This window comes from Hypomesus transpacificus, chromosome 11 (assembly GCF_021917145.1).
Source record: "Hypomesus transpacificus isolate Combined female chromosome 11, fHypTra1, whole genome shotgun sequence".
Lineage (NCBI taxonomy): Eukaryota > Metazoa > Chordata > Actinopteri > Osmeriformes > Osmeridae > Hypomesus > Hypomesus transpacificus.
The window spans coordinates 1,594,022-1,649,983 of NC_061070.1; the positions used below are offsets into that span (position 1 = coordinate 1,594,022).

Sequence of the window (55,962 nt, forward strand, 5' to 3'; positions counted from 1 at the left end):
TTGATGTCAGGTTAGGTCAACCTCTTTTATTTTTATTTTCTCCACTAAAGTTCTCCTCTCAAAAGGATTTTGGAGAGGATATCTGACAGAATTTGAGAAATGAGAACGTCTGAAATCCGGTCCGGAGTCATTCATTTTCAATAACGTTAAGTAGGCCCTACAGTCGCAAAATCACTTATATACTCTAACTCTGCTTGGGGCGCTAATTCCAGCGTCCTTTTTTTGAGGACGCTGATTGGCTAAATGTGTTTCTTGTTAGCTACGGTCAGCAATAGGAGTAATGTGCAACAGTCTTCCGGGTTCTACAAAACAGATGTAACTACTTCCGGCCGGCCGCTTTTGAGGTAAACACAGCAAAGGCCACCTAGTATAGCCGGTGTTTAAAGCAGCTACCCTTAAATACAATTTCCCATGTACACAGGATTGCCAAACGGACTTCCAGAGCCCCGAGTACACTGTTAGGCAAAGTATTTACGTTTTATGCCTCCTCCTTTATTCATAATTATGAAGGTATTATGTAGCTTTTGCTAATGGCACCGGATATAGCGATTGTGTTTGCTAACATGACAGTAAGCTAGTTAGTTTAGACTTGTATGCTATCAGTAGTTTAGCCTTTTTTTTGTTGCTCGCAGACGATTAAAACAGTCAAACGAAGACTGTACCTGTAGAAGTCCAAGTGGTCTCAAATAATACAGTGTTTGGCAATCAACTGCAACAACTACCAGTGTGACAGTATTTATTTACAGGTCAATTTTGTCGGTAGCGTAATCTTATACACCTGCTAACTAACGTTTTTTTGGCCTAGTAGTAGGCTAGTAAACGTAATTCCTTCTACGAACGGTAGGTCCTAGCTATAGAAACCAGAATAATGATATGGATATGACACTAAATTAAAATGTGCTTGTTAAATTAATTTGCTGAATTCATATATTTAATTGATAACTTAGCACTATTTGTGTAGCTATGTAGCCTACTGTAACGTTGTAGTTAATAGAGCTAGCGTTAGTGCTACCTCCTGGGAAACGGTCTAACGTTAGGCTATTATAATGTTATATGAACTCATCACTTTATTCCTGTCACACTTAGCCTAATGTAGAGAGTAATACAACTTACAAAATCCTTGAACTTCCCTGTCAATATAAGTTATTTTGATCACCTAGCCTGCAGATGTGTACAGAAGTGAGAAGCGGAAACGATTACATCTGTTTTCCGGTTCGAACGCTGAGCGCTCCGCATAACCCCTATTCACCTATCCCCAGCAGGTTGGTAGGCGTTTCGATGGACGCTTTTTCTAGCGCCCCAGATGTCGAGCATTAAGTAAATTTATCCCAAAACAGAATTTTTCTATATATATACACAATACTTTATTGTGTATTTTCAACACAGTAATGCTTAAAATGAGTAGTTGTTGTTAAGAAAATATATTACATGAAAAACAAAAATCTAAAACACTTTTCACCAGGGAGGGCGGCGCCCTAGCGCCCTTTATTGACCAGCCGCCACTGTGTGTGTTATTATTGTGTCTAAGCAATCGGAAAAAACTGTATTACTACAGTAAATTAATTTACTGTGTAAACATAAACAAATTCTTCTTTACATGTAACTACATTCCCTGGATCCTGTGTTCTCCATTTTTTTGTGCTGTGTCTGATGATTGCTCTATAGTGTTTATATATTGATTGGTTGTGTTTATGATCTGAAAGCATAGTTTGATTTTGAGCACAGGTTACGTGGTTTAGGAGCGAGTGTTTGATTTTGCCAGAAGAGTCAGAGGTTTTGGAAATTGAGTTTGAATATTTGGTTTTAGGTTTACAGTTTTGAAAAAAGACTTTTTTTGAGTAACTACCCCAACACTATTAGTGAATAAGAATGTGTTTAGAGTTGTGCCAAAATAGTGTCTGATTTGACAAATGGGTTTAGGCCACTGAACATTTGATTCAGATAATGGGGTTTAGTGTTTTAGCAATTGTGAAAAACTGTAAATTGTCTTACCACCACAAACATCTAAACATTTAGTTCATAACGTAAGTCATTACATGCACAATGGTTGAGCCAGTTGTCATAATTGTAGGCCTAATTCACCATACAGCACCTGTACATTTGCAATGCGCTGGCAGTTTTCACACAGTAATTTATCAAACAAAATTCACTTATCTATGCTGAAAGTATATCTGTTGGAGAAATTGAAGATGTAACACATTTATCCTGTATAAGAATGATTCTGTGTTCAGCATTCCTTGTGTGTAGAGAGAAGCCTACCCCCAAATCTGGACTTTGGGTGACATGCGGCATACGTAAACAAGGTGACCTGGGCTGACCACTCTCTCTTACTGGAGAGGCCATAAAAGATGTCTGGCCTTATCTGTGTTGGGTGAATCATGTGGTCAAGCTTACAGGGGTCAAAAGGCACACACACGCACACACTCAAACACGCACGCACACGCGCGCGCGCGCCAGGTCTATGCAAGGAGCCAATGAAGAAGAGCAATGGAACATTTGCATGCCTTTGTCTTAACCAATGACTGTAAAGAGCGGTTCTGCTTAAATAGCTAGCTAGCGCAACATGCTAGCGGACAAACTTGTAGCACAATGGGGTGTGATGTTTTGTCTCCTTGTGGGCCGGCCACAAGCAATAAAGATTTCTTAAACTTGTTCACCGACTGACTGTGCAATGCTTGATAGATTAATACTTCTGACAATATCCACTTGATATTGTTGTTCTGTTTGCGAGCCAGCCCCTGTGAAAAGCAGCTGAATATCAGTTGTAAAAGCGAATTCGCTTCTAAAAAAGTAAACATATCTTCTTTCTCTGATCGTGGGAAACTAAACCTATTTTAATTTGTACACACACACACACAGTCCTGTCATTATTTGATAGCTGAACAATGATCTCAATCAAGTATATATGTGATATCAACGTTTATGCTGATGCTACATAAAATGCATCTTTCTAATTATGCCAATAGAATGATCATAGCTAATGTAGGGGGTCTGGGTATGGTTCTAACACTTTTTTCTTCAGCACCTAAAACGATCCCTACATAAATAGTTAACAGCACAATTCCAAAAACTAACCTAAATTCAAACCTCTATCTTATATTTTCCCGATGCAAAAACCATGTTAAAAAGTTATTGGTTACTGTAATGTATTGGTCAACTGTTTTTATTTATACCAATGACAAAAAGGGAAACTTAGTGTTTAGTGGGTGTATGGTTTTTGAATCAATGTTAAGGTCTATTCAGAAGGACATCAACTTACGTATGTCAAGTCAGTCCCGGTGTATCATTTTGTTTTGATGAGGTGGTGGATGAGAGAAATGTAATTGTTCCCAGCTTAAAGAGAACATACTTTCAGGGAGGGTCTCGTGGCTGTGAAAATAGTTTTCTGCCATGTTGGATTGATATGATCCATGTTCTACCTCTCGGGCTGCTTAAGTACAGCGTCCACCTGTAAATATCTACTGCTTGAACCTGACTAAAATGTGTTAGATTGCGTGAACTAGAATTAGCTTTTATAGGACCTCTTAAGCCCTGATTGAATTATTAAGTGAATTCAAGTCAAGTTTGGGACTTTAATCCCAGCTGTTTTGAACGTTTTTATGGAACAAGCATGTGGGGAGGGCGTTTAGACCTGGGACCTACACAACAGTTAACAATATTATACCAGAAATTACTTTAAAACATGGTGGCAAATGCACTTATTGACTAAAAAGGGGCCAGGCCTCTTTTGAAACCTGTCTCCGGAGTGCATCTCTCTGGAAGGACAGGAAGTGTGTGAGTGGAGAGCGTGTCATGTGACCTGGGTAGCAGAGCTGCAGAACCTTTGTGTGTGTCAGGATGTGGTGTATCTTCTGAGGTGTTTCCAGACAGTGACTGGTAGCTTATCGTCTATCTCCTCCCCAATCCTCCTCCTCTCCTCCTCCTTTCATCTTCCTCCCCTTTCCTATTCTGTCCAGAGCAGTGAGACACATAACCCTTAGGCTGCTACCATGACAACAGAAGCATGTGTCATGCTGTTTTATGTAACCTTCGAGTGCACACGGAAGCACACAAACACTTTCATGACTTCCACCAATATACACGGAGAAGTTATCTTCATGACAGCATTCACACTAGTCACTTATACACTGTCACTTTCAGCTACTGGTTGCACTATCAGTAACATTGCACTACTGTACCTCACTGTACTTCGCCATCAGGCTGCTGTATGGTCATTGACATATTCACTGATCTGCAATTTTGCACTATTGTGATGTACTCCACCTGGGTTAGAATAGGTTATAGGGTTGTAATAGGTATTATGTGCATTTAGAGTTAGTATAGTGTATTATTTATTGTTATTTGTATATTTAGGGAGTTTTAGTATTAGGGTTAGTATAGTCGATTATTTATTGCTATCTGTATATTTAGGAAGTTTCACTTATTTAAACTCAGCATAGACGTAAATTATGTTATGTGTACTTATATATTATGTTATGCCAGGTGCTTGCGTTGTCTTGTCTTAAGAATTTCAGTGCCCAGTCTGACCTTGTGTTGTTCTGTGTACCTTGAACTTGAACTTGTAATTGAATTCTCCAGTATCCACATCTATGAAATGATCTATGAGCTTGTGTTTGTGCACATTAGAGCCTTACCATGATGTGGCTTTATTTAAGTATCCAATGTGTGGTGACGGCTTTGGCCCATCAGCCCCCTCACCACCCCTCCAGCCCCCATCACCCCCCTCACCACCCCTCCAGCGCGTGTAGCCACCCTCACCGCCCCTCCAGCCCCCATAGCCCACCTCCCCTCCAACACCCATAACTTCATCCAGCCCCCATAGCCCCCTCCAGCCCCCATAGCCCCCTCCAGTCCCCGTAGCCCCCAGTTCAGGGCCATCTGTGCAGCGTGTCTGCTACTGTTGACCTATTATAGCGTTTGTCTGTGGGGTCGCAAGCCATGCCCCCAACCCAGGGGAGGGGACTTTGGTCCCATGGTTGGTTCCACAAGTGCTGGTTCCAGCACACACAACACTCTGTAATAGATCGATCCAGGCTGGATCCTGGGTCCTCCTGGGTCCTCCTGGGACTCCTCCTATATTCTCGCTGGTTTTGTGTGTAAAAACATTTATTTTTATTTTTATTAGAGTTATGGTTTGTGGAAAGCGTCAAAAGAAAACCTCATAGGAAAGTCACATGATCCTCACAACCCCTACTCTACCCGTGACAACCCATAAGCAGCTGCATTGTGGTGTCAGTTGTGGTGAACCAAAAGGCCACACTGACAACAGATCGCTGTGTTCCCAACATTCAGATGTTGGTGAGACATGTATGTTGGCTTGGTAACCAGCCTGGTATCCAGTGGCAACAGAAGGTTGATCGAGCCTTGGCTGGTGGCTGTGGATTGGCTGAAGTGCCCGGCCTTATCGGCAGATAAGATACATGTTGAATTCGGATTCAGTCCAATAACAGCCTTCTCTCGCCCCCTCAGCCATGCCCCGCCCCCTTCCATCTTACCCCACCCTTCTGTCCTTGCTCTGCCCTTACAGTCACATTAATGTTATAACAGTCCTGCTGTGTAGGGTCACTGGTGGAGGTACCTCAACTTTCAAGAGAGAGAGAAAGAGAGAGCAAGAGAGTAGAGAGACCGAGGGAAAGAGAGAGGGACAGAGAGGAGAGAGAGGGAGAGAGACATAGAGAGAGACGTAAGTAGAGAGAAGGAGAGAGAGAGATGGGGTTATAGAGGGAGATAGAGAGACAGAGATGGAGAGAGTGGTAGAGAGAGAGATAGATGGGGGAGAGAGAGGTAGATAGAGAGACAGAGAGGGAGAGAGAGACAGAGAGGGAGATAGTGGTAGAGAGATATAGAGACAAAGAAGGAGAGAGACAGAGAGAGAGAGAGGGAGAGAGAGAGATGGAGAGCCAGAGATGAAGAGAGAGAGATAGAGAGACATAGAAGAAAAGAGAGAGATAGATAGGGGGAGAGAGAGGGAGATAAAGAGGGAGAAAGGGTGCTGTGTTCATAGAGACACTGTTCTCTGGGCTGCCCATCTCTCCTGCAGCTGATCAACAGCCCTTTTGTAACCAGAAACTCACTGACACTGACATGCAGGTGGCAGCACTGTCCACACACACAAACACACAGGCACACAAACACACAGCACACATGCAGATGGCCCCACAAACACACGCTTATCCAAGCACACACACAGGCACACACACAGTCACACAGAGCTGCTTGGTGTGTCAGGGCTGAGTCTGCTGAGAGACACTGCAGACACAGCAAGCTTGTTGTCTTTGTCTGGAAGCTCCGCCCCTTCATGGTCCCTCCCTGGCCCGTGCCTGGCCCCTCCCCTGATTGGTGGGCTTCTCCAGAGATGGCAGATGGCTCATTAACATAATTGGGACATGCAGAGGGATAGAGAGAGTAAAGGGGGGTGAGAGAAAGCAAGGGAGAGAGTGAAGGGAGAGAGACAGAGGGAAAGAGGGATGGGAGAGAGAGTAAGGGAGAGAGGGATGGGAGAGAGAGAGAGTGAGTGTAAGTGAGGGGGAGAGAGTGAGTGAGGGAGGGAAGGAAGGACGGAGGGAGAGAGAGAGGAGGAAGGAGAGAGGGACAGAAAGAGAGAGAGTGGTAAAGAGAGATAAAGGGGTGAAAGGGGAGGTTAGCCGCACCAGTCAGGACCATCATGCCACCCAAACCAAGAAAGTTGAAGGCCGTTGCTTGGAGACAGAGAACACAATCCCCTGACACTCCTTCCTGTCCCCCACCCACCTGTCTCCCCACCACCCCCACCCGCCCCATGGGCTCACCCGCCCCAGGGACCCACTATCCACTGTACAGGAACAGACTCTGAGACTGAGGGGCAGATGGCCCTGATGTCTGCAGCTGCACTGGAGGACCCAGGAGGACCCAGGAGGACCCAGGAGGACCCAGGACTCAGGGGGACCCAGGAGGACTCAGGAGGAATCAGGAGGACTCAGGAGGACTCAGGAGGACTCAGGAGGAATCAGGAGGAATCAGGAGGACTCAGGAGGACTCAGGAGGAATCAGGAGGACTCAGGAGGACCCAGGAGGACCCAGGAGGATTCAGGAGGACACAGGAGGACCCAGGAGGACCCAGGAGGACCCAGGAGGACCCAGGACTCAGGAGTAGCCAGGACTCAGGAAGACTCAGGAAGACTCAGGAGGACTCAGGAGGACTCAGGAGGACTCAGGAGGACACAGGACCCAGGAGGACCCAAGAGGACTCAGGAGGACTCAGGAGGACCCAGGACGACCCAGGAGGATTCAGGAGGACACAGGAGGACCCAGGACGACCCAGGACGATTCAGGAGGACTCAGGAGGACCCAGGAGAACTCCGGACCCAGGAGGACCCAGGAGGATTCAGGAGGACCAAGGACCCTGCCTTCTATCCCTGACCCCTGACCCTGCCTAACCCTGACCCTACGTTCTAACCCTGACCCCGCCTTCTATCCCTGACCCCTGACCCTGCCTTTTAACCCTAACCCCTGATCCTGCCTTCTAACCCTGACCATGCCTTTCATCCCTGACCCCTGGCCCTGCCTTCTAACCCTGACCCTGCCTTCTAACACTGACCCTGCCTTCTATCCCTGACCCTGCCTTCTAACCCTGACCCTGCCTTCTAACCCTGACCCTGCCTTCTAACCCTGGCCCTGCCTTCTAACGCTGACCCTGCCTTTCATCCCTGACCCTGCCTTCTAACCCTGACCCTGCCTATTAACGCTGACCCCTGATCCTGCCTTCTAACCCTGACCCTGCCTTCTAACCTTGACCCCTGACCCTGCCTTCTAACCCTGACCCTGCCTATTAACGCTGACCCCTGATCCTGCCTTCTATCCCTGACCCTGCCTTCTAACACTGACCCTGCCTTCTATCCCTGACCCTGCCTTCTAACCCTGACCCTGCCTTCTAACCCTGACCCTGCCTTCTAACCCTGGCCCTGCCTTCTAACGCTGACCCTGCCTTTTATCCCTGACCCTGCCTTCTAACCCTGACCCTGCCTATTAACGCTGACCCCTGATCCTGCCTTCTAACCCTGACCCTGCCTTCTAACCTTGACCCCTGACCCTGCCTTCTAACCCTGACCCTGCCTATTAACGCTGACCCCTGATCCTGCCTTCTATCCCTGACCCTGCCTAACCCTGAACCCTGACCCTACCTTCTAACCTTGACCCCTGACCTTGCCTTCTAATCCTGACCCCTGACCCTGCCTTGTAACCCTGACCCAGAAACAATAATTAGACATTTTACACACAGAAACTCTGTCATAAAACAATAGAGAGAAACTTGTGTATTATCCCTGGCAGTGCCAAGAACACAGCTGTCACACACATACACTTGGCAGACACACACACACAGTAGACACACACACATAGCAGACACACACACATTCAGCAGACACACACACACTCAGCAGACTTTGTGTTTATTTGTGGGTCCGTTCCAGTCATTACCAGGGAGGAACAGCGTAAATGCGAACAGTATCGCCAGGGATCAATGCGCTAACCTGGTTGTCCCTGAGGTTGTGATCAGTGTGCTAACCTGGTTGTCCCTGAGGTTGTGATCAGTGTGCTAACCTGGTTGTCCCTGAGGCTGTGATCAGTGTGCTAACCTGGTTGTCCCTGAGGTTGTGATAAGTGTGCTAACCTGGTTGTCCCTGAGGTTGTGTGCTGGAGCTCTCAGCTCTCACAGGCTGGTTGGGAGCTCAGTGGGCTGTTAGGTACCCCAGCTCAGACACACACAGGCTGCTGCACGCAGGGCAGGAGAGGAGACAAAGTTCACTGCTGATATGTGCTTCAGTCACCGACAGATAAGCAGTGTAGGCCGTCAGAACCCGGGTGAAGCTAGTGATGTTAATTGTTCTCAAAAGGGGGTCTGCCTGAAGACTGAGGTGCTGCAGGTAGATGTGGACCCCCAAGACAGTTTGCACAGTGAACAGTGTACAATGAAATGAATCAATAGAGAATGACAGGAGGATTGTTTGTTTATATTTGAGTCTGTCTCTGCTGAGTGGTTTACAGCCTGGCTGGAGTAGGGCTTTATCGGGGCCAGATAAGAGACACTCTGGGCCTGTTGGTCACATTCATGAGGAAAAACGGCTGCTCAAACAAGAGCTGCTTCGGTAGGTAAACACCTTCCAGCTCAACCTGCTAGGCTGGGGCTGGGGATGAGGCTGGGGATAGGGCTGGGGCTGGGAATAGGGCTGGGGCTGAGGCTGGGGCTGGGCTAGGCTGATTACTCAACAGTTATTGGATTGCCCTAGCACAGTTAAAACTGAACTTTGAGCTGAAGTACAGCAGTGGAAGGTCGACAGTGAGTTAGTAGAGAACTTGTCATTGGTCCAGCTGTCATTGGTCCAGTCATTACTAACTCCTGAGTAGCTGCTTCTCCCTCAAGGCAGGTCTCCTCTCCCTCCAGCAGGTCTCCTCTCCTCTCCCTCCAGCAGGTCTCCTCTCCCTCCAGCAGGTCTCCTCTCCCTCCAGCAGGTCTCCTCTCCCTCCAGCAGGTCTCCTCTCCCTCCAGCAGGTCTCCTCTCCTCTCCCTCCAGCAGGTCTCCTCTCCCTCTAGCAGGTCTCCTCTCCCTCCAGCAGGTCTCCTCTCCTCTCCCTCCAGCAGGTCTCCTCTCCCTCCAGCAGGTCTCCTCTCCTCTCCCTCCAGCAGGTCTCCTCTCCCTCCAGCAGGTCTCCTCTCCTCTCCCTCCAGCAGGTCTCCTCTCCCTCCAGCAGGTCTCCTCTCCCTCCAGCAGGTCTCCTCTCCCTCCAGCAGGTCTCCTCTCCCTCCAGCAGGTCTCCTCTCCTCTCCCTCCAGCAGGTTTCCTCTGGAGGCAAACAGCAGTTGTTTACCCAGCCTGTCGCCCTTGAGGGCCTTATCTACATCACTGAGAATGTGTGTGTGTTTGTGGGGGAATGCGTGTGCTGTAATTTCCATTCAGCATACTTGAAAAAGATGTCTTGATGTTTAAACTGTAATCAGCTGTAGGAGGGGGCCTACAGTTGAGCTGTTGTGTGTGTGTTTGTTCATGAATCAAGTCATGCATGTCTGCACAAAACCTGTGTGTGCGTGTGTGTTCAGATCAGTAAGGTGTACTCACTGAGTGGAGACAGGACGTAGAGTAATGGACTAGCAGGGCTGCTTGTTAATGGAGTGTTTTATGAGCTGCATGGCTGGTTTGAATAGAGTGGTAAGTGTGTGAGTGTGGTTGTGTGTGTGTTACGTGTGGATGTGATACATGTGTGTGGGTGTGTGTTTCCTTATCGTCCGGCAGCAGGAGAGGGTGAGAGTCTGGACACTTGCGCTTCGTAAAAACGACCTGATTCATTTTCCGCCTGAGTGAGTCTCAGTAGAGCAGCCGGACCGTGCTGATTTATGGTCCATTAAAGCAGCAGGCCTCCTGCACACACACACACATGTATACACACACATATATACACACAAACACACACATGTATACACACACACCCACACACACACATTAACACACACACTCACAATAACACACCGTGGCCTCTCCAGAGATCCTGAGCCTGTCCTGGTCTCCTTGCTCCAGGGACAACAGCCTGGCTGTGGCTCCTCTCACCAGCACGCTGAAAGCTGAGCAGAGACGCTTCAGAGAGGAACACAGCATGGAGACAGAGAGAGAGACAGAGAGAGAGACAGAGAGAGAGACAGAGATGGGGGGAGAGACAGAGAGAGAGACAGAGAGAGAGACAGAGAGAGAGACAGAGATGGCGGGAGAGACAGAGAGAGAGACAGAGAGAGAGACAGAGAGAGAGACAGAGAGAGAGACAGAGATGGGGGGAGAGACAGAGAGAGAGACAGAGAGAGAGACAGAGATGGCGGGAGAGACAGAGAGAGAGACAGAGAGAGAGATGGGGGGAGAGACAGAGGGAGAGACAGGGAGAGACAGAAAGAGAGACAGAGGGAGGGAGAGACAGAGGGAGAGACAGAGAAAGAGACAGAGAGATAGAGGGAGAGACAGAGGGACAGACAGAGAGAGAGGGAGAGACAGGGAGAGACAGAGAGACGGAGGGAGAGACAAAGGTCGCCAGGAGACTACACTGTAAAAAAAAAAATACCGCACTTTTTCTGTAAATTATACATGTTTTTTTCTGTATATCTGAATTACAGGAAATGCAGATAGAAAGACAATGGCAAACTGTAAATGTATAACTTTACATAAGAATTACAGCTGTTGTTACTTAAAAATACACTAAAATTTCATTTTTTTTTTACAAATATTGATACAATTTTCACAAAGAATTTCTGTTAAAACACACAACTTCACTTTATCAAAATTAACTATTTTATCAGTTATTTTGCTGATATTTACTTTCATCCCACGGACAGATAACTTAATAACATAAAATACATTTTTGGTTTAGACATAGGAACCTTGAATTGTGAATTGAGCTTGGGTAGTTGACGTCATGCAATCCCAGCATGCACCAGTCAATATCAAAGCAAGATATAATATTCTCCAATTCATACAGGTAGCCAGCTCTATAGTTGAAATTTCATGTGTCGGGGTATATTTGTAGCATCTGAGTACAGATTACAGCATCTGGATGGTGTGTGTTGTGCACACATTTGATACTGGAAAAGTACAATTATTTTAAGGTGAATTAATTTTAATGAAAAACTTTTTTTTTACCGTAAATTAATGGTTGTAATCTGGCGTCCTAGCTGTTTTTTTTTTTTACAGTGTAGGGAACAAGGAGACTAGGGGACTAGGGGCCAGGAAATTAGGGGACTTGGAGACAAGGGGCCAGGAGACTAAGGGACTAGGAGACTAGGGGCCAGGAGACTAGGGGCCAGGATACTAGGAGACTAGGGGCCAGGAGACTATGGGCCAGGGGACTAGGGGCCAGGAGACTAGGGGACTATGGGACTAGGGTTCAAGAGACTAGGGGGGTATGGGCCTGGAGACTATGAGAACAGGGGCTATGGATTAGGGGCCAGGGATGCATGCACAACACACATACACAGGTGAGTAGTATATTCTTGCATTCAGCTAAAAAAGATAACAGAAGGATCAGTGCTGTTTTGTTGACTGCAAAACTGACTGGAGATCCAGTTAAACCAGTTGAGTCAGGGAAGCAGGAACAGTGTGTGTGTGTGTGCGAGCATTTGTGTGTGTATGTGTGTGTTTAGTGGCTGGGCAGTAGGAGGATATGAAAACTGACTGAGTGGTACCATTTCAAGGAACATGAACTGAGTAGAGGACAGAAGAGAGAGGTCTACAGTCTGGGTCAGTCTGATAGTCAACCAGACTGCCAGTCTGACTGTTTGTCAGTCTTTGTATTGGAGGGTTCGTTTCTTACTGTAGAGAGCTACAATAACAACAGGTCAACACTGAGCTATCACCACAGTGACACAGTCACATGTGGGTGTGAATACTCTTCAGTTAAGATACCAGTCAGTCTAGAGGAATGACATGTGGAGATTTTTACACACACCGCACATCTGAGCTGGGGATTATGTACCAAGTATCAGTCCAATTAAGTGGCTAACTTAACCTTGTCATACAAGATCTTCCTGCTAACTGTTGGGAATGTCCACATTAAGACAACAGGCTCTCTTCACCATGGCGTCAGCCCTCTCCCTCCACAAACACTTTCGTCCAGTCATGTCGGGTTTTCTCATTTGCGTTTTTGTTGAATGTGGGGCAACACCAATGAAAAAATAAGGTTGCCCTGAAAAGCACACCACGATTCGCCATAAATCTGGGCTATGAGGACTCAAGTATAAAAAGCAATGCGAGCCAGAACAGCCGCGTGCGTGCGCGGTCACTGTGCTTCTGCGCTGCGGCAGTTGCCAGGGGAGATGGAAAGGGAGGGGCTATGATTGGCTGAAGTGGTGTGTGTTGCCTTGGCAACGGCAAAGGGGTTTGGTAGCGTTGCTGTGCGGCGTGATCTGCGCGCTGCGTGCACGGAGGAAGCAGCTGCTGAACTGATCTCTGACATTGTGCAGCTAGACGGACCGAACAGTACACACCACAGCAACCGCTCCGCTTTAAAGGCATTGCGTGTATGAATGTAAGTACTTTATAAACGTGTTTTTGTTCGGTAGTTTATCTTAATTGTGTATTGTCAATGCTTTGGTGTATTCTGAATAGGCGTGCGTGTTACTGTAAGTGTCTGTCCGACAGAGATAAAGCAGGCAGCATGGTAAGAGACAGCGTGCAGGCTACAGCCACGCTTCCGTTCTTTGAGGCTCGGTCGATTGAATGTCGGTCGTGTTGTTGCTGAGTGTCTGAATGATACTTTAGATTGTTGAGCCTTGTTATTAATTTTTGCTTTAATGTTGTTCAGCTCCAACGTAACTCGTCCATGTGTCTGGTTAGCTACTGGGCTAGCGCCAGCTACAGCAAACTTCTTTTGTCATCGAGAATTTGGCAACAATGTTACCAGTTCTGTGCTACGAATCTTGTGACACTGTTACAATGTATTACTGGTCATGGTTGTATCCGTGTGTGATGGCCTCACCTTTTCAAACTATTTTAAATGGTCGGAACATCGAATGTTTAGATTGTGCGCTAGGGAATGCGGCTGCTTCATAAAAAATGTTTCATTCCTGAACGCCTGTTTTTTGTTTTTTTTTGCGGGTCAGGCAACTAATGATTCAAATTCTTAGTTGTCGTTATTTTTATTGATAATGTAGCTGTGTTAAAAAAAAACTAACAACCGTCGTAGTAATGACGTGTATCTATCGACGTGTTGTATTTACCAGCATCAGAAACTTTTTAACTTGAATGTCATAAAGGGTGAATAGTTGACTAATTCAACTTGCTTAAATAATAAAGAGTATTAGTTTCCCTTATCGTAGAGACCTTTAAATCGACTCCGCCGTGGATGAAACATTCATCCACACGAGTTGTTGGCGCGGGGGTGATCTGCATCTGAGAAGAAATGTAGGGCAACTTTAGGAGGGTGAAAGCCACGGTTAATCCAGAGGTTACTCGCAGTTCCGTGTTTTTTACACAGACACGGCTCGTATCGTATCAAACTTTAGTCATTTGAACGATAATTTTTTTTCAAATTAAGCGATTTAACGTGTATTTATTTAACTATTGATGGAATCGCCACACTAGGTCGACGGTTTGCATGACAGGGGCACGTGGTAGGGGCTGTAGACGGAACGGAAAGATTGCAGAGCAACGTTTATTTTCATCCGCAAACCTCGCGAGTCACGAGTCTGTTACGCATAAAACAGTTAAACCACATATTGACGTTTTTCGCCGCAATTTAGGGAAGTTAGAATTGACAGTCTGCACTCCGTTTCAAAACAATTATACAGACATCTAAAGCGAAATAATTTAGGGATATTTGCCCTTTATTCAGCTGAATGTGATTGGCCTGATGGCCTAATAACACAGCTGTTTATGTAGCTACCAAAAGTGGGATGGCTTTATTGTTTGTTTTGAATCCACACGTGTTTAAGTTTCAGGATCATAATATTACACGTAAAATAAGTGTGTGTGTATATAGGTTTAGTGTATGTAAGTATACATACTGTATAGGTGACAATGTAAAGAGGGGAGGGTAGATGCAGTGGTTAGTAGAGAGATGAGGTGGATTCAAACTAGATAGTCCCAGATACAGAGTGCTCTTCAAAACAATGTCAGTTGCAGTTCTGTCTCTCTCTTCTCAAATGTTAAATTCATCCCTTTAACTAGTCCTACAGAGAGGGTGTCTATTTACAGGGGACATTGTTTCTGCCACAAAGATGAATGTAAGAGAGAGAATCAGCCTTAGGATGTGAAAATGTGGAGATTGGAGGCTGTGGTAACGAGAGGCCCAGTTTGATTAGAGGCTGTGGGAATGAGAAACCCAGTGTGACTGGAGGCTGTGGGAATGGGAGGCCCAGTTTGATTAGAGGCTGTGGGAATGAGAAACCCAGTGTGATTGGAGGCTGTGGGAATGAGAGGCCCAGTTATGTCTGACAGGTTATTTTGGTGACAAACAGATAAATGGAAAACAAAAAAAGAGATGTGATCAACCTGTCCTAGGCTTTACTACCTGTGTGTGTGTGTGTGTGGGGGGGGCTCTACTGGGTAAACTGTGGTAGATGGTGTGTATGTTGTACCATCTGCTGTGTGTGTGTGTGTGTGTACAGAGGTATGAGATCAGTGGAGGGCGTTATTTAGCTCCTCTAAATAGCAGCAGGACATTTTCCCTGTCCTGACCACACTATTAATACCTCCCAGCTATGTAGCTAGCGACTGGATGAGGGGCTGGAGGGTGACAGACAGGAGGAGGTGTGTGTACGAGGGGCTGGAGGAGGAGGAGGACAAGGACAGAGGCTGGGGTGAGGGGTGGAGGACAGAGGCTGGGCTGAGGGGTGGAAAGTTTGTTGTGTGTCTGACCAGGAGGACTGACAGGTGGGCAGTGTTTCAGCTAACCTTGCTTTCTACCATCATGGATTGTGAGCCAAAATTGAGGGAGTCTGTGAGAAATGTAAGGCTGTAGAGTATTCAGCTGTCTCCAATTTGGGTTGAGGTTCCCCCCCTCTGCTTGTGTACAGGTGTAGTACATGACAGGTGAATATGCCAGGGCTCTCATGTCTCATGCATTCACCCCCTTCTCCTGGATTTTGGCACCCAAGAGTTGACGGGTATGGTAATCTCATGCCAAACATTTGATAAGACTTGGAGCCCTGATATGCTCATACACGCAGCGGCTACTCTGCTCTCAACACACAGACTAGCTTACTAACATGTTAGACTAACTGGATAACTCGATAAACAAGCTTGCTAACATGTTAGCCTAGCTTGCAAACACTTTAGACTAGCTTGTTAACACATTTGCCTAACTGTGCCTAACGCGTTAGCCCACAGATGGCTGGTGTCAATGATTATTGTTTTCACGTGACAGCCTACCAGCTCATTCTCAGCAGGCAGGTAGTTCTAAGTTATCTGTGATAAGCTTGTTCATGTAGATCTGGGGCACTGTTTTAGGGCTAGGTTAACAGCTAACATGTTAGGGTTGCAAGGCCCTGCCTTCATCTTCATCTTCATCTGAGGGGCAGTTCTATGGGCGCATGTGAAGCCCTCTGTGACATGCTTGCGTGTAAAAAGGGCTATACAAATAAATTTGATTTGATTTGATCTAGCTAAGACTGCCATGGACTCTGACCAAGTGGGTGTGTGTCTTAGGGCTGTGTGTGTGTCCTATTTGGGCTGTGTGTCCCATAGGACTGTGTGTGTGTCTTATAGGGCTGTGTGTGGTGTAGGATGAAATGCAGTTGTGAAAGGGGGCATATTGAGGCTTATCTATGCTAGTGTTGTCACAAAAATCTCACCGCAAGTTGCTAGTGGCTCTCTTAAAAGTCGCTAGATTTGTCACTTGATGAGGTTTTTGTCTCTAGGAAAGGTGAAGTCACAATCTAAATCATAAAGGCTAGGGTAGGCAATGTTGTTGAGAAGCGCTTTTTGTCATATTTGACGAAAGTAACTTCACGTCTTGATAGCAACCAATATATCTAAAGGTTTGACGGTAATATGAAATCATTCAGACATCTGTGGGCGTCTCAATATTGTAATAAACATTACCAATCATTAAGGGGTACCCTGACTAGTGATTGGACGGGTTGCCTGTCTGTCTACCTACCTGCGCCCACTCTGCCCCTCCATTCAATGCTCGTTACTGTAGTTTTGTGGGATTGACTTTGAAGGGAGGAGGTGGGATATTTTGGTTTGAATCATGTAAAAAAAACGCTAAAATAGCTAGCTTCGTGCAACTTGCCTACTCTGCCTTTAATTGGCATCACTGGACAAGCAGCTAATGCTGCAGAGGCTCCACTGAAAGCTGTTGACAAGAAAAGTGGAAGAGCCACGCAGTGTTTCCCCTAGATTATTTTTTTGCAGTGGGGGCAGGTTAGGTTAAAATCAACAAATAATCATGATAATTAATCGTGATCTCTATATTGATCAAAATAATCGTGATTATCATTTTGGCCATAATCGTACAGCCCTATTTGGTATTGAAAATGTTATAGAGAACTGTGGAATATCACTGGTATTGGTACCGACTACTGAAATGTTGGTACCTGACAACACTAATCTATGATGCTTGTCAGTGACTGGCAGGGGAGCGATAGGCCTCCCTTCTTCCTCCCCTTCACTTCCCCCCAAAAAAATTGCTGGAAAACCCTGGTCGCACCTGGGGTGAGGAGGAGGTGGGAGAGATGAGGAGTTGCTCTAGGTGCCGCCATATTGGAATTCCAGTGAGTTCAAGAGCTCTTTTACAGTCTGGGTGTGGTGAAGGATGAGGCTTTAGAGGACCTGAAGACAGGCAGGCTTCTGGGAACCTAACCTGACTCTGGAACACCTAGCTGTGGTGTTAGTCATCACCTGGTACAGGCTCAGCCAGCTGGCTTGGGGGTTCAGTTTCTAGCCGGAGCATGTCTTGTATAGAGCGAGGTGAAGGAGAACATGTAGGACCAGCATATTGGGTTGAGAGGTAGAATTAGCTGCAGACTGGTCAGTTGGGGATATTGGGATGTTATTTGTGTTGACTGTCTGGTCCTGTTCCTTGACACTGAATTAATGCTGCACTTTTCATATGCACTATTGTATGTTGCTTTGGATGTTTCACGTCTGCCTTTGAAGATGGAACAGCTATACTTTGTCTTTAATGAGGCAACACAACAAGGAAGGGCATATATGCAGAAATTGTTTACAATATTTTGAGGTTTCAACCAGTGCTGCTCAAGCAGAAAGACAGGGTCAGGGAGAGAAAGAGATAGATTCGTTAGGCTTTTAAGAAAGAGTAGGAGAGGATATAATACATTTACATATTTAATTTAAAAAAAAGTTAGGTGTAACGTTCTGTGTAACGACCCCAGTGCAGTAGTTTGCACTTTAAGTGTGATTAAGGATGGTGACTTGGCCAGCGAGAATGCATATCATTTCCCAGAAGTCATTGCAAGATGTCAGGAGAGGCGGACTCTAAACTTCATAACTTTAAAGGTCACATGACATGAAAACTTCACTTTATGAGGTTATTTAACATTAATATGAGTTCCCCTAGCCTGCCTTTGGTCCCCCAGTGGCTAGAAATTTCAATAGGTGTAAACCAAGCCCTGGGTATTCTTCTCTGCCTTTGAGAAAATGCAAGCTCAAACGCTCGGTTTTGAAAATCCCATATTGTGACGCAACAATAGGGAAGGTTACCTCCCATCTCTCTGCTTTGCCCGCCCAGAGAATCTGGCCTGCCCATAAGAAACTGAGCTACAACCGTGTAAGTGTTTTTATCCTGGAGAGACATCATGGCTTGCATTGTACGAAGCAGTACATTTTCTCCGTTTGGATGTACAAAGGAAAACAAGTCTTTTTACAGTTCCTTCATCCGAGCCTCTGGAGACCCATGTCTTAATTTAATTTTCTCTGGAAATGCGCCGACACAACTTTCCAAAGTTTTGTATGTCTGCGCCAAACATTTCAGCCACGACTGTTTCCTCAACTTGAGCTAATACAAAGTTGGCCTTGCTGAAATACAATTCTGGATCAGTACTAAGTCCAAATCCCAATACTCCCCCTTCCCCTTACCCCATGGCCCTCGAAACTGAGGGGTAAGGGCTACATATCCCTAAGAAATGGGATGCCACTTGGTTACAGGTATGTCATCTAGCACATATCGATATCTCCAAAGCAAGTAGTGTTATGCACTGATATGAAACGAAATTCTCTGCTAATGAAGTTTACTTAAAACTGTACACATGCTAGTCAAAGAAATGCGGGACTGTAACAAATTCAGCACTGTAACATTATTTTTAGAAAAGTTTCAATTAGGAAAATGGTTGCAAATATATATGTTCAGGACTGTATATAACAAAAACAAGACTGTAATAATTTTTTATCAATTAATTAAGCCGAAAATATTACATTTATCGGACTCTGGATGATCTGGCCGCCATTGTTGCCGGTCGCGCAGTATTCACATAGCCCTAGGTTTCAAGTAAGCTCACGATCTTACTTGGTTTTAAGGGGTGTATACCCCTTAGTCTTAGCCCTACCCCTAGCTCAAAAAGAGTACTGGGACACCACTACCTCTCACGGGAACGCGCAAAACTAAGGGGAAGGGGTAAGAGGGAGTATTGGGATTCGGCCTAAAGGCCGATTTATACTTCTGCGTTTTTACGCACACGTACACGGGGAACTAGCCTGGCTCTGCCCTCCTACGTACTTCCGCTCAATTTGGATGTTGCTTCTGTACTAGGTCTGGGATGTTGGTTCTGAAGTCGGTTTCCAGAAACACATTTTTTGTAGGTCCAATCAGCGAACAGAGGGAGTGGCTGAGAACGATAGTGCACGACGTTAATGTCATGCACTTGTTTGAGTAGTTCAGTAATGGCGGCGGAGAAAGATGCGAGCGACTATTCTGCGGTTGTGGCAACGCTGCCGAATATAAGTTAAAGCCGGAGCAAGAACATTCCTTGCTGAGTTTTGTTGGTGGCCATGATGTTGTGGCCCTCCTCCCCACGGGGTTCGGGAAAAGTTTGATTTTCCAGCTACGGCAGCTAGCTCCGTTACAGTAGTGGTGAAGGAGTTGGCTTAGGCGAACGCTTGCGATTGGCTATGCCAAATCAGAGTGGCTCTGGGCGGATCCAATAGTTTTAAACTTCAACAGAGGACCCGCCTTCAAGGAAGTTAACGTTTGTCAATCGAGACATCCCAGACCCTCTGTACAAATGAAATGTACGAGGGTCTGGTTAGGACCAAGCTAACGGGGAACGTCCTCTACGTCAAGAAACGCCCTCCGCGTGTCCTCGCAGAGCCCCTCGCAGAGCTCTGCGTGCACCTCCTGATTTTCCTGACTATCAGTCTGTCATTTTACGGATACCCCTTGGCTGTGATTGGTCCGTATTAAGAACTGCTTGCGTCAGGGGTGGGGGCGCGCTTGCCTTGACCAACAAGAGAACAGAATCCTTTGACCGCCATTGTTGTAAGTTTTTACAATTCATATTTCAGCTAAACAGTACATGTAAATCAGCATCTGAATTAAAATGTAACGAGAAATGGGCAGTGTAGTTGCTGAAAATGTGCTTACTTTATTGATGAAACGGTTCATTTGTAAATTTGCTCCGACTTTTCGATAACCTAGCTAGCATCGCAGTGCAGCGCCATCTACTGTTCTGGCAGTGAATTGCTTTCAGCACGCAGAGCCGTCGGAGTAGTATAAATTCAACTAATCCGTCCGACTCCGTGCGTGCGTCTGTCCGTTAACGGAGACGCAGAAGTATAAATCAGCCTTAACTCTCCTTGTTCCAGCTTCAAGCGAGCGCGATATCCGCCTTTCCCCTCATTCAAATGACTGAGTGTGCACCTCTGCAAACCAGGGTGATCAGATGAGAAACTGCTAATTTGAGGCAGCTACGAGCCATTGCGATACATCCACTGTAAACATTAGCGCATGGTGCCGCCTCTCCTCCTCGTTAGTATTTAAAGCTACAGAAACAGCGCGTCTTGAGGAAAGCTCATTGTGGGACTGCTAATTTTGGCTGTAATTCTGCACCAAGGCTGAATTTCGGGAAAGACTGAGGCTGAATCCCAATACTCCCCCTTACCCCTAGCCCTTACTTTTGCACGTTCACGTGAGAGCTAGTGGTGTCCCAATACTCTTTTTGAGCTAGGGGTAGGGCTAAGACGAAAGGGTATACACCCCTTAAGACCAAGTAAGATCGGGAGCTTACTTGAAACCTAGGGCCATGTGAATACTGCGCGACCGGCAACAATGGCGGCCAGCTTAGGGTTAGGGCCAGAGTCCGATAAATGAAATATAATTAATTAATTGATAAAAACATTATGACAGTCTTGTTTTGTGGTATACATAGTAGGGATGGGCGTGGTTAATCGAATATCCGGATATCCTAAAGTAAGTTAGTATTCGAATGCTTTTTTCGAATACTTATGAGCGTAGTTTAATAAAAAAAAAAAGTTTAATGAAAAACCGTTGCGTCGTGTTGTGAATTCTAATAGTTGTGACGTTAGAAATGATGAAAACCATCAAAAAAGGTAGGCTACGCCTGCTTTCTGCTGCGAGTTTCATTTCATTTGGCGCTACAAGAAGCATAGTGTCCTGGCTAAGCAGTACCTCGCAGCAACCTCAGTTCATGGTCTTTTCTACGCCGGCCTGCTCGTAAATCGACTCCGTACTCGCCTCTTCCTTGAGCATGTTTACATGCTCATTTTCCTCAATAAAAATGCGTATGGCTAATGCAGCTGTGGCTTATTTATTTTCTTACCAGTAGCCATGTAGAGCTAGCATAATCGGCTGTTTATGTTAGCATTGTGTGGTGGCGCACCGTTTCCTATAGGATTCTGGTTCCAATTTAATATCCAAGTTAATATGCAATATTTCTCCATGTGTGTCTTTAGTTTTTATCGAGGATAGCCTACCCAATGTGTTTAATTTAGTCCAATGTAGCCTACTTTTTATTTCACATAATAATAGGCTAATCGCTTTTCCGCCAAATTAAGAGCCTTCGTCTGAAGACGCAGGATTTTTTCAAGTTCATTGTCTTTTCTTCATGTTAATAATCTTTCATTTGTTTTCTTTATTCAACTCTTATTTAATCTAACAGCTTAACAGTCCCAATTATTGCCAGAATGTGGTTCATGTGTTTACTGTATGGTTTGTGTCCCTTCAGGCTAATTACATAACGGAACCACACTAACAAAAATAGATTATCCGGATATTCGAAAATAATTTCGGATACTATTCGAATAGTGAAATCAGTTCAAATCTCCATCCCTAATACACAGTCCTGTACACATATATTTGCAACCCTAATTGAAACGTTTCAAAAAATCGCTAGTTTGCAACGCTAATGGTACAGTGCTGATTTCAACTTCAAGCATTTTATTTGTCAGGTACACAGAACAACACAAGATCAGACTGGGCATTGAAATTTGTAAGACAAGACAACCCAAGCACCTGGCATAACATAACATATAAGTACACAGAACAGAATTTACAGCTTTGCTGAGCTTAAATAAGTGAAACTTCCTAAATATACAGATAGCAATAAATAATCGACTATACTAACCCGGATACTAAAACTTCCTAAATTACAGATAACAATAAATAGTACACTATACTAACCCTAAATGCACATAAAACCTGTTCCAACCCTATAACCTATTCTAACCTAAGTGGAGTACAGTACAATAGTGCAAATTGCAGATCAGTGACTAAGTCAATGACCATACAGGAGCCTGGTGGCGAGGTACAGTGAGGTACAGTAGTGCAATGTTACTGATAGTGCAACCAGTAGCTGAAAGTGACAGAGTATAAGTGACTAGTGTGCAGTAAATCAATGTCCATATCAGTGTCTATTCAGAAGCCTGATGGCCCTTGGGTAGAAACTGTTGTCCAGTTGATAAACAGCCACTGAGTCTGTCTGTCCTGCTGATCTCTGGTCCTCTCCTCTTCCCCTCCTCTCTTCATCCCTTTTCTCCTCTCCTCATCCCAAACTCTCTTCATCCCCTCCTCTCCTCATCCCCTCCTCTCCTCATCCCCTCCTCTCCTCATCCCCTCCTCATCCCTCCTCACCTCATCCTCTCCTATCCTCATCCACAATTCTCTTCATCCCCTCCTATTCATCCCAACTCCCCCTCATCCCCAACTCTCCTCATCTACCCTTTCCTCTCCTCATCCCCAACAATCTTCTCCACATCCCATCCTCTCCTCATTACTTCCTCTCCTCATCCACTCCTCTTCCTCTCTTCCCAAACTCTCCTCATTACTTCCTCTCCTCATCCCCTCCTCTTTCTTTCATCCCAAACTCTCCTCATTACTTCCTCTCCTCATCCACTCCTCTTCCTTTCATCCCAAACTCTCCTCATTACTTCCTCTACTCATCCCCTCCTCTTCCTTTCATCCCAAACTCTCCTTATTACTTCCCCTCCTCCCCTCACCCCCAACTGTCCTTTCCTCTAGTAGACTGATAAGATCTGGTCTTTGTATGGAGGTGACTGCGTTTAATGACGGCAGCTGCACACATATTTCATCTCCCCTCCCTCTTTTCTCATCTTTCTCCTCTTCTTCCAGCTGTTCTCTTGCGAGAGGGGGGAGAGGGGGGGAGGGGGGGGGAGACGGACAAGGGGAGAGTGACAGAGGGGATGGAGGGGGAGAGGGAGAGAAAGGTGGAGAGGGACCAGTAGAAGGGATACCCCCTGAAGCTGCCCCGCCTTGGTTGTCTTGGTTACGTGACATCGGAGTGCAGTAATCAAATATAGACGGTTGATGTGAATTTGGATTGCAAATGTAGCTCTCTCTCCCCTTGTAGTAGCATGTTGGCTCCCCCATAATGCCCCCTAGGCCCCCAGTAACAAGTGCTGCTGTCCCACCAGGGAGAGCAGAGCAGGGGAGTGTGCTGGCTGCTGGATTGACTGGCTGGCTCCCTTCACCATGTGTAGTCCATGCTGTTTGTCTGGAACAGTCTTCAACACAGTTGCACTGAATCCACATCTCACAAACATGTCACAGTTAGTAGAGAGTCTCTACCAAGAGTCCGTCAAGGCCCTGCACCACCCCCCCCCCCCCCCCCAGCCTAGTGAGACTGATGCTAATGTGGGTAGAGGCTGGGCCTGGGCCTGCCTTGACTATGTGCTGGGTGTGTGTGTGTATGCTGGGTGTCACCAACACAATGGGCCTTTGTGCAGCTCCTCCTGGCTGAATAAACAGCCTGTTTAATGGACATGGCAGTGGGACAGCCAGGAGGACCTGTGTGTGTCCCATAGGGCTGTGTGTGTCTCCTATAGGGCTATGTGTGTGTGACTCCTATAGGGCTGTGTGTGCGTGCACGCGTACCTATCCTTGATAGGGCTGTGTGAATGTTATGGAAGGGGATCTCATAAGTGTACCTGTCTCAAAGTTTCACCCCATAGCAACCCTGATCAGGATAGAGCTAGCTCAGGCCCTGCTGCTGTGAGGATAGAGCTAGCTCAGGCCCTGCTGCTGTGAGGATAGAGCTAGCTCAGGCCCTGTGCTGTGAGGATAGAGCTAGCTCAGGCCCTGCTGCTGTGAGGATAGAGCTAGCTCAGGCCCTGCTGCTGTGAGGATAGAGCTAGCTCAGGCCCTGCTGCTGTGAGGATAGAGCTAGCTCAGGCCCTGTTGCTGTGAGGATAGAGCTAGCTCAGGCCCTGCTGCTGTGAGGATAGAGCTAGCTCAGGCCCTGTTGCTGTGAGGATAGAGCTAGCTCAGGCCCTGCTGCTGTGAGGATAGAGCTAGCTCAGGCCCTGTGCTGTGAGGATAGAGCTAGCTCAGGCCCTGTGCTGTGAGGATAGAGCTAGCTCAGGCCCTGCTGCTGTGAGGATAGAGCTAGCTCAGGCCCTGTGCTGTGAGGATAGAGCTAGCTCAGGCCCTGTTGCTGTGAGGATAGAGCTAGCTCAGGCCCTGCTGCTGTGAGGATAGAGCTAGCTCAGGCCCTGTGCTGTGAGGATAGAGCTAGCTCAGGCCCTGCTGCTGTGAGGATAGAGCTAGCTCAGGCCCTGCTGCTGTGAGGATAGAGCTAGCTCAGGCCCTGCTGCTGTGAGGATAGAGCTAGCTCAGGCCCTGTGCTGTGAGGATAGAGCTAGCTCAGGCCCTGCTGCTGTGAGGATAGAGCTAGCTCAGGCCCTGTGCTGTGAGGATAGAGCTAGCTCAGGCCCTGCTGCTGTGAGGATAGAGCTAGCTCAGGCCCTGCTGCTGTGAGGATAGAGCTAGCTCAGGCCCTGTTGCTGTGAGGATAGAGCTAGCTCAGGCCCTGTGCTGTGAGGATAGAGCTAGCTCAGGCCCTGCTGCTGTGAGGATAGAGCTAGCTCAGGCCATGTTGCTGTGAGGATAGAGCTAGCTCAGGCCATGTTGCTGTGAGGATAGAGCTAGCTCAGGCCCTGTGCTGTGAGGATAGAGCTAGCTCAGGCCCTGCTGCTGTGAGGATAGAGCTAGCTCAGGCCCTGCTGCTGTGAGGATAGAGCTAGCTCAGGCCCTGCTGCTGTGAGGATAGAGCTAGCTCAGGCCCTGCTGCTGTGAGGATAGAGCTAGCTCAGGCCCTGCTGCTGTGAGGATAGAGCTAGCTCAGGCCATGTTGCTGTGAGGATAGAGCTAGCTCAGGCCCTGTTGCTGTGAGGATAGAGCTAGCTCAGGCCCTGCTGCTGTGAGGATAGAGCTAGCTCAGGCCCTGCTGCTGTGAGGATAGAGCTAGCTCAGGCCATGTTGCTGTGAGGATAGAGCTAGCTCAGGCCCTGCTGCTGTGAGGATAGAGCTAGCTCAGGCCCTGTGCTGTGAGGATAGAGCTAGCTCAGGCCCTGTGCTGTGAGGATAGAGCTAGCTCAGGCCCTGCTGCTGTGAGGATAGAGCTAGCTCAGGCCCTGCTGCTGTGAGGATAGAGCTAGCTCAGGCCATGTTGCTGTGAGGATAGAGCTAGCTCAGGCCCTGTTGCTGTGAGGATAGAGCTAGCTCAGGCCCTGCTGCTGTGAGGATAGAGCTAGCTCAGGCCCTGCTGCTGTGAGGATAGAGCTAGCTCAGGCCATGTTGCTGTGAGGATAGAGCTAGCTCAGGCCCTGTTGCTGTGAGGATAGAGCTAGCTCAGGCCCTGCTGCTGTGAGGATAGAGCTAGCTCATGCCCGGCTGCTGTTACTTTAGTGTACCTGCACACCTTGAGACAGGGTCGGCTCCAAGGGCAATGCCCCCCCAAATGGAATGCTGTGCCTCCTAAAAAAATAATTTTGTTAAATTGCGGGGTATGAGGTCTTTGGATAATTTTTCACGTGACCTGCATAGGCTCAGTACTGCTAGAGGAAACAGGAATGATTCATAAATGCATACTTGTCTTGCAGACTTGCATAGGCTCAGAAGAGGAAACAAAGTAATTGTTTACTCCATTCACTTTTGCGTGACTAGGTTTAGTAAGACGTGAATGATATTCGTTCACAAGTGATAATTATTGGTTTTGTTATTTTAACTTTTTATTTTTTTTCGGCCACGAGAAAATGAACAAGTCGCACTCTGACTACTCGTTACTCCCGAGCAGTTGGGGCTAGCTACTCAAAAAAGTAATATATTAGTTCTTACTTATTACTGTTCAGTAAAAGTAGTGTGATTAAGTTACATTATTACTTTCTGTACAAAGTAATATTATTACTTATAATATTCCTTATTATATTACTTTTACTCAGTGTGCAAATTACGGGGGGGTTTGACCCCCCCTAATTAAGACCTGGACCCCCCCAAAAGAGATAAACACAACAGGTCGGGTTGGGTCGATACATTTATATATTGTGCTTACCTGTAATCGTAAATATTACTTTACGCCCTGGAAAATATGTTGACCCCTCCCATTGTCATTGTATAATTCGCACTCTGCTTTTACTATTACTTTTAGTAGCGAGTTGTGGAAACGGGTCGCCATCTCTCTTATGGTTAACCTTTAGAGGAGTGAGTTCTAAATATTACCGACGCTGCCAGCAGAGTGAGTTATTTTTTCGAAACGAAAGCTAGCTAGCTTTAGTTAGCTTCCGTTACCTAGCAACCTAGCATAATACTCGTAGCAATGCTACTACCTGCTAGTGTTACTTGTTAGCCTCCCAATTGTAAATTTTGAAGCCATACTATAGCGTTTGTCATATCGTTTTTGTCTATCGGAAAATAGTCGGTTGGAATGTTCAGAATCACATATGTGTGACGGTACTCTGTGGGGCCCGCTTTCGAACAATCACATATACGTGACGCTACTAATTAACGGGTTAAAAGTAGATTTTTTGCTAGCTTCCAGCTTCGTTTCTCTGTGGACACTTTCCAGAAGTTTGAAATGATGTTTTTGGCAGTAGATATTATTTTGTTGGGGCACAGTTTGCATTTAACTTGAATGTTTCCAATATCTTCAATGAAAGCGAAATAGTGTGAATATTTCCATGTCGAAAACGTTCTGAGGCCATGGTTGCTGTTGTGTTTGCCTGCAGCGTGAATCAAAGGCAAACTGTCAGGCTACTGTGCCCAGGGAGTGTCATTTTGGCAACTATCTGTATTTATAAGGCTATTTAAGTCATTTGTTGAATAAATGCATTAACTTGGACAAGTAACTCGAGTTACTTAAATAAGTAACTGTAATAATATTACTCAATGTCAAAAAGTAACGTGTTATATTACTTTGTTAGCCTACTCTCTTAAGTTATAATATTATGTAACAAAGGGCTCTCAATTGTCACGCATTGAGAGTGACAGTCACTCATTTTGGTCTTTAGTCACGCCCTCCCGCCACACATTGTATTTCTCACGCCCAAAAAAATATTTATAATGTATTTAATATGCCGCAGCACCCAACCAAAATTCCTCTGGCTGCTCCACTCTCACTATGGAACCGGGCCCGGCAGTCAAGCGCGTCTCCCCTGGAGTTCTTAGTCGAGCCTGCCACTTATCAGCCAATCAAAAAAAAGAAAGGGTCTATACAATAGCCAATCGGAAAATAGCACCATTGTATCTGGGTAAGATTTAAATCAACAACCAATGGAAAAAAGCATATCCTGTCATTTTTAGGGATTCTGCTACATCTTCCGAAAGTTTTGTTCACCTACAAAGCAAACCGCCGGAATTCGAGCATCACTTTGATCACAGTTATGATCTCCTGTTTTAATGTTACAACAAATTCACAACTTGTTTGACACAAAAAATGACAACTTGACTGCTGTTAAAAAATGTTTCCCAGATAATTAGCATCAGTTTTTCACGAGTCTCTTAACCAACAGTTTTACAGCCTGTTCACTGACAACACCTGCTCAGAACAAGTAGTTCATAGATGTAGCCGGTGTGTATCGGTGAAACTCACTCCTCAGGTAACTAACAGGCCACCCGCATCAACGGATATCTAGCTTTTCGTTGGCGTAGTTGGTAGTGGCAGCGCTTGGGATGTCAGAGGTGGCAGAATCAAACTCAGTGCACGACGTAAATAGGCCCGATGCCTATGACTTTTATAATAATGTCAAATTTTATCATTATATCCTGGCCATGGACGCATTAATCATTGCTGCCTTTCAAAGATGTCAGGTAAAAAAACTATTAATTAATTAATGTTGACCCCCTGACGGGGAGGGGGGGAGAATGTCACTCTTGCCTGTCTTCAAAACTTGAGAGCCCTGGTAACACGTTATATTACATAACGCGTTACCACCAAAACTGCTCCTAGTGATTCGTTCAAAATGAACTAATTGTTCACGAACGACTCATCACTACAACTGTAGTGACTCTCGTTTTTCGTCATGAAAACAAGCGGGGTGGCGCGTGTGCAGGTGGTAAAAAAGTTGTCGCAATTTGGTCGCAGTCTAGGGCAGAGTGCTAGCTAATTACTCACATCAACCCTTTAAGACGAGCAGGGGTAGCATGCCAGCCTGGCTGAGGGAAGCCAGGGTTGGCAACCTGTTAAAAAATTGTGACACAATAATAGTTTTGTCTTGATTATCTGGTTTTCAGAATCGTTGGAAGCCGCAATTGTATTATAAAATACAAATTACAAGTGTTAATCTCCCAGTTTGTGTGTGTGTGGTGTGATATGGGGCTTGACAGATATACCACCTTTCTAGCAGGGCAGTTCTTTCAGGGTGTTCCTGAGTGTCTTATCAGACACACCAGGCAATGCATCATCCTGGTCACATGGGCTCATGTAGTCTGGAACTTGTTATTGGCAAGTTGACTGGCTGGCTGTGGTGAGTTTGCACAGTCAATTTAAACCACCTGACCTCAGTGAATAACTATTGGGTAACTATCAGGGCTGGTTAACGGATGGTGGTGGTGGTGGTGGTGGTGGGGAGAGGACTTTGAAACCTCGACTGACCGGCCAATGAGGCCCGGCGTCTAATCAGGGGGATCAGCTCTGGTGTGGTTGTGGTGTTTTTATTGACACGGGCGCGTACCATTACTGCTGTGGTACCACCAGCAGAGCCAGCCCTCTCTCTATATCTCACTGTACACATCAGCCTTGTGTGTGTGTGTGTGTGTGTCTGTGTGTACACTGCTCGTATCTGCCTCTGAAACGAATGAACTTCCTCCTCAGACAGCGGTGTTTCCTGTTGGTGCAGTTGTGTGAGAATTCTGAGCGCTGTTGTTATGAAACACCTCCAGAGCAGAAACGGCAGTGAGGAGAGCACAGGCCTGACTGGGGTCTGACTGGGGTGTTGAGCTGCTGGCCGGTGCCCCTGACCCACATTACCACAGCCATGTTTGTGTGTGTGAATATATGAGTAATGGTAAACAGTATAAACACTCAAACACACATTTTACAGACACATTCTATTAATTTAGCAGAGGCTTTTATAAAAAGTGACATACACACGCTGCGTATTGAAGTATAGCAGAATATCAAGGATCAGAAGTGCAGAGTTGAGTTTTAACAGTATTTCAGTTCAGTCAAGGAATGATCTGTATTTACCAGACACAGTGAAGTATAATCTACTAAAAGTTCTCCCCTCATTGTGTGAAAAGTTGCATGGTAATACTGTACTGTCGTTATCTACACACCCACCTTCCCCACCCTAACACATCAACCAGCAACCAGTTGGACCAGTAGAGCCACAACCCTGAGAGAGAAGTCTCTCCCCCCCCGCCTCTGTGAGGTTGTTGTTCAGGACTTTAGGCTGAAGCAGAATGGAGGCAGACTGCTGTCTCAGCACTTCCACTGTATTGATCTACATTAGGACACACACACACACACTCTCTTTCACTCTCACACACCCACACTCTCTTTTACTCAATCACACGCACTCAATTTCACTCGCTCACACACTCACTCTTTCACACACCCTCTTCCTCACTTCTATTTTGAGATTGTAGCTACCATCCACATGCTAGCTAGCTATCCCCAGTGAATACCAGTCAACATGCTAGCTAGCTATCCCCAGTGAACACCAGTCAACATGCTAGCTAGCTGGCTATCCCCAGTGAACGCACATCACCATGCTAGCTAGCTATCCCCAGTGAACACTAGTCAACATGCTAGCTAGCTATCCCCAGTGAACAACAGTCAACATGCTAGCTAGCTGGCTAGCCCCAGTGAACGCCCATCACCATGCTAACTAGCCAACCACAGTGAACGTCAGTCAACATGCTAGCTAGCCCCAGTCAACCCCAGCAGACTCGTCAGGCCCATTAACTCTGTGTCTCCTCAGCTGTAATCCACCAAAGGGCCATTACCGCGAGCCTCCACCTGCAGGCGGCTTTGAGGCTTCTAGATAAAGAGAACAATAATGACAATAATCATAACTGAGATGATAATTGACTGTCTAATCGCGTTGAAAAGCACTTCCTGTACACAAATGAGTGCTTGGGAGGTTGCGTTTCACCTACTATCCTCTCCCTGTTCACATTTATATAGAGCCGACTGGCTGGTGGCGGGGTGAGTAGGAGAGGGTCAGAGCTGAGGAGGAGGAAGGAGGCAGGGCTGAGGAGGAGGATGGAGGCAGGGCTGAGGAGGAGGATGGAGGCAGGGCTGAGGAGGAGGAGGGAGGCAGGGCTGAGGAGGAAGGCAGGGCTGAGGAGGAGGAGGGAGGCAGGGCTGAGGAGGAGGAGGCGGCAGGTCTGAGGAGGACAGAGGCAGGGGTGAAAAGGAGGGAGACAGGGGTGAGGAGAAGGAGGGAGGCAGGGCTGAGGAGGAGGAGGGAGGCAGGGCTGAGGAGGAGGATGGAGGCAGGGCTGAGGAGGAGGAGGGAGGCAGGGCTGAGGAGGAGGATGGAGGCAGGGCTGAGGAGGAGGAGGAGGGAGGCAGGGCTGAGGAGGAGGATGGAGGCAGGGCTGAGGAGGAGGAGGGAGGCAGGGCTGAGGAGGAGGAGGCAGGGCTGAGGAGGAGAGAGGCAGGGGTGAAAAGGAGGGAGACAGGGGTGAGGAGGGGTGGGGAGGGTTTGGGCGAGGAGAGGATTGAACATAACGAGAGCAATACACCTGCCCAGCATTTAGTAGAGAGAAGAAAGGGAGGAGGGAAACGGAGAGAGAGGAGAGAAGAAAAGAGAGGGAGGAGAGAAAGGTAGGCTGTAGGGATTCCTGTTGCTTCACACCTGGTAAACACACACCTGGCCACAGGCTCTTTGCCATACCTGTGACCCACATGCTCACCTGAGGACAGGGGAAGAGCAGAGAGGATGAGGGTGGAGAAGCGGAGAGGAGGAAGACAGGGGAGGAGGAGGAGGAGGAAGGGGGTAGGAGTGAAGAGGAGAGAGGAGGAAGACCAGAAAAGCAATAGGCCCTGAGATATTATGGTCTGGTTCTGAAATACTGTGTTTCTGTCTCAGTGTCTGGCCGCCTACAGAGAGGAATCTTTGTGTGTGTGTGAGAGATAGACAGAGAGGGAGTATGAGAGTGCATGTGTGAGTGTGTGTTTTGAGACAGAGAGAGACAGACTAGGTACTCAAACCCCAAAAACAGTACAATACCAGAAATTCTGAAGTTATTGTAGAACCGTAGGCTGACATTGTCATACTCATAATTCTAGTCAGAATATGAGTCTTGATAACTCTCCATTGGGCTGTGAGTATGGGACGTGTTTCAACCAAACTCGTAAAACAAATGCCTCTTCGCTCAATTGGATAGACCTACAACCAATCAGAGCAACGTAATATGTTGTTTGTTGAAAACGAATTCAACCCAAGCGCTCTTTGGTGACGTGGTTAATTACATTACTGTTGATCATCTGTCCATCATCGCATAAAGCCCACCCTGACAATTTCATTGGTCCGAACAGCCCCTTTTCAGACATCATTTTTCCCCAACCGAGCTTCCCCAGACCAAATTCCCGACCATTTTTTTGGGCGGGCGGGGTTAAGTTGGGCTGGCAGCCAGGCTAGTAGAACCGTGTACCTTTACCCGCTACCCATGCAGAGTCAGCGAGAGTTGCCAAAAAAATCTCACCATAAATCGCTATTAGCTCTCTGAAAAGTTGCTAGATTAAAAAAAAAATTGTCGCTCGGTAATGCGAAAACTCACAATATCTATTGACAGTCGTTAATTTGGCAACACTGGTCAAGCAGTTAATTACAGTGGCCCACGGGTGCACAGCACAGCAACATTAGCGAAGCAAACAAAAGTTGAAAACACAACATTAACACACAACACAACGACTTTAACAAAACGAAACATTTATAAAAACGCTTGCATTTAAACTACTTACAACACCACAACATTGTGACAACACAACAGCATTGGTTCACACCACAACATCGGCCGAGAACACAACAGCATTAGCCGAGAACACAGTAGCATTAGCAGTAGCCAACTGCACAACATTTTGTAGGCATTTCTAAGGTCGAGTAGGTAGGTAAGATGGCGGCGCAAAGCTTCAGTGATGTCATGTGAATCAAATGAATAGCAAACCTCCAAGACAGGTTCAGTAGAGTACAGATGCCCCTAGTGGTCTGGATCACTTCTGTTGTGAGCAACTTGAAATGCAGGGTTTCTGCAAATGTGTTTTGGGCTAATGCTGCTGTGTTCTCGGCTGATGCTGTTGTGGTGTGAACCAATGCTGTTGTGTTGTCACAATGTTGTGGTGTTGTAAGTAGTTGATTCGCTAATGTTGTGTTTTGCACTCGTGGGCCACCGTAGCTAATGCTACAAGGGCTTCACTAAAAGTTGTCAACAAGAAAAGTGGAAGAGCCACGTATGGAAATACTTAATGTGTGAAGCAGATGACGATGAGAACATTGGGCGTCATTCTCGAACGCAGATAGAAGAATTTAAGAAGGAATTTCTTCTGATTTGGATTTAGGAAAACATTTGGCATTCCTGAACGTTTTCTCTTCTGGGATTTGTTCTTAACTTCAGAAGACTTTCCAAACTCGAGATACCAGTCGTAAATCGCCCAGAGTTGTCTCAAATGCGATTCCTTTAAAAACATAAGAAGGCCAATCGCATTTAAGTAAACTCCACTAGCTACTGTCACGTACCACTAGGTGCCAGTAGAGGCGCTGTCACGTACCACTAGCTAATGTCATGTACCAGCGAAGGCACTGGCATGTGTCCAGTGTTGCCAACTTATCGACTTTGTCGCTAGATCTGGCGACTATCCAAACCCTCCTGGCGACTTTCATTGTCAAAAGCGACTAGCGACAAATCTAGCGACTTTTACCGGTGTAGTTGGAGACTTGCTGGTGTTTTGGAGACTTGACGTGAAAGCACGGATAGTTTGCAGTACCGCCTCAACGATCAGCGGGTGCTGCCGTGAGCTCCTTCGCTGTCCCAAAGCATTCACAGGTGGTCAGTCTCACAATAGCCTCGCCCAGCAGTCAGAGCAGACACCAGCAGACCCGCACACTCCGCATCCAGACTGCAGATGAATCACGCATGCCCTAAGCCACCGGTTTTCCCGCCCTGGCTTACAAAGCAAAATAAATACTGTACATAAGTATAAGGCCTTGTTTACACGGAAAAAAACGCATGTATTGTCATGCGGTTTGGCCTTTCATTTACACAAAAACTGAGGTTTCATCACGGAAAGCGATCATTTCTAAAAACACGAAAACTGTGTTTGCGTGTGCACTAGCTTAAACAGAGTTTTAGCTTCTCAAACCTCACAGTATGGGACTAAAAAAGCATCACGTCATGTGAGCATCCTGTTTATAGGAACACGTGCGTTCGACTTCATGCAGCGCCGGCATCGCCTGCAGCCCGGCTGACTTGAAGGAGCCATTGGCTTTCTCAGCTTCAACGCAGCCGGTTGTCGGCACTGCCGGTGCTGCATGAAGTTGAACACAACTAGCTTAATAGGGTCATTTATTTGTGAATTTCGTTACATTTCTGAATCACGAAATACATGTGTGCATCGCAATTGTGAATCATTCAAACAAATGAACCTCGCGCCTGAAAGGTAAAGGAAGTCGGTCGTGTTATTCGAAGTTGTTGATTTGGAAAATTCTGATTGGTTTTCATGGCTTTATCCTTCACATTACACTGCCGCCTACAGGTTTGGCATAGTTATGATGGCACTCGGGAGCGTATATGCGGGTTCATGTAAACATAATTTTTTGGGAAAACGTACTTGTGTGTACAACGTTATTTTTGAAAACGGAGGGGCAGAAATATTTGTTTCTGTAAATACCCGGCTATGTGTAAACTTGGCCCTAAATGTCAGGGCTCCAGACTAACTTTTTTCCCTTGGTTGCACTGGTGCGCCTAACTTTTTATTTAGGTGCACCAGCACAAAATTTAGGTGCACCCAAATCTTTCCTTGCGTCGCCACAATTTCAAGGTCACCTTTTTATCACGCTCTATATACATTCATATATATATTATGTAAATGATCTTAAACAAGAATAAGGTGTAGGTAAATATTGGTTTTATTTGAAGCACAATAAAAATTAAAATATTTTAAGTGCTTCACTGAGCTGCCAAACTAAAACATTGCAAGCAAAATAAAACATTTCAAAATAGAAAGTGCTACTGACCTAACATTTCATGGCTCAAAGTCTTATAGCGGGTCCCCCCCTTGCTGTAGCATAGCCTTCAGATGTACAACACCTGTAATTTGGCTTTCTTGCCCTTTGGCCTTGGCTAAACCAGCTTGCCACACTCTTCCCTACTATCAAAATCCTAGCTGGATGGGTTAGCTCCATGACCCAGCTCCGTAACTCAGGGGTGGACAATTAATTTTGACAGGGTGCCACATGAGAAACTTGAAATGTGTTGGAGGGATCAACAATCAACAATATCAACAATAACTTGAATTTTATTCTGCTCACTATTCATTTTCCCCCATTGTAAAAAGCAGTAAAGTATATATTTTGATTAGCTGCTACTGGTTATCAGAAGAATAAGGATATTCTGTAAATAGTTATATAAATATTTAACATGTTGGTCAACTAGGAAAAGACTTGAAGTAACAGTAAAAACTAAAATTATCATTACATCAGTGTTTCATTTTATTTGTAAATAGTTTATCTTCACCAACACTGAAAAGTTGTTTTGCAGTATGTTAAAGACATGCAATTGATCAACTTTATACAAAAATCTATACTTTTTTTTCAGTTCATTTTGTTCTGTGAGAGGAATCCAGTGGGCTTGAACAAGTGCATCGAAATCTGGCTGAATGTATGAGGTGGATATGCGAAGGACAGCAGACAGGTGATGATCCGGGTCTGCAATTTAACTAACAAACCATCAGCCCGCCCCCACTGAATCAGTCAAGTTCTTATTATGTCCGCGTTAGTTATTTTCTTTAGTCCCTTAGTGCCGATTCAAATTATAATCCTTCAACACAGCGACCTTAGCGAACCAAGGACACAACTTTGACTTTGACCTCAGTAAACATACACTTAGAAGTCCATGTCTTGTTAAAAACTCTACATTCTGTATCAACCTTTCGTTTTTCATTTTCGAGGGCTAACCAACAGCTAACTCTCCTGTCGGTGAGGTTGCGCAAGCGCACATATGTAAATCACCTGATCACTTGTCTTTCAGAACTACATATTTACTAGCTCTCAACACATTTATTTATTTTTAATTTTTGATTTACCTCACGCGGGCCGGATTGGGACAGCCTGTGGGCCGGTTGTGGCCCGTGGGCCGTACAATGTTCAGGTCTGCCATAACTGATTCTGTGGTTCTCAGGTCGTAATTTCAATCACACAGCACGGAGCAGTGTAGGCCTACAGGAATATCTGGACCACAGCCAATCAAACGCAAAGACCCGCCCCATCTCTGTCTCTGATTAGTTTAGACCACGATATGATCCAACCATGAGTGTGAGTTCCGTCAAATAAGAAACGCTTCGTTCCTGGAAAGGCAGCGGATGCGAGGAGGTTAGGTGCACCGGTGTGACCTAGGAAAAGTTTTAGTCGCACCCATTCAAATTTTGGTCGCATATGCGACCAAATTGGTCACACTCTAGAGCCCTGAATGTAAACGTTTCTTCACTGTCACACTGAAATAAATCACCCCTTGCTAGCTAGCTATGTTGTCGAAGTCAAAACTATAGCCTACTCGCAAAAATAGGGTTAGGCTAACCCTAACCCGACGGGGTCCACGGAGCTTTTCAGATACGATGACGTTCAGTTGCTATGGCATTGGGGGTAGTTGGCTGAACAGCTAGCTGGTGGGACAATACCAAATAGTATTGCCAGAGGAGTATGTAAACAGGGCACCATGGTGGGAGGGAGGGGCAGGAGTGGCGCAACTACGACAATGGATTGTCATGTACCCGTGTTAGTGTGGACGGCAAACATTTGGAAAACGATATGATAACGCTATTGTGGACAGAGATCGTTTGTTTTTTATTGATTGTATATTTTGAGTTTTATTCACATCCATTCTGCAGGTACAATGCATTGTGACAATCAAATTTGATTAGGTTAAAATCAACAAATAATCGTGATAATTAATCGTGATCTCAATATTGATCAAAATAATCGTGATTATCATTTTGGCCATAATCGTGCAGCCCTGACATTTTAGTATTTTCACAACACTGTGTGTGTGTGTGTGTGTGTGTGTGTGTGTGTGAGAGAGAGGGGGCGAGAGTGTGTGTGTGTGTGACTGCTAGTCTGGCTGTATCTGCAGCAGGCATCTCCCCCCAGCCTGACATGTTTGATTGCTCTACTTTGCTGCGAGTTATGATTCATCCTCCATGAACATGAATTATTTATTAATTTACGGTTTCCATGGCTCTTACCTTCTCATCTCTGTCTCTCTTTCTCTCTATTTGTCTCTCCGCCTTTTTGGAGGGCTTTAGCAGTGTGCATCTTTGCCTTTTTTAACTTCATTCCCTGGTCTTTCTCCCTCCCCCCCCTCTGACTCTCATCCAGAGATTGACCCAGTTCCTCTGGAACAACAGCAGCAGGGATGATGTGTCCCTCCCTCTCCTCCTCCCTACGCTCTCTCAAACTGTCCAACCATGGCCACCCCAACCCAGGATTCCCCTCCATCCTTCCCCCTTCCATCCTCCCCTTCTCCCCTCTATCCCCCTCGCCCCTCCATCCCCCCCCCTCCCCCCTCCAATCCTCCCCCTCCCCCCTCCATCCTCCCTCTCGCCCCTCCATCCTCTCCCCTCTATCCCCCTCGCCCCTCCCCCTCGCTCCATCCTCCCCCTCGCCCCTTCCATCCTCGCCCCTTCCATCCTCGCCCCTTCCATCCTCGCCCCTTCCATCCTCCCCCTCACCCCTCCATCCTCCCCCTCGCTCCTCGCTCCTCCATCCTCCCCCTCGCCCCTCCATCCTCCCCCCTCCATCCTCCCCCTCGCTCCTTTATCCTCCCCCTCGCTCCTCCATCCTCCCCCTCACCCCTCCATCTTCCCCCTCGCCCCTCCATCCTCTCCCCTCCATCTTCCCCCTCTCCCCTCCATCCCTTGCCCCTCCATCTTCCCCCTCTCCCCTCCATGTTGTCTGGATTGTGTATTTGACTATTACTCAGTCGCAGTACAGTAGCCTGTTTCTGCTGGATAAATGTACTGGGTGCTGGCTGGTTATTGGGTGGCAGGGCCAGGCCTCTTCTCCCATTGGTTATGCTGCTCGGAGCTGCTTTCTCCTAATTAAAGTGACGGCCTGGTTGTCATGGCAGATGCAGTGCCCACAGACAGCAGTATGGTCTCCCAGCAACTGACCAGCCTTCCTATTTCTACTGACCAGCAACATGCAACACAAGCACCAAACGTTAGGCATACACGATATATCGGCAGCCATATTGGTTTTGGACGATACATGTTTATTTGTAGTGCTATTATCGGTCCAATCAGAAAATGTGGTCGCTAAATTATAATAATAATGTAGCTATAGAGTTTGTTTTATTTGATTTATTTTCTAGATCTTTCTTTCACCAAAATGATCAGATAAAAAAATAAAAAGTGGTTTAATGGGTGGAAATAAATGCAAAACACCAATTTCTGCAAACAATGTCATCTAAAATGTGTTAACCCTGTTGTGCCTTCTCCTTTCGTATGCCCCAGTATTAGGTTTTGCATTTGCTTTGCCATGTAGCGACTTTTCAGAGAGCCACTCAGACATGAAAATCCCTCACCTTTCGGCGAAAATCGCCGTTTTGAAACCAAAATAGGTGACATACGTGAATCGTGTAGATTCGATGAGAAATTGTTTTGGGGGGGGTGGGGGGGGGGGTTGGCATTCATATTCAGTGAACTGTGAACAGGTGCGCGTGTCAGAAGGGAGCGCGAGTGCATGGAAATATTAACGCAAAGGTCCTTGCATCACCAGTGCAGACCAGCATCAGAAGCTGAAAGCACTCCTGGCCTCGGCGATTTACTTGACTGAATTTGGTGAATGATGGTTTCAATCATTTTAATATTTTCTGGTATATTAGTATATAGTTTAGTTACCCAGGAGCTCTGTTGACATAGACTTAGCTAACGTTAGCTACAGCTTGATGAATTAAGTCATTGAACACAGCAGAAGAGAACGCAACGTTAGCTAGCTAAAGCTCCGGTGGAATTTTCAAATGAACGTATGCAGCCCTTAGTGCCGCTTACACACAACAGTGACACTGACAGAAAAGCTAATTTGAGACAATATAAAGATGGAAAACCAGGCTAAGAAACATAAACGTAATTAACTACCTTCACTAGACAACGTTTTACCAATTGGACAAACGGCCATGTTTGTTTCAAGCTCCAAAAACTATTTTTCGCTCAAATCAGCCCCCAAAAAATCGCATTTGCATGCAATAGCAAGGCGCTCGGTGTGGTGGCGTATAGGGGACCGGTTCTGGTGGGCCGGTATGGATCAAAGTCCAGCGCCTATTTTTACTTCCAGTCCGTCCCTGCCGTTCTATCAATAAGCAGACCTGCCAACCTGTACGCAATTTGTGTAGCGGATACGCATTTTTACTTCAAAATACGCTGGTACTTGTATTGGCTGTCGATCATGATGGAAGCGTAGACAAGTTAAGTTAGGGCATGTCCACCATCTCTTGTGGGGGTTATGCATTAAGCCATTTGTGGTGCCCTTACCACATTGTGCCTCATATACTGTAAATGTTAGACCCAGTGACAGGCTGGCATGAAATGGCTTGCATAATACTTAGTGAGGAGGCCATAATAATTTTTGACTCATGGCTTAAGTTACGTTTCTCCAGTTCTCCCCAGGTTGGCAAAAAAGTATCTCAAAATGCATCAGATTGATGCTTTAAAATATGGAATATTCAATTTCTTCTTCTTATGGGGTAGCATGCACCCGGACCCCCTTAGAGGGGTAATATCCTTCTCACCTTTTTCCACCCCTGACCCGTTTTCATGCCTGCCCACTAGCAACTTCTGGTGAGATTTATTTTAGCAACACTGCATGTCAGCGTCTGACTGCATGGGTACCGGGTTCAGTGTTTCTCCTAGGATTCTTTTCGTGATTTTCATAAGTTGCCTCCCATTCATTTTCAATGGAAGCCACCTGACAGGCCCCGCAAGGCAGTCCTTGCTAGGCGAACAGGTTGCTTAGCAAGAGAAGCTAACCTATTCTATGCGTTTATTAGGGCATTTGTGGATGAGCAACGTCAGTATGTTGCTAGTCAAATCCAAACTAGCTAGCATAACACAGCTAGCACAGTATATGTAAGGAATTAAATGCTATTCCCAGCACCACACAGAGCCACTTGCGAGGAGCGAATAAGCCAGTGTATCTAGTGTCCTCATCGACAGGCAGGAGAGGAGTGATGGAGGGAGGGGAGTGATGGAGAGAGAGGGGAGTGATGGAGAGAGAGGGGAGTGATGGAGAGAGAGGGGAGTGATGGAGAGAGAGAGAGGGGAGTGATGGAGAGAGAGAGAGGGGAGTGATGGAGAGAGAGGGGAGTGATGGAGAGAGAGGGGAGTGATGGAGAGGGGAGTGATGGAGAGGGGAGTGATGGAGAGAGAGGGGAGTGATGGAGAGAGGGGAGTGATGGAGAGGGGACTGATGGAGAGGGGAGTGATGGAGAGAGAGGGGAGTGATGGAGAGAGGGGAGTGATGGAGAGAGGGGAGTGATGGAGAGAGGGGAGTGATGGAGAGAGGGGAGTGATGGAGAGAGAGGGGAGTGATGGAGGGAGGGGAGTGATGGAGGGAGGGGAGTGATGGAGAGAGAGGAGTGATGGAGAGAGAGGAGTGATGGAGAGAGAGGGGAGTGATGGAGAGAGAGGAGTGATGGAGTGATGGAGAGAGAGGAGAGTGATGGAGGGAGAGGAGTGATGGAGGGAGGGGAGTGATGGAGGGAGGGGAGTGATGGAGGGAGGGGAGTGATGGAGGGAGGGGAGTGATGGAGGGAGGGGAGTGATGGAGAGAGAGGGGAGTGATGGAGAGAGAGAGGGGAGTGATGGAGAGAGAGAGGGGAGTGATGGAGAGGGGAGTGATGGAGAGGGGGGAGTGATGGAGGGAGAGGAGTGATGGAGGCAGGGGGGTGAGTGATGGAGGCAGGGGGGTGAGTAAGTGAGGCAGGGAGGGGAGTGATGCAAAGAGGGGAGTGATGGAAAGAGGGGAGTGATGGAGAGGGGGGAGTGATGGAGGGGGGAGTGATGGAGGGGGGAGTGATGGAGGGGGGAGTGATGGAGGGGGAGGAGTGATGGAGGCAGGGGGGTGAGTGATGGAGGCAGGGGGGTGAGTGATGGAGGCAGGGAGGGGAGTGATGGAGAGGGGGGAGTGATGGAAAGAGGGGAGTGATGGAGAGGGGGGAGTGATTGAAAGAGGGGAGTGATGGAGGCAGGGAGGGGAGTGATGGAGAGAGGGGAGTGATGGAGAGAGAGGGGAGTGATGGAGAGAGGGGAGTGATAGAGAGAGGGGAGTGATGGAGAGAGGGGAGTGATGGAGAGAGGGGAGTGATGGAGGGAGGGGAGTGATGGAGAGAGAGGGGAGTGATGGAGAGAGAGGGGAGTGATGGAGAGAGAGGAGTGATGGAGAGAGAGGGGAGTGATGGAGAGAGAGGGGAGTGATGGAGGGAGGGGAGTGATGGAGAGAGAGGAGAGGGGAGTGATGGAGAGAGAGGAGTGATGGAGAGAGAGGAGAGTGATGGAGGGAGAGGGGAGTGATAGAGAGAGGAGAGTGATGGAGAGAGAGGGGAGTGATGGAGGCAGGGAGGGAAGTGATGGAGGTATGGGTGGCTTGGAGTAGTGGAGTTGTTTGAGAACCTTGAGGTGGTCAATGACCCTCAGCTGGAGAGGAGAGAGGGATCAGAAGAGAGCTTCTCCATGCCCACTAGAGGGGGGGAGGGGTGTGGCTGCATGAAAGAAGGGGCATGGCCTCAGGGGGCATAGAGGAAGGGGTGTGGCCTCTGAGGAAAGGGGTGTGGCATGTCACTTCCTCCCACCTCATTGCCAGCGTCTCACCAGCCTAACGTCTGGGACACACTGCCTGGGATTAACTGCGATCTACTGTGAAGCGCCTGGAAGCGCCGCCTTTTTTCTTTCGGTGCCCATGTTATCAAATGGGACCGGCCACACTGGTTGAAAAGCGCTGCAATTGCCTGCGATCTGCAGCAATCGTTTCGGCAGCTGGTCAAATTTTTTCGCCAGACGCTTGCAAAATCGGCTGCAGGATGAGAAAATACACAATTGTTGTTAATTTATTTGAATACAAAAACCATGTTATTAAGATGTTACTACATTCATTGTTGACTACAGTGAACATTTGTAAAGTTGTAGACTTAATAATATATTTTTTTAAGGGGTGATTGACTGGGGTATTTCACACTTCCTTAAGGTCTCCTAATAGGATATGTAACATTGGTTGGGCTGAAAATGGCCCGGGTGCTGTTCTATGCCCCCTGATGCATCCAGTGAATTTGTCTGGGAAAAAACGCTAGGTTTTCTCCTTTGATGTCAAACTGCACAGGGATCTTCTGTACTGTTAATTTATCTGGATAGGAGTATACAGGGTGAGGGGATTGGGGCCGGCTTGAGATTCAGCCTGTCCTTGGCCGGGTTTCCCATATTCGTTAAAGGGGCGATTGACTGGGTTTTTGGGGTATTTCACACTGTTCCTTAAGGTCTCCTAATAGGGTATGTAACATTGGTTAGGTTGAAAATGGCCCGGTGCTGTTCTATGCCCCCTGATAGATCCTCTGAAATGTTCCTGAAAAACACTAACCTTTCTCCTTTTATGGTATGATCATTAATATTTAGATAAGCTGCGCGCTGATTGGTTGGTTTTCAACAAGTGAAGCTGGGGAGCAAAAACGCAACACGGCCAACAGCAGCACTCGCTGAAACACCGAAGTTGGAGACTTCGGTGTTGGAGAAATAAAAACGTGCAAATAAATCTATTGTGTCTACACAACATTGTTTCCAACAGATACATATAATTTGAAATGATAACATTACTTGTTTCCACTTCTGTTGTTGAAGCAAACTGGATTGACTTAGGTGGGTAGAACGTTAGGCTACAGCTTAGCAACCAAACCATATCGTGATTCTACTCGGCTTCAGTTAGCTAGCTAGCTCTAGATATCTTGCTGAAAAATAACATGACAAAGATGTGGACAAACATGCATTGTATATTTACATTACACAGGTTATTTATTTGAATGAAACACAGGCAGGAACATGAATCAACGTTAGCCCCATTGCCAATAAACTAGGCTAGATTATCACACATTCTACCTATGCTCTTGCGTTAGCAAGCTAAACTTGTTTACATGCCTACAGTCTAGGTGTTACTAGTAACAGTTACTAGCAATGCTAACGTATCCTTATTCTAGCACCTGCCTCTAATGCCGACTACAGCTAGTGTGTAGAAACGTATTTAGCATTCTACCTGGTATGCTATATACAGGAAACGTTAGCATTGCTAATAACTGTTAGCACAACATCATACTGTCGTTATAGCTTGCGGTTGCAATGAGCATACGGTCGGAACAGCACCTCTTTCCAGGTTCAGCTTCCTAGCAAATCCTGCTTGAAATTGTCCAAGGTTGTCAAAACTGTCTTGGGTGAAATGTTTTGAGTAAATGAATGATTGAGTGTCGAACTTCGCCGGGATCTTCTCATAGACAACAGCAGCCATGGCTGTTGAATGTTTGGCTCCTTGGGAAGACTGTGAGTGTTAGCTTTCCCTGTACAGCCTGGAACACAGCATTTACGACCGTGGTCCATTTTCAATATCCTTGTTATCATTCAAAACGTTCTTCTTTGTAATTCCTTATGAGTAGCCTACACAGAGCAGCGCACAGCTAAACTAGTATCTGAGATAGACGCTACCTCGGGCTGGTCTAGATGTAAATTTTGGGGCGTGACAAAGATACAGACCAGACCATAAAGGGCGGTCCCCCGTCCTACGTCACACCGGTGGCTTTGTTGAAAATCTAGCGTTTTACAGGCACATTTTTTCTCTTTGAGATTTGCGTAGGAAAGAGTTGTCAATGGACTTTGATATTCACTGTATGTTCATTTTACCCACCATTTTTTCTTTTTGAGATTTGCATAGGAAAGAGTTGTCAATGGACTTTGATATTCACTGTATGTCCATTTTACCCACCGAACTGTCGTTATTCAACTATGACAAGGTAAAATCAGTTTCGCAATCAATCGCCCCTTTAAGTCTAAGTTTTGTTTGTTTGAGAGAAACAAGTTGTCACGCGTTGCACGCAACACACATGCGTGCAGACATAGCCTACCGAGAGAGAACCCCCAAGTTTTTTTTACAAGGACAACGTAGGGAAGGATCAATGCTGAGATGCTGTTGGAATAACAAGTTTCCTAAATGTAGCCCATGCCATGTTTATGTACCATGTTGGCGTAATGTGAAAAAGGAAAGCTCAGAGTAGCTGAAAAGCTTGATGAATGGCGCGGAGAAATGCGCCTCTGGTGTGACCAGCCTTGAACCAGTGATAGCCCATCGTGACGCGTCCGGGTGCGTCGCAGCCAGTGTATCCCAGGCGTAATGTGGATGTGCCAACCTAAAAGAAAGATGACAAGGATCTCTTCTCTAACCATCTGTCCTCTCTTCTCTTTCCCCCCTCCCTCTCTTCTCTCCCCCCCTCCCTCTCTTCTCTCCCCCCTCCCTTTCTTCTCTCCCCCCCCCTCTCTTCTCTCCCCCCCTCCCTCTCTTCTCTTCCCCCCTCCCTCTCTTCTCTCCCCCCCTCCCTTTCTCCTCTTCCCCCCCTCCCTCTCTTCTTTCCTCTCCTCTCTCCAGACCCCCCTGGGTTAATGGGTCCTATCATCGGGATGTCTCCTGATAAGAAAGCAGAAACTCCAGCACCCCAGGAGAAGTGGGATGCATTGGGGGCAGGGTCTATCCCTGAGGGGGAGTGTGCCTCCAGCCCATTGGCCACCTGCGTAGATCGGGCAGGCGAGGATGAGGAGCTGACCAACCTGAACTGGCTCCACGAGAACCTGCTGCAGAACTTCACCCTGGGAGGCCCGGGGGGCCCGGAGGCCCTGGCCAGCCCCAGCCCGCTGTTCGACATTGAGGGGGATCCGGGGGCACGGGGCCCTTCAGCCTCCCCCAGCTCGTCCCGGGGCAGGGGGGGTGAGAGGGATGCGCTGAAGGCCAAGCCCCCTTTCTCCTTCTCCCTGCTCATCTACATGGCCATAGAGCAGTCCCCCAGCAAGTCCCTGCCTGTGAAGGACATCTACGGCTGGATCCTGCAGCACTTCCCCTACTTCTCCAGCGCTCCCACTGGCTGGAAGAACTCGGTGCGCCACAACCTGTCTCTCAACAAATGCTTCCGTAAGGTGGAGAGGAGCCTGGGCAAGGTGGGTTTCACCTCACGGACAGTCTCCCCCCCCTCGCCTTCTCTGTCTCCCCCCTCTCTCCTGTCCGTCTCCCCCCTCTCTCCTGTCCGTCTCCCCCCTCCTCTGTCCATCTCCCCTCCCTCTCTCCCCCCCCTTAACTTGACATGGCTACAATCCTGACAGCCTTTCAGAATGTGAGCAGTGACTTCACTGTCTCTCTGTCCACTGCTGTGGGAATCTCCTGCTCAACGTTGCACTGGTTTTTGTGTGTGAGGTTGTGTTTGAGGTTGCGTGTGCAGTATGTAGCAGCTAGCAGCAGAGTCATGGGAGGAGCTAGCAGCAGCAGCATCGTGTGTGTAGCAGCAGCAGCAGTATGTAGCAGCTAGCAGCAGAGTCATGGGAGTAGCTAGCAGCAGCAGCATCGTGTGTGTAGCAGCAGCAGCAGTATGTAGCAGCTAGCAGCAGAGTCATGGGAGTAGCTAGCAGCAGCAGTATGTAGCAGCAGCAGCAGAGTCATGGGAGTAGCTAGCAGCAGCAGCAGTGTGTAGCAGCAGCAGCAGCAGTATGTAGCAGCTAGCAGCAGCAGCAGTATGTAGCAGCTAGCAGCAGAGTCATGGGAGTAGCTAGCAGCAGCAGCAGTGTGTAGTAGCAGCAGCAGCAGAGTCATGGGAGTAGCTAGCAGCAGCATCATCGTGTGTGTAGCAGCAGCAGTAGTATGTAGCAGCAGAGTCACGGGAGTAGCTAGCAGCAGCAGCAGTGTGTAGCAGCTAGCAGCAGAGTCATGGGAGTAGCTAGCAGCAGCAGCAGTGTGTAGCAGCTAGCAGCAGAGTCATGGGAGTAGCTAGCAGCAGCAGAAGTATGTAGCAGCAGCAGCAGTGTTTAGCAGCAGCAGCAGAGTCATGGGAGTAGCTAGCAGCAGCAGTGTGTAGCAGCTAGCAGCAGAGTCGGGGGAGTAGCTAGCAGCAGCAGCAGTATGTAGCAGCAGAAGCAGCAGAGTCATGGGAGTAGCTAGCAGCAGTGTGTAGCAGCAGCAGCATAGGCATGGGAGTAGCTAGCAGCAGCAGCATCGTGTGTGTAGCATCAGCAGCAGTGTGTAGCAGCAGCAGCAGAGTCATGGGAGTAGCTAGCAGCAGTGTGTAGCAGCAGCAGCATAGGCATGGGAGTAGCTAGCAGCAGCAGCATCGTGTGTGTAGCAGCAGCAGCAGTGTGTAGCAGCAGCAGCAGAGTCATGGGAGTAGCTAGCAGCAGCAGTGTGTAGCAGCTAGCAGCAGAGTCATGGGAGTAGCTAGCAGCAGCAGCAGAAGCAGCAGAGTCATGGGAGTAGCTAGCAGCAGCAGCAGTATGTAGCAGCAGAGTCATGGGAGTAGCTAGCAGCAGCAGCAGTGTGTAGCAGCTAGCAGCAGAGTCATGGGAGTAGCTAGCAGCAGTGTGTAGCAGCAGCAGCATAGGCATGGGAGTAGCTAGCAGCAGCAGCATCGTGTGTGTAGCAGCAGCAGCAGTGTGTAGCAGCAGCAGCAGAGTCATGGGAGTAGCTAGCAGCAGCAGTGTGTAGCAGCTAGCAGCAGAGTCGGGGGAGTAGCTAGCAGCAGCAGCAGTATGTAGCAGCAGAAGCAGCAGAGTCATGGGAGTAGCTAGCAGCAGCAGCAGTATGTAGCAGCAGAGTCATGGGAGTAGCTAGCAGCAGCAGCAGTGTGTAGCAGCTAGCAGCAGAGTCATGGGAGTAGCTAGCAGCAGTGTGTAGCAGCAGCAGCATAGGCATGGGAGTAGCTAGCAGCAGCAGCATCGTGTGTGTAGCAGCAGCAGCAGTGTGTAGCAGCAGCAGCAGAGTCATGGGAGTAGCTAGCAGCAGCAGTGTGTAGCAGCTAGCAGCAGAGTCGGGGGAGTAGCTAGCAGCAGCAGCAGTATGTAGCAGCAGAAGCAGCAGAGTCATGGGAGTAGCTAGCAGCAGCAGCAGTGTGTAGCAGCAGCAGCAGAGTCATGGGAGTAGCTAGCAGCAGTGTGTAGCAGCAGCAGCATAGGCATGGGAGTAGCTAGCAGCAGCAGCATCGTGTGTGTAGCAGCAGCAGCAGAGTCATGGGATTAGCTAGCAGCAGTAGCAGTGTGTAGCAGCAGCAGCTGAGTCATGGGAGTAGCTAGCAGCAGTATGTAGCAGCTAGCAGCAGCAATAGTGTGTAGCAGCAGTATGTAGCAGCAGCAGCAGTATGTAGCTAGCAGCAGAGTCATGGGAGTAGCTAGCAGCAGCAGCAGTATGTAGCAGCAGCAGCAGTATGTAGCAGCTAGCAGCAGCAGCATCATGTGTGTAGCTAGAAGCAGTATGTCGCAGCTAGCTAACAGCAAGAGTGCATGAGCTTCACATGACACAGCCTGGTGGGTGCCGTTTCCCTGGTCAGGGATCATATCTCCTCGATATTGGCCTCTCTTCACTGATTATCAGTCAAATATAGAATTGATTTTAAGGTGTTGTTACTGGCTTTTAAAGCTTTATATGGAGTAAAGACGGGAGTCATTCAGCCATTCCACAGACTCTGATGAAAACAAAAGGTGATCGTGCCTTTTCAGTTGTGGCCCCTAGTCTGTGGAATTAATTGCCCATTTTTATCAGGTCATCCCCCATCACCGAGACATTTAAGTCTCGTCTTAAAACATATATTTATTCCTTGGCTTTCGAGTCAGTTTAGGGTAACCCCTGCTTATTTGTTTTGTTTCTGTTTCTATTAATTGTTGTTTGTCTTATTTGATAACTTGTAATCGGAGTCAAGGTTATATTTGCCCTCTCGCACTCTCTCTGTCAATCTCTCACTCACTCACAACCTTACTTACTCTGTGTGTGTGATCAGGTGAATGGGAAGGGGTCTCTGTGGTGTGTGCATCCAGAGTATCGGCCAAACCTCCTTCAGGCCCTGAAGAAGCAGCACCTTCCCTCAGCACACACCCTCTCCACACCGCCTGCCTCCCCCACCAGGTGAGCCTCCCCCATTCTCACCCCAGCCTGCTTGTAGTTTAGTGATTGTTATCCACACTACTTTGTATAGTTGTATTTAACACTGATTGATTGTATTTAACTTCAATCCTAACCTGACCCTCCTCCCTTTTCACCTCCCCTCCTCTCTCTTCACCTCCTCTCCTATATCCTCAACTCCTGTCCACTCCCTTCCTCTCCTCCTTTATCATCCTTCCCCTCCTCTCTCCACAGTGCCTCATCACCTCCTCGTCACCTCTTCCTGCAAGGCTGCTCACTCAAAGGTGAGTCATCTACTCTCTCTCTCTACTCTCTTTCTCTCTCTACTCCATCTCTCTCTTCTGCATCTCTCTCTCTCCATCTGTTTATCCATCTCTCTCGTTCTACTCCTCGATCCATCTCTCTCCTTGTCCTTCTCTGATCTGATCAACCAGAGCAAATTTCTAATGTTTGGTGTAAACAAGGTACAGCTCAGGTATGATTCCACACACACATCGTCCTCTCCTATGGACCAGTACATATTTAGTCTGATCTGAAACTCTACCTGTGATGTTGATGTTTGCTGCTGTACATTTCAACCATGATCAGCTGACTGCACATCCATCCCATACTTCCCCCCCTCCATCCCACCAAGTCCTCCATCCTCTCCATCGAGATCTGGTGAGACCAGTATGACCTTGACCACCTGTAGTACAGACCCTCTAGTACAGACCCTTTAGTACAGACCCTCTGGTACAAACTAGGGGTGGAACGGTACATGTATTCGTATTGAACCAAAACGTTACGGGCGTCACGGTTCGGTGCATGAAATTACACAAAGAGTACACGGTATAAAAATTAATAAAACTTGCGTGCAAATGAATTAATGTAATGCGGAACTACTGTTAGATACTCGTGTTCTTTTGGGACACCTAATCTGTTGCCCCGCTTTAGCTCTGAAGCTCTGATTGGCGCCGCTGTGAGTCAGAGATAACTAGCAGCACTAAGGACGAGTATGGCGAGTGGTGGCGACACACGAGAGATAGAGGACCCGCCGGCCTCTTTAAGATCACAAGTTTAGGCAAACTTTGCTTTCCCATTCAGTAACAGTAGTTCAGACGAGAGAGTGGTGGATAAGACAAGCACTGTGTGTCGGCGTTGTTCAGCAGTTGTGGGGTATGAGTGTGTGTATTTGAGAGACACATTTTTTTCTTTTTTTGTATTTGTCCAAGTTCAGTAGTACAGTGCTTAACCCAGGGTTTGTACAAGGTGCTTTAAGTGCCTAAAGTACTGGAATTTGACTTTTTTAAATGTAAGTCCTGGAAAACCCTTAAAGTCATATTAATGACGAGGTACCTGAAAAGTGCTTGAATTATTTAAAGACAATATACATGAATTTACAAAGTCATTTTAAAGTGTTCATAAAAAAAAAGAAATACAGTCTTTTCACTCAAAATTAACGCCTCAGCCCACCCCCGTCCTGCTAATTTAATTAAAGCACCATCCGTTTTTTTCTGGCATTCTTTGGTTTGCGTTAAAGCATATGATCAGGTTCTCAATTAATTTAAGTGTTTTTCAAGCACGATAAGAGCCAAAGTAGAAAAATCAATTCTGTTCTGAAAAAGCGCTGTCTGAAGCGGCATTCTTTGCACAAACACCAGACTCAAACACTGAGAAAAGACGCTTCTTCTCAGCCAGTGCGCGCCAGTACCGTATTGATTAGGCCTACTTGAGGACGAAACAGAAAATTGTCAAAATTACCATTTTGGCGAGTATCCTCGAAAGCAGTCTGTAATGAGTTTCAAAGTCTTGAATGAAGGTGAAGAGCTGGCAGAACTGGATCTGTGTCAGATCCGCGACATGTGCGTAAGGTCTTAGAGACAGACGTCTAATGAACCCACTGCTGTCCGTCTCATTAATGTTAATCAAAGAAAAAGAGAAAATCACTCACTGCTATTGATTGAGTAACATATTACATTACATTACATTACATTTATTCATTTAGCAGACGCTTTTATCCAAAGCAACTTCCAAGAGAGAGCTTCACAAAGTGCATAGGTCACTGATAATAACAACAAGATAGCCCCACAGCATTGCGGGTAGTCAAAAACAAGAAGTACATATTGTGAACAACCAAAAAATAGTGCTAAAGGGAAGAAACCATAAGAGCATGTAGTTAAACAAGTTAAAATTACACAACATTAATCTCTAAGTGCAGGTGTACCTGTAGAAAAGCAGTAAAAATAGGATTAACTAAAAAAAGAATACAACAGTTTAAATCAGCTACCACTAACCAACAAGAGCAACAGTCTAAGCAAGAGTCATTGTGAACCTTGAGGAAACTAGCGTTGGGTTCAGCAAACCATTCCTAAGTACCATTGTACTCCCGGAACAAGTGCGTCTTGAAAGGTGGAGAGACAGTCCGTGTCTCTGATGGAGGTGGGGAGTTGATTCCACCACTGGGGTGCCAGGCAGGAGAAGAGCTTGTGCTGGGACCGGGCGGTCTTGAGAGGTGGGACCACCAGGCGGTTGTCTGAAGAAGACCGTAGGTGGCGGGTGGGGGTGTAAGGCTGCAGGAGAGACTTGATGTAGTCGGTCATTTAGCAGACGCTCTTATCCAGAGCGACTTACAGTAACTACAGGGGCAAGTAGGGTGAAGTGCCTTGCCCAAGGACACAACGTCATTTTTTTTTTTTTTGGCTCAGCCGGGAATCGAACTGGCGTGTTCAGATTACCAGCCCGATTCCCTCACCGTTGAGCCACCTGACTCCCCGCCTCAGGACATATGTAGCTTTAATAAGGATTAATTTAAAGTAAATAAAGTATATGTTTGATAAATGAGATCTCTGATTGTAGTCCTTGAAAACCCCCAAATTAGTGCTTGAAAAGTCCTTGAAAGTACTGGAATTTTATTATACAGTATGAACCCTGTTAACCAGCCTTTAGATACACATACAAATAGGCCCCCAAAAAATCCCTGACGCAATCGGATTTTACGTGTCATTGTGGTGGGAAATTGTTTATTGGGCAAGGTGGCAATCCGGAGAAGTATACATGGGGTCTGATTTTGGGGCCTAAGATGGCGGACTGATGGCCTGGCTGCCAGCCCAACTTATCCCCACCCAAAAAAAACATGGTCGGAAAGTTGGGTCTGGAGTAGCTCGTTTGCGGAAAAAAACTATATCCGAACAGGAGCTGTCCAATCAAATTGTCAGGGCGGGCTTTATATGATGATGGACAGATGATCAACAGTAACGTAATCAACAACGTCACCAAAGAGCGCTTTGGTTGAATTCGTTTTCAACAAACAACATATTATGTTGCTCTGATTGGTTGTAGTTCTATCCAATCGACGAGGCATTTGTTTTACGAGTTCGATTGAAACACGCCCCATAGTCGCAGCCCAACGGAGAGTTATCAGACTCATATTCTGACTAGAATTATGAGTAAGACAACGTGAGGCTAGCGGACTGAGGCCTACGCAGTTAGAATTCCACTCTAAACAGGATTAAACCAGAACAGGGAAAAAGTCTGATGGGGAAATGGTTTGGCAAACAAGAAGTGTGTTTTGAGTGGAGTGGGTTGTAATTATATAACAATGGATTGCTAGGCTCAATCAACAGGATGGTCCTGTCTTGAAAAAGAGGGGATCCAGATAGCTTACAGCTAGTATGGTCAAAGAATAGATTACTTTATTCATCATTACTTACTTTAAGGGACCGAAGTCGTGTGTCAAAAGTGATTCTCAGTTCTGCTGATCCAGGCCAGCATTGGGGAAGATGGAGGAGAGGAAAGTTCTGGTTGCGATAAGGTGACTAGGGCCGAATCCCAATACTCCCCCTTACCCCTAGCCCTTAGTTTACCCCTAGCCCTTGGCCCGCAAAACTGAGGAGTAAGGGTTACATATCCCTAAGAAATGGGACGCCACTTGGTTACAGGTACGTCATCTAGCACGTATCGATATCTCCAAAGCAAAGTAGTGTTATGCACTGATATTAAACGAAATTCGCTGCTAATGGAGTTTATTTAATACTGTAGACATGCTATTCACAGAAATGCGGGACTGTTGTGCAATTCAGCACCGTAACATTAGTGCACCAAACTAGTGTTTTTTTAAACGTTTCAATTAGGAAAATGGTTGCATATATATATGTTCAGGACTGTGTATAACACAAAACAAGACTGTCATAATTTTTTATCAATTAATTAAGCTGAAAATATTACATTTATCGGACTCTCTGGATGATCTGGCCGCCATTGTTGCCGGTCGCGCAGTATTCACATAGCCCTAGGTTTCAAGTAAGCTCCCGATGTTATTTGGTTTTAAGGGGTGTATACCCCTTAGTCTTAGCCCTACCCCTAGCTCAAAAAGAGTATTGGGACATCACTAGCTCTCACGGGAACGCGCAAAACTAAGGGGAAGGGGTAAGGGGGAGTATTGGGATTCGGCTTAGGGGTTGTTGGGAGTTAAGGATGCGAGGCAAGGCCATGTGAAGGAGGGTGAAGTGAAGGGGGCTTTTTCAGAAGTAAAGAAGTTTGTCAACAACTTTATCAGCCTGATGATGCGTTTGCAGTTTTGGGAATGGTTAGAAACGGGTTATTTGAACCTTCTAGAGGGTTGGGTAATATTAACCAGGGCGGGGTTGATTATTCTAATTTCAGGCTATAAAAGGAGGATCTTTGGGGCTTTTTTTGTGTGTCTGTACCTGTGTTGAACTGCCATGCTGAATAAACCACCAAGCCATCTTGACTTATATATTCTTAGATATTCTGTCTCAGACTCCAGAATCCTTCTTGAAGACGTCTAGTTTCTTCAACATCATCTTCAATGCGCCGTATTTACTCATAGAGGAACCTGGTTTGTTTTGCTTTTCCCTCCGTTGTACCGAACTCGTACCGAACTCGTACCAAATCGTGATGTATGAACCAAGCCTTCAGTGTACCGTTCCACCTCTAGTACAGGCCCCCTAGTACAGGCCCCCTAGTACAGGCCCCCTAGTACAGACTCTCTAGTACAGACTGTAGTACAGGCCCCCTAGTACAGACTCTAGTACAGACTGTAGTACAGGCCCTCTAGTACAGGCTCTAGTACAGGCCCTCTAGTACAGGCCCTCTAGTACAGGCCCTCTAGTACAGGCTCTAGTACAGGCCCTCTAGTACAGGCCCTCTAGTACAGGCCCTCTAGTACAGGCCCTCTAGTACAGGCCCTCTAGTACAGGCTCTAGTACAGGCCCTCTAGTACAGGCCCTCTAGTACAGGCCCTCTAGTACAGGCCCTCTAGTACAGGCCCTCTAGTATAGACCCTCTAGTACAGACCCTCTAATACACCCTCTAGAACAGAACGAGAGAGGGAGGGGTTGGTTCGACTCTCTCCTCCAGGACATCTTATCCTGGTGACAGCATGGTCTGTCAGGACCCCCCAGTAACCCCGATCCCCAGTAACCCCTTACACCCAGTAACCCCTGACCCCTCAGTAACCCCTGACCCCTCAGTAACCCCTGTCCCCCCCTCAGTAACCACTGGCCCCCCAGTAACCACTGACCCCCCCAGTAACCCCTGACCCCCACAGTAACCCCGACACCCCCCCCCCCCCCAGTAACCCCGACCCCCAGTAACCCCTTACACCCAGTAACCCCTGACCCCCCAGTAACCACTGACCCCTCAGTAACCACTGACCCCCTCAGTAACCACTGACCCCCCAGTAACCACTGACCCCCTCAGTAACCACTGACCCCTCAGTAACCCCTGACCCCCTCAGTAACCACTGACCCCCCAGTAACCACTGACCCCCTCAGTAACCACTGACCCCTCAGTAACACCTGACCCCCCAGTAACCACTGACCCCCTCAGTAACCACTGACCCCCTCAGTAACCACTGACCCCCTCAGTAACCACTGACCCCCCACAGTAACCACTGACCCCCTCAGTAACCCCTGACCCCCACAGTAACCCCGACACCCCCCCCCCCAGTAACCCCTTACACCCAGTAACCCCTGACCCCCCCAGTAACCACTGACCCCTCAGTAACCCCTGACCCCCCAGTAAACACTGAACCCTCAGTAACCCCTGACCCCCCAGTAAACACTGACCCCTCAGTAACCCCTGACCCCCTCAGTAACCCCTGACCCCTCAGTAACCCCTGACCCCCTCAGTAACCCCTGACCCCACAGTGACCAGCCTGTGCTCTCCTCCTACAGAATCAGACATTGACGCAGCCACTGCCATGATGCTCTTAAACTCCGCCCCTGGCCACCAAGACGAGCCATGTAAGACACGCCTCCATGCCATGCCACCACCTCCCTCTTTCTCTCCTTGCCTCGACCTCTTTCCATACTCCTCCCTCCCTGCCTCCACCTTCCTCCCCGCCTCCACCTACCTCCCTGCAATCAGCTGCCTCCACCTACCTCCCTGCCTCCACCTCCCTCTCTCCTTCCCTCCCATCCTCTTTCTCGCTGTCTTCATTCGCCACCCTCACTCTTCCTTCCTCCGTCTTTCCCACCACCTCTCATCCTGTCCTTCTCTCCTTCTGCCCTCGTCCTCATCCTGTCTTCTTCCTCCTTGTGTTTCCAGGCTGGTGTGGTTGTGTAACCCTAACCCTCCCATATGTGTCTACCTCTGCTCACCTCTGTCTCTCTCTCTCTCCCCATCTCTCGCTCCCTCCCTCCCTCAGGTGACTCTGACGGTCCTCTGGACCTGTCTAGACCAGACCTGGTGCTGGTGAGCAGCGACCCCAAACAAGACCACAACTACAGCAGCTTGGCCCTCCAGCGCTGCTCCTCCTCCTCCTCCCTCTCTTCCCTGGAGGAGGGAGGGGGGCGGACGCGCCGCGCCGGCAGCGAAGGTTTCCATAGCGACGAGGACTCTGACCTGTGGGAGGAGAGAGGCCGCTCCCTCCCTCCTCGCCGCACCTCTGCCAAGCGTCCGGCGAAGAAGCGCGCCAGGCGGGAGGTGCGTCCAGACCTGGACGAGGAGCTGAAGGAGGCGGCCGGATCCCTGCTGCACCTGGCCGGCGTCCGCAGCGACACGCACGGCACCACACGCTCCGCCAAGAGCAAAAAACTGAACCGGAAATGAGGTGGTGTCTCTGCCCCTTAGGACCCCCTGACCCTTTGTGTGTCCTGGTGTGTCTGCCCCGTCTCCTCTTCATCTTTTGGTCTCTTATTGGATGTTTTGAGCCCTTTTATATTTTGGGGATTTCCTGTTCAAATCAACAGGTGGCAATAGGACAACTGGCTCAGGAGAAGCAAAGCCATAGACTCTAGTAGCCAGGGGTCTTCTCCCCAGCGCCCACACTTCTCCCTGTCAGCCAGGAGACAGCAGAGGTGCGTCTGAGTGGCAGACCCATGCTTCCTCCTCCTCCGCTACGTATTCAGAATGAGCATGATCTTTCCAGACACCCTAACTCTCATACCGAACATACCCCAACTGCTAATGGACCCCCTCCTCCTCCTCTTCTTCTTCCACCCTGTAGAAGGAGAAGATACTTGTTGTGATGTGTGACCTTGGTTAAGGAGTATCCTACAGAGATGCAATAATGAATCCATGACCTTAATAACCTTCTTAACCTGGGTTCCTCTAAACGCTGGTGTTGATCAGGGATGAGGGCACTGCTGTGTAGTGTAGAGACAGAATTAAGTATCATGTTTTAAGTGTTTACAGTGAACCGGGATCTGGATCATCCAGACAACCAGGTGTTTACCTGCCCTGGCCCCAGCCTCAGCCCTGGCCCCTGCCTCTGTTTCTGCCTCAGCCCTGGTCCCAGCCTCTATTCCTGCCTCAGCCCTGGTCCCAGCCTGTGTTCCTCCCTCAGCCCTGGCCCCAGCCTCTGTTCCTCCTTCAGCCCTGGCCCCAGCCATAACCCAATTTTCCGAGTCTCAGCTCCGGACTCAGCCCTGGCCTCCCTTGGGTGTTCCTGTCTGTCCAAAGTGAGGTGTGTCTAATATGGCCCAATCATGGCAGATGTGGTAACCATGGTGATCCCGAACTGTGCTGTTGCACTATCCCTCCAACACATGTTCAAGAGGAAGAGAGTGAGGGGGACAGAGAGACAGAAAGTGTGATGGAAGGGGAGAGAGAGCAAGAGGATGCAAGGGGGAGGGAGAAAGGGGGGGAGGGAGGGGGATTCTGAGACGGAGAGGGAGGGAGAAGGAGAGAAGGATGGGGGAGGGGGGGAGAGGGAGACAGAGAGAGGGAGGGAGGGAGGGAGAGGAAGAAGGAGAGAGGAAGAAGGAGCGAGGGAGACGGAGGGAGAGAGGGAGACTGAGAGAGAGGGAGAGGAAGAAGGAGAGAGGGATATGGAGAGAGAGGGAAGGGGTGAGAGGGGGGGATGGATCTAGTCTCTTTGTCTCTGCTCACACCAGGAAACAGAAAGGTAGGAGGCCTCACCAACCAGGAAATCAGCTGCTCTGAGGCGGCAGGCCTCAGGCTGGCAGGCTGATTA

The 55,962-nt window shown here is 47.5% G+C and overlaps 1 protein-coding gene across 1 annotated transcript; it reads left to right on the forward strand.

The window, feature by feature from the left end:
* Nucleotides 1–12,866: 12,866 nt before the first annotated feature.
* Nucleotides 12,867–55,615, forward strand: foxn2a (forkhead box N2a). The gene is made up of 6 exons (XM_047029112.1): nucleotides 12,867–13,035; nucleotides 44,043–44,605; nucleotides 47,422–47,546; nucleotides 47,778–47,827; nucleotides 53,720–53,788; nucleotides 54,193–55,615. Exons 2-6 carry the CDS (start codon nucleotides 44,057–44,059, stop codon nucleotides 54,594–54,596), a joined length of 1,197 nt encoding a protein of 398 aa, XP_046885068.1. The 5' UTR covers nucleotides 12,867–13,035; nucleotides 44,043–44,056; the 3' UTR covers nucleotides 54,597–55,615.
* The last annotated feature ends 347 nt before the right edge of the window (nucleotides 55,616–55,962 follow it).

Excerpts from the sequence above, each read along its gene's own strand:
- foxn2a (XM_047029112.1), top strand. The coding sequence starts at position 44,057 with ATGGGTCCTATCATCGGGATGTCTCCTGATAAGAAAGCAGAAACTCCA. Across the intron at positions 47,547-47,777 it reads CCGCCTGCCTCCCCCACCAG|TGCCTCATCACCTCCTCGTC; the intron begins GTGAGCCTCCCC and ends CTCTCTCCACAG. Across the intron at positions 53,789-54,192 it reads TGGCCACCAAGACGAGCCAT|GTGACTCTGACGGTCCTCTG; the intron begins GTAAGACACGCC and ends TCCCTCCCTCAG.